A 70,649-nucleotide genomic window follows, 5' to 3' on the forward strand; every position below is an offset into this window, starting at 1 on the left:
ACCTCCAATCAGCAATTGCCATCTCCTCAGCACTTCTTTCCTCGTCCATGTGGCCTTCCGCCTCGCCTGAGTCCACCAGCTGCCGCTGCTGCTCCTCCGACAAGTTGGTTGTTTCAGCGAGACAGGCATCAGCAATGTTTGGTCTCAGCCGTCCGACGGACGAGAGGATTTCCCGCACATCCTGGAGCGTGGCTGCTCAGGATCCACTGCGGAAGGAGTGAAAGCATGGCCAGCTGACTTACCGCGGGATTAGCTCAAATGGTAGTGGGATCGATGCCCGCATTCTCCACTTCAGGTACTGTACCGGCAGAATCTGGCAGTTAGGGACCCGCACGAAAGAGGATTTCCTCATGCCAGCATAGGCCTAAGCTGTGGAGATCAGCCAGTGGCTCAGGATCTCCCAGAGTGACAGAGTTTCAGGGAGACAACGTCGTCACATTAGTGGAGGAGCGCAGCAAAGCATCGGCAAGGGCGAATCACTGCTGGCCTCTCCTTCGATAGCTCAGCTGGTAGAGCGGAGGACTGTAGTGTGTCGCAAATCTGTCATCCTTAGGGCGCCGGCTCGAAGGAGCCCACGCTGCTTTTTGGAAAGAGTGAGCATTCACCAGCACGCGGGCCACAGCAACACAGATGAGCTGAAAATGCGACAACGCTTTCAGGACACATCGGCACACGCCCTTCCCCCTCTGCAACGAGCTGGCTGTCTCCCTGCTGTGGTTGCAACAGACGGCCAGCAGGGTGCCTTTTTTCAACACAAACGCATGAAAGCACTTTGTGCTCACTGCAACCAAATCAAGTCTTCTATCAGTCAGGCGGGGCCCTGCGACGTCACCTCACGCTCGTGGCGGCTGCGCCAAGGTTGAAGTCGTTTTGACCTCCAATCAGCAATTGCCATCTCCTCAGCACTTCTTTCCTCGTCCATGTGGCCTTCCGCCTCGCCTGAGTCCACCAGCTGCCGCTGCTGCTCCTCCGACAAGTTGGTTGTTTCAGCGAGACAGGCATCAGCAATGTTTGGTCTCAGCCGTCCGACGGACGAGAGGATTTCCCGCACATCCTGGAGCGTGGCTGCTCAGGATCCACTGCGGAAGGAGTGAAAGCATGGCCAGCTGACTTACCGCGGGATTAGCTCAAATGGTAGTGGGATCGATGCCCGCATTCTCCACTTCAGGTACTGTACCGGCAGAATCTGGCAGTTAGGGACCAGCACGAAAGAGGATTTCCTCATGCCAGCATAGGCCTAAGCTGTGGAGATCAGCCAGTGGCTCAGGATCTCCCAGAGTGACAGAGTTTCAGGGAGACAACGTCGTCACATTAGTGGAGGAGCGCAGCAAAGCATCGGCAAGGGCGAATCACTGCTGGCCTCTCCTTCGATAGCTCAGCTGGTAGAGCGGAGGACTGTAGTGTGTCGCAAATCTGTCATCCTTAGGGCGCCGGCTCGAAGGAGCCCACGCTGCTTTTTGGAAAGAGTGAGCATTCACCAGCACGCGGGCCACAGCAACACAGATGAGCTGAAAATGCGACAACGCTTTCAGGACACATCGGCACACGCCCTTCCCCCTCTGCAACGAGCTGGCTGTCTCCCTGCTGTGGTTGCAACAGACGGCCAGCAGGGTGCCTTTTTTCAACACAAACGCATGAAAGCACTTTGTGCTCACTGCAACCAAATCAAGTCTTCTATCAGTCAGGCGGGGCCCTGCGACGTCACCTCACGCTCGTGGCGGCTGCGCCAAGGTTGAAGTCGTTTTGACCTCCAATCAGCAATTGCCATCTCCTCAGCACTTCTTTCCTCGTCCATGTGGCCTTCCGCCTCGCCTGAGTCCACCAGCTGCCGCTGCTGCTCCTCCGACAAGTTGGTTGTTTCAGCGAGACAGGCATCAGCAATGTTTGGTCTCAGCCGTCCGACGGACGAGAGGATTTCCCGCACATCCTGGAGCGTGGCTGCTCAGGATCCACTGCGGAAGGAGTGAAAGCATGGCCAGCTGACTTACCGCGGGATTAGCTCAAATGGTAGTGGGATCGATGCCCGCATTCTCCACTTCAGGTACTGTACCGGCAGAATCTGGCAGTTAGGGACCAGCACGAAAGAGGATTTCCTCATGCCAGCATAGGCCTAAGCTGTGGAGATCAGCCAGTGGCTCAGGATCTCCCAGAGTGACAGAGTTTCAGGGAGACAACGTCGTCACATTAGTGGAGGAGCGCAGCAAAGCATCGGCAAGGGCGAATCACTGCTGGCCTCTCCTTCGATAGCTCAGCTGGTAGAGCGGAGGACTGTAGTGTGTCGCAAATCTGTCATCCTTAGGGCGCCGGCTCGAAGGAGCCCACGCTGCTTTTTGGAAAGAGTGAGCATTCACCAGCACGCGGGCCACAGCAACACAGATGAGCTGAAAATGCGACAACGCTTTCAGGACACATCGGCACACGCCCTTCCCCCTCTGCAACGAGCTGGCTGTCTCCCTGCTGTGGTTGCAACAGACGGCCAGCAGGGTGCCTTTTTTCAACACAAACGCATGAAAGCACTTTGTGCTCACTGCAACCAAATCAAGTCTTCTATCAGTCAGGCGGGGCCCTGCGACGTCACCTCACGCTCGTGGCGGCTGCGCCAAGGTTGAAGTCGTTTTGACCTCCAATCAGCAATTGCCATCTCCTCAGCACTTCTTTCCTCGTCCATGTGGCCTTCCGCCTCGCCTGAGTCCACCAGCTGCCGCTGCTGCTCCTCCGACAAGTTGGTTGTTTCAGCGAGACAGGCATCAGCAATGTTTGGTCTCAGCCGTCCGACGGACGAGAGGATTTCCCGCACATCCTGGAGCGTGGCTGCTCAGGATCCACTGCGGAAGGAGTGAAAGCATGGCCAGCTGACTTACCGCGGGATTAGCTCAAATGGTAGTGGGATCGATGCCCGCATTCTCCACTTCAGGTACTGTACCGGCAGAATCTGGCAGTTAGGGACCAGCACGAAAGAGGATTTCCTCATGCCAGCATAGGCCTAAGCTGTGGAGATCAGCCAGTGGCTCAGGATCTCCCAGAGTGACAGAGTTTCAGGGAGACAACGTCGTCACATTAGTGGAGGAGCGCAGCAAAGCATCGGCAAGGGCGAATCACTGCTGGCCTCTCCTTCGATAGCTCAGCTGGTAGAGCGGAGGACTGTAGTGTGTCGCAAATCTGTCATCCTTAGGGCGCCGGCTCGAAGGAGCCCACGCTGCTTTTTGGAAAGAGTGAGCATTCACCAGCACGCGGGCCACAGCAACACAGATGAGCTGAAAATGCGACAACGCTTTCAGGACACATCGGCACACGCCCTTCCCCCTCTGCAACGAGCCGGCTGTCTCCCTGCTGTGGTTGCAACAGACGGCCAGCAGGGTGCCTTTTTTCAACACAAACGCATGAAAGCACTTTGTGCTCACTGCAACCAAATCAAGTCTTCTATCAGTCAGGCGGGGCCCTGCGACGTCACCTCACGCTCGTGGCGGCTGCGCCAAGGTTGAAGTCGTTTTGACCTCCAATCAGCAATTGCCATCTCCTCAGCACTTCTTTCCTCGTCCATGTGGCCTTCCGCCTCGCCTGAGTCCACCAGCTGCCGCTGCTGCTCCTCCGACAAGTTGGTTGTTTCAGCGAGACAGGCATCAGCAATGTTTGGTCTCAGCCGTCCGACGGACGAGAGGATTTCCCGCACATCCTGGAGCGTGGCTGCTCAGGATCCACTGCGGAAGGAGTGAAAGCATGGCCAGCTGACTTACCGCGGGATTAGCTCAAATGGTAGTGGGATCGATGCCCGCATTCTCCACTTCAGGTACTGTACCGGCAGAATCTGGCAGTTAGGGACCAGCACGAAAGAGGATTTCCTCATGCCAGCATAGGCCTAAGCTGTGGAGATCAGCCAGTGGCTCAGGATCTCCCAGAGTGACAGAGTTTCAGGGAGACAACGTCGTCACATTAGTGGAGGAGCGCAGCAAAGCATCGGCAAGGGCGAATCACTGCTGGCCTCTCCTTCGATAGCTCAGCTGGTAGAGCGGAGGACTGTAGTGTGTCGCAAATCTGTCATCCTTAGGGCGCCGGCTCGAAGGAGCCCACGCTGCTTTTTGGAAAGAGTGAGCATTCACCAGCACGCGGGCCACAGCAACACAGATGAGCTGAAAATGCGACAACGCTTTCAGGACACATCGGCACACGCCCTTCCCCCTCTGCAACGAGCTGGCTGTCTCCCTGCTGTGGTTGCAACAGACGGCCAGCAGGGTGCCTTTTTTCAACACAAACGCATGAAAGCACTTTGTGCTCACTGCAACCAAATCAAGTCTTCTATCAGTCAGGCGGGGCCCTGCGACGTCACCTCACGCTCGTGGCGGCTGCGCCAAGGTTGAAGTCGTTTTGACCTCCAATCAGCAATTGCCATCTCCTCAGCACTTCTTTCCTCGTCCATGTGGCCTTCCGCCTCGCCTGAGTCCACCAGCTGCCGCTGCTGCTCCTCCGACAAGTTGGTTGTTTCAGCGAGACAGGCATCAGCAATGTTTGGTCTCAGCCGTCCGACGGACGAGAGGATTTCCCGCACATCCTGGAGCGTGGCTGCTCAGGATCCACTGCGGAAGGAGTGAAAGCATGGCCAGCTGACTTACCGCGGGATTAGCTCAAATGGTAGTGGGATCGATGCCCGCATTCTCCACTTCAGGTACTGTACCGGCAGAATCTGGCAGTTAGGGACCAGCACGAAAGAGGATTTCCTCATGCCAGCATAGGCCTAAGCTGTGGAGATCAGCCAGTGGCTCAGGATCTCCCAGAGTGACAGAGTTTCAGGGAGACAACGTCGTCACATTAGTGGAGGAGCGCAGCAAAGCATCGGCAAGGGCGAATCACTGCTGGCCTCTCCTTCGATAGCTCAGCTGGTAGAGCGGAGGACTGTAGTGTGTCGCAAATCTGTCATCCTTAGGGCGCCGGCTCGAAGGAGCCCACGCTGCTTTTTGGAAAGAGTGAGCATTCACCAGCACGCGGGCCACAGCAACACAGATGAGCTGAAAATGCGACAACGCTTTCAGGACACATCGGCACACGCCCTTCCCCCCTCTGCAACGAGCTGGCTGTCTCCCTGCTGTGGTTGCAACAGACGGCCAGCAGGGTGCCTTTTTTCAACACAAACGCATGAAAGCACTTTGTGCTCACTGCAACCAAATCAAGTCTTCTATCAGTCAGGCGGGGCCCTGCGACGTCACCTCACGCTCGTGGCGGCTGCGCCAAGGTTGAAGTCGTTTTGACCTCCAATCAGCAATTGCCATCTCCTCAGCACTTCTTTCCTCGTCCATGTGGCCTTCCGCCTCGCCTGAGTCCACCAGCTGCCGCTGCTGCTCCTCCGACAAGTTGGTTGTTTCAGCGAGACAGGCATCAGCAATGTTTGGTCTCAGCCGTCCGACGGACGAGAGGATTTCCCGCACATCCTGGAGCGTGGCTGCTCAGGATCCACTGCGGAAGGAGTGAAAGCATGGCCAGCTGACTTACCGCGGGATTAGCTCAAATGGTAGTGGGATCGATGCCCGCATTCTCCACTTCAGGTACTGTACCGGCAGAATCTGGCAGTTAGGGACCAGCACGAAAGAGGATTTCCTCATGCCAGCATAGGCCTAAGCTGTGGAGATCAGCCAGTGGCTCAGGATCTCCCAGAGTGACAGAGTTTCAGGGAGACAACGTCGTCACATTAGTGGAGGAGCGCAGCAAAGCATCGGCAAGGGCGAATCACTGCTGGCCTCTCCTTCGATAGCTCAGCTGGTAGAGCGGAGGACTGTAGTGTGTCGCAAATCTGTCATCCTTAGGGCGCCGGCTCGAAGGAGCCCACGCTGCTTTTTGGAAAGAGTGAGCATTCACCAGCACGCGGGCCACAGCAACACAGATGAGCTGAAAATGCGACAACGCTTTCAGGACACATCGGCACACGCCCTTCCCCCTCTGCAACGAGCCGGCTGTCTCCCTGCTGTGGTTGCAACAGACGGCCAGCAGGGTGCCTTTTTTCAACACAAACGCATGAAAGCACTTTGTGCTCACTGCAACCAAATCAAGTCTTCTATCAGTCAGGCGGGGCCCTGCGACGTCACCTCACGCTCGTGGCGGCTGCGCCAAGGTTGAAGTCGTTTTGACCTCCAATCAGCAATTGCCATCTCCTCAGCACTTCTTTCCTCGTCCATGTGGCCTTCCGCCTCGCCTGAGTCCACCAGCTGCCGCTGCTGCTCCTCCGACAAGTTGGTTGTTTCAGCGAGACAGGCATCAGCAATGTTTGGTCTCAGCCGTCCGACGGACGAGAGGATTTCCCGCACATCCTGGAGCGTGGCTGCTCAGGATCCACTGCGGAAGGAGTGAAAGCATGGCCAGCTGACTTACCGCGGGATTAGCTCAAATGGTAGTGGGATCGATGCCCGCATTCTCCACTTCAGGTACTGTACCGGCAGAATCTGGCAGTTAGGGACCAGCACGAAAGAGGATTTCCTCATGCCAGCATAGGCCTAAGCTGTGGAGATCAGCCAGTGGCTCAGGATCTCCCAGAGTGACAGAGTTTCAGGGAGACAACGTCGTCACATTAGTGGAGGAGCGCAGCAAAGCATCGGCAAGGGCGAATCACTGCTGGCCTCTCCTTCGATAGCTCAGCTGGTAGAGCGGAGGACTGTAGTGTGTCGCAAATCTGTCATCCTTAGGGCGCCGGCTCGAAGGAGCCCACGCTGCTTTTTGGAAAGAGTGAGCATTCACCAGCACGCGGGCCACAGCAACACAGATGAGCTGAAAATGCGACAACGCTTTCAGGACACATCGGCACACGCCCTTCCCCCTCTGCAACGAGCCGGCTGTCTCCCTGCTGTGGTTGCAACAGACGGCCAGCAGGGTGCCTTTTTTCAACACAAACGCATGAAAGCACTTTGTGCTCACTGCAACCAAATCAAGTCTTCTATCAGTCAGGCGGGGCCCTGCGACGTCACCTCACGCTCGTGGCGGCTGCGCCAAGGTTGAAGTCGTTTTGACCTCCAATCAGCAATTGCCATCTCCTCAGCACTTCTTTCCTCGTCCATGTGGCCTTCCGCCTCGCCTGAGTCCACCAGCTGCCGCTGCTGCTCCTCCGACAAGTTGGTTGTTTCAGCGAGACAGGCATCAGCAATGTTTGGTCTCAGCCGTCCGACGGACGAGAGGATTTCCCGCACATCCTGGAGCGTGGCTGCTCAGGATCCACTGCGGAAGGAGTGAAAGCATGGCCAGCTGACTTACCGCGGGATTAGCTCAAATGGTAGTGGGATCGATGCCCGCATTCTCCACTTCAGGTACTGTACCGGCAGAATCTGGCAGTTAGGGACCAGCACGAAAGAGGATTTCCTCATGCCAGCATAGGCCTAAGCTGTGGAGATCAGCCAGTGGCTCAGGATCTCCCAGAGTGACAGAGTTTCAGGGAGACAACGTCGTCACATTAGTGGAGGAGCGCAGCAAAGCATCGGCAAGGGCGAATCACTGCTGGCCTCTCCTTCGATAGCTCAGCTGGTAGAGCGGAGGACTGTAGTGTGTCGCAAATCTGTCATCCTTAGGGCGCCGGCTCGAAGGAGCCCACGCTGCTTTTTGGAAAGAGTGAGCATTCACCAGCACGCGGGCCACAGCAACACAGATGAGCTGAAAATGCGACAACGCTTTCAGGACACATCGGCACACGCCCTTCCCCCTCTGCAACGAGCCGGCTGTCTCCCTGCTGTGGTTGCAACAGACGGCCAGCAGGGTGCCTTTTTTCAACACAAACGCATGAAAGCACTTTGTGCTCACTGCAACCAAATCAAGTCTTCTATCAGTCAGGCGGGGCCCTGCGACGTCACCTCACGCTCGTGGCGGCTGCGCCAAGGTTGAAGTCGTTTTGACCTCCAATCAGCAATTGCCATCTCCTCAGCACTTCTTTCCTCGTCCATGTGGCCTTCCGCCTCGCCTGAGTCCACCAGCTGCCGCTGCTGCTCCTCCGACAAGTTGGTTGTTTCAGCGAGACAGGCATCAGCAATGTTTGGTCTCAGCCGTCCGACGGACGAGAGGATTTCCCGCACATCCTGGAGCGTGGCTGCTCAGGATCCACTGCGGAAGGAGTGAAAGCATGGCCAGCTGACTTACCGCGGGATTAGCTCAAATGGTAGTGGGATCGATGCCCGCATTCTCCACTTCAGGTACTGTACCGGCAGAATCTGGCAGTTAGGGACCAGCACGAAAGAGGATTTCCTCATGCCAGCATAGGCCTAAGCTGTGGAGATCAGCCAGTGGCTCAGGATCTCCCAGAGTGACAGAGTTTCAGGGAGACAACGTCGTCACATTAGTGGAGGAGCGCAGCAAAGCATCGGCAAGGGCGAATCACTGCTGGCCTCTCCTTCGATAGCTCAGCTGGTAGAGCGGAGGACTGTAGTGTGTCGCAAATCTGTCATCCTTAGGGCGCCGGCTCGAAGGAGCCCACGCTGCTTTTTGGAAAGAGTGAGCATTCACCAGCACGCGGGCCACAGCAACACAGATGAGCTGAAAATGCGACAACGCTTTCAGGACACATCGGCACACGCCCTTCCCCCTCTGCAACGAGCTGGCTGTCTCCCTGCTGTGGTTGCAACAGACGGCCAGCAGGGTGCCTTTTTTCAACACAAACGCATGAAAGCACTTTGTGCTCACTGCAACCAAATCAAGTCTTCTATCAGTCAGGCGGGGCCCTGCGACGTCACCTCACGCTCGTGGCGGCTGCGCCAAGGTTGAAGTCGTTTTGACCTCCAATCAGCAATTGCCATCTCCTCAGCACTTCTTTCCTCGTCCATGTGGCCTTCCGCCTCGCCTGAGTCCACCAGCTGCCGCTGCTGCTCCTCCGACAAGTTGGTTGTTTCAGCGAGACAGGCATCAGCAATGTTTGGTCTCAGCCGTCCGACGGACGAGAGGATTTCCCGCACATCCTGGAGCGTGGCTGCTCAGGATCCACTGCGGAAGGAGTGAAAGCATGGCCAGCTGACTTACCGCGGGATTAGCTCAAATGGTAGTGGGATCGATGCCCGCATTCTCCACTTCAGGTACTGTACCGGCAGAATCTGGCAGTTAGGGACCAGCACGAAAGAGGATTTCCTCATGCCAGCATAGGCCTAAGCTGTGGAGATCAGCCAGTGGCTCAGGATCTCCCAGAGTGACAGAGTTTCAGGGAGACAACGTCGTCACATTAGTGGAGGAGCGCAGCAAAGCATCGGCAAGGGCGAATCACTGCTGGCCTCTCCTTCGATAGCTCAGCTGGTAGAGCGGAGGACTGTAGTGTGTCGCAAATCTGTCATCCTTAGGGCGCCGGCTCGAAGGAGCCCACGCTGCTTTTTGGAAAGAGTGAGCATTCACCAGCACGCGGGCCACAGCAACACAGATGAGCTGAAAATGCGACAACGCTTTCAGGACACATCGGCACACGCCCTTCCCCCTCTGCAACGAGCCGGCTGTCTCCCTGCTGTGGTTGCAACAGACGGCCAGCAGGGTGCCTTTTTTCAACACAAACGCATGAAAGCACTTTGTGCTCACTGCAACCAAATCAAGTCTTCTATCAGTCAGGCGGGGCCCTGCGACGTCACCTCACGCTCGTGGCGGCTGCGCCAAGGTTGAAGTCGTTTTGACCTCCAATCAGCAATTGCCATCTCCTCAGCACTTCTTTCCTCGTCCATGTGGCCTTCCGCCTCGCCTGAGTCCACCAGCTGCCGCTGCTGCTCCTCCGACAAGTTGGTTGTTTCAGCGAGACAGGCATCAGCAATGTTTGGTCTCAGCCGTCCGACGGACGAGAGGATTTCCCGCACATCCTGGAGCGTGGCTGCTCAGGATCCACTGCGGAAGGAGTGAAAGCATGGCCAGCTGACTTACCGCGGGATTAGCTCAAATGGTAGTGGGATCGATGCCCGCATTCTCCACTTCAGGTACTGTACCGGCAGAATCTGGCAGTTAGGGACCAGCACGAAAGAGGATTTCCTCATGCCAGCATAGGCCTAAGCTGTGGAGATCAGCCAGTGGCTCAGGATCTCCCAGAGTGACAGAGTTTCAGGGAGACAACGTCGTCACATTAGTGGAGGAGCGCAGCAAAGCATCGGCAAGGGCGAATCACTGCTGGCCTCTCCTTCGATAGCTCAGCTGGTAGAGCGGAGGACTGTAGTGTGTCGCAAATCTGTCATCCTTAGGGCGCCGGCTCGAAGGAGCCCACGCTGCTTTTTGGAAAGAGTGAGCATTCACCAGCACGCGGGCCACAGCAACACAGATGAGCTGAAAATGCGACAACGCTTTCAGGACACATCGGCACACGCCCTTCCCCCTCTGCAACGAGCTGGCTGTCTCCCTGCTGTGGTTGCAACAGACGGCCAGCAGGGTGCCTTTTTTCAACACAAACGCATGAAAGCACTTTGTGCTCACTGCAACCAAATCAAGTCTTCTATCAGTCAGGCGGGGCCCTGCGACGTCACCTCACGCTCGTGGCGGCTGCGCCAAGGTTGAAGTCGTTTTGACCTCCAATCAGCAATTGCCATCTCCTCAGCACTTCTTTCCTCGTCCATGTGGCCTTCCGCCTCGCCTGAGTCCACCAGCTGCCGCTGCTGCTCCTCCGACAAGTTGGTTGTTTCAGCGAGACAGGCATCAGCAATGTTTGGTCTCAGCCGTCCGACGGACGAGAGGATTTCCCGCACATCCTGGAGCGTGGCTGCTCAGGATCCACTGCGGAAGGAGTGAAAGCATGGCCAGCTGACTTACCGCGGGATTAGCTCAAATGGTAGTGGGATCGATGCCCGCATTCTCCACTTCAGGTACTGTACCGGCAGAATCTGGCAGTTAGGGACCAGCACGAAAGAGGATTTCCTCATGCCAGCATAGGCCTAAGCTGTGGAGATCAGCCAGTGGCTCAGGATCTCCCAGAGTGACAGAGTTTCAGGGAGACAACGTCGTCACATTAGTGGAGGAGCGCAGCAAAGCATCGGCAAGGGCGAATCACTGCTGGCCTCTCCTTCGATAGCTCAGCTGGTAGAGTGGAGGACTGTAGTGTGTCGCAAATCTGTCATCCTTAGGGCGCCGGCTCGAAGGAGCCCACGCTGCTTTTTGGAAAGAGTGAGCATTCACCAGCACGCGGGCCACAGCAACACAGATGAGCTGAAAATGCGACAACGCTTTCAGGACACATCGGCACACGCCCTTCCCCCTCTGCAACGAGCCGGCTGTCTCCCTGCTGTGGTTGCAACAGACGGCCAGCAGGGTGCCTTTTTTCAACACAAACGCATGAAAGCACTTTGTGCTCACTGCAACCAAATCAAGTCTTCTATCAGTCAGGCGGGGCCCTGCGACGTCACCTCACGCTCGTGGCGGCTGCGCCAAGGTTGAAGTCGTTTCGACCTCCAATCAGCAATTGCCATCTCCTCAGCACTTCTTTCCTCGTCCATGTGGCCTTCCGCCTCGCCTGAGTCCACCAGCTGCCGCTGCTGCTCCTCCGACAAGTTGGTTGTTTCAGCGAGACAGGCATCAGCAATGTTTGGTCTCAGCCGTCCGACGGACGAGAGGATTTCCCGCACATCCTGGAGCGTGGCTGCTCAGGATCCACTGCGGAAGGAGTGAAAGCATGGCCAGCTGACTTACCGCGGGATTAGCTCAAATGGTAGTGGGATCGATGCCCGCATTCTCCACTTCAGGTACTGTACCGGCAGAATCTGGCAGTTAGGGACCAGCACGAAAGAGGATTTCCTCATGCCAGCATAGGCCTAAGCTGTGGAGATCAGCCAGTGGCTCAGGATCTCCCAGAGTGACAGAGTTTCAGGGAGACAACGTCGTCACATTAGTGGAGGAGCGCAGCAAAGCATCGGCAAGGGCGAATCACTGCTGGCCTCTCCTTCGATAGCTCAGCTGGTAGAGCGGAGGACTGTAGTGTGTCGCAAATCTGTCATCCTTAGGGCGCCGGCTCGAAGGAGCCCACGCTGCTTTTTGGAAAGAGTGAGCATTCACCAGCACGCGGGCCACAGCAACACAGATGAGCTGAAAATGCGACAACGCTTTCAGGACACATCGGCACACGCCCTTCCCCCTCTGCAACGAGCTGGCTGTCTCCCTGCTGTGGTTGCAACAGACGGCCAGCAGGGTGCCTTTTTTCAACACAAACGCATGAAAGCACTTTGTGCTCACTGCAACCAAATCAAGTCTTCTATCAGTCAGGCGGGGCCCTGCGACGTCACCTCACGCTCGTGGCGGCTGCGCCAAGGTTGAAGTCGTTTCGACCTCCAATCAGCAATTGCCATCTCCTCAGCACTTCTTTCCTCGTCCATGTGGCCTTCCGCCTCGCCTGAGTCCACCAGCTGCCGCTGCTGCTCCTCCGACAAGTTGGTTGTTTCAGCGAGACAGGCATCAGCAATGTTTGGTCTCAGCCGTCCGACGGACGAGAGGATTTCCCGCACATCCTGGAGCGTGGCTGCTCAGGATCCACTGCGGAAGGAGTGAAAGCATGGCCAGCTGACTTACCGCGGGATTAGCTCAAATGGTAGTGGGATCGATGCCCGCATTCTCCACTTCAGGTACTGTACCGGCAGAATCTGGCAGTTAGGGACCAGCACGAAAGAGGATTTCCTCATGCCAGCATAGGCCTAAGCTGTGGAGATCAGCCAGTGGCTCAGGATCTCCCAGAGTGACAGAGTTTCAGGGAGACAACGTCGTCACATTAGTGGAGGAGCGCAGCAAAGCATCGGCAAGGGCGAATCACTGCTGGCCTCTCCTTCGATAGCTCAGCTGGTAGAGCGGAGGACTGTAGTGTGTCGCAAATCTGTCATCCTTAGGGCGCCGGCTCGAAGGAGCCCACGCTGCTTTTTGGAAAGAGTGAGCATTCACCAGCACGCGGGCCACAGCAACACAGATGAGCTGAAAATGCGACAACGCTTTCAGGACACATCGGCACACGCCCTTCCCCCTCTGCAACGAGCTGGCTGTCTCCCTGCTGTGGTTGCAACAGACGGCCAGCAGGGTGCCTTTTTTCAACACAAACGCATGAAAGCACTTTGTGCTCACTGCAACCAAATCAAGTCTTCTATCAGTCAGGCGGGGCCCTGCGACGTCACCTCACGCTCGTGGCGGCTGCGCCAAGGTTGAAGTCGTTTCGACCTCCAATCAGCAATTGCCATCTCCTCAGCACTTCTTTCCTCGTCCATGTGGCCTTCCGCCTCGCCTGAGTCCACCAGCTGCCGCTGCTGCTCCTCCGACAAGTTGGTTGTTTCAGCGAGACAGGCATCAGCAATGTTTGGTCTCAGCCGTCCGACGGACGAGAGGATTTCCCGCACATCCTGGAGCGTGGCTGCTCAGGATCCACTGCGGAAGGAGTGAAAGCATGGCCAGCTGACTTACCGCGGGATTAGCTCAAATGGTAGTGGGATCGATGCCCGCATTCTCCACTTCAGGTACTGTACCGGCAGAATCTGGCAGTTAGGGACCAGCACGAAAGAGGATTTCCTCATGCCAGCATAGGCCTAAGCTGTGGAGATCAGCCAGTGGCTCAGGATCTCCCAGAGTGACAGAGTTTCAGGGAGACAACGTCGTCACATTAGTGGAGGAGCGCAGCAAAGCATCGGCAAGGGCGAATCACTGCTGGCCTCTCCTTCGATAGCTCAGCTGGTAGAGCGGAGGACTGTAGTGTGTCGCAAATCTGTCATCCTTAGGGCGCCGGCTCGAAGGAGCCCACGCTGCTTTTTGGAAAGAGTGAGCATTCACCAGCACGCGGGCCACAGCAACACAGATGAGCTGAAAATGCGACAACGCTTTCAGGACACATCGGCACACGCCCTTCCCCCTCTGCAACGAGCTGGCTGTCTCCCTGCTGTGGTTGCAACAGACGGCCAGCAGGGTGCCTTTTTTCAACACAAACGCATGAAAGCACTTTGTGCTCACTGCAACCAAATCAAGTCTTCTATCAGTCAGGCGGGGCCCTGCGACGTCACCTCACGCTCGTGGCGGCTGCGCCAAGGTTGAAGTCGTTTTGACCTCCAATCAGCAATTGCCATCTCCTCAGCACTTCTTTCCTCGTCCATGTGGCCTTCCGCCTCGCCTGAGTCCACCAGCTGCCGCTGCTGCTCCTCCGACAAGTTGGTTGTTTCAGCGAGACAGGCATCAGCAATGTTTGGTCTCAGCCGTCCGACGGACGAGAGGATTTCCCGCACATCCTGGAGCGTGGCTGCTCAGGATCCACTGCGGAAGGAGTGAAAGCATGGCCAGCTGACTTACCGCGGGATTAGCTCAAATGGTAGTGGGATCGATGCCCGCATTCTCCACTTCAGGTACTGTACCGGCAGAATCTGGCAGTTAGGGACCAGCACGAAAGAGGATTTCCTCATGCCAGCATAGGCCTAAGCTGTGGAGATCAGCCAGTGGCTCAGGATCTCCCAGAGTGACAGAGTTTCAGGGAGACAACGTCGTCACATTAGTGGAGGAGCGCAGCAAAGCATCGGCAAGGGCGAATCACTGCTGGCCTCTCCTTCGATAGCTCAGCTGGTAGAGCGGAGGACTGTAGTGTGTCGCAAATCTGTCATCCTTAGGGCGCCGGCTCGAAGGAGCCCACGCTGCTTTTTGGAAAGAGTGAGCATTCACCAGCACGCGGGCCACAGCAACACAGATGAGCTGAAAATGCGACAACGCTTTCAGGACACATCGGCACACGCCCTTCCCCCTCTGCAACGAGCCGGCTGTCTCCCTGCTGTGGTTGCAACAGACGGCCAGCAGGGTGCCTTTTTTCAACACAAACGCATGAAAGCACTTTGTGCTCACTGCAACCAAATCAAGTCTTCTATCAGTCAGGCGGGGCCCTGCGACGTCACCTCACGCTCGTGGCGGCTGCGCCAAGGTTGAAGTCGTTTCGACCTCCAATCAGCAATTGCCATCTCCTCAGCACTTCTTTCCTCGTCCATGTGGCCTTCCGCCTCGCCTGAGTCCACCAGCTGCCGCTGCTGCTCCTCCGACAAGTTGGTTGTTTCAGCGAGACAGGCATCAGCAATGTTTGGTCTCAGCCGTCCGACGGACGAGAGGATTTCCCGCACATCCTGGAGCGTGGCTGCTCAGGATCCACTGCGGAAGGAGTGAAAGCATGGCCAGCTGACTTACCGCGGGATTAGCTCAAATGGTAGTGGGATCGATGCCCGCATTCTCCACTTCAGGTACTGTACCGGCAGAATCTGGCAGTTAGGGACCAGCACGAAAGAGGATTTCCTCATGCCAGCATAGGCCTAAGCTGTGGAGATCAGCCAGTGGCTCAGGATCTCCCAGAGTGACAGAGTTTCAGGGAGACAACGTCGTCACATTAGTGGAGGAGCGCAGCAAAGCATCGGCAAGGGCGAATCACTGCTGGCCTCTCCTTCGATAGCTCAGCTGGTAGAGCGGAGGACTGTAGTGTGTCGCAAATCTGTCATCCTTAGGGCGCCGGCTCGAAGGAGCCCACGCTGCTTTTTGGAAAGAGTGAGCATTCACCAGCACGCGGGCCACAGCAACACAGATGAGCTGAAAATGCGACAACGCTTTCAGGACACATCGGCACACGCCCTTCCCCCTCTGCAACGAGCTGGCTGTCTCCCTGCTGTGGTTGCAACAGACGGCCAGCAGGGTGCCTTTTTTCAACACAAACGCATGAAAGCACTTTGTGCTCACTGCAACCAAATCAAGTCTTCTATCAGTCAGGCGGGGCCCTGCGACGTCACCTCACGCTCGTGGCGGCTGCGCCAAGGTTGAAGTCGTTTTGACCTCCAATCAGCAATTGCCATCTCCTCAGCACTTCTTTCCTCGTCCATGTGGCCTTCCGCCTCGCCTGAGTCCACCAGCTGCCGCTGCTGCTCCTCCGACAAGTTGGTTGTTTCAGCGAGACAGGCATCAGCAATGTTTGGTCTCAGCCGTCCGACGGACGAGAGGATTTCCCGCACATCCTGGAGCGTGGCTGCTCAGGATCCACTGCGGAAGGAGTGAAAGCATGGCCAGCTGACTTACCGCGGGATTAGCTCAAATGGTAGTGGGATCGATGCCCGCATTCTCCACTTCAGGTACTGTACCGGCAGAATCTGGCAGTTAGGGACCAGCACGAAAGAGGATTTCCTCATGCCAGCATAGGCCTAAGCTGTGGAGATCAGCCAGTGGCTCAGGATCTCCCAGAGTGACAGAGTTTCAGGGAGACAACGTCGTCACATTAGTGGAGGAGCGCAGCAAAGCATCGGCAAGGGCGAATCACTGCTGGCCTCTCCTTCGATAGCTCAGCTGGTAGAGCGGAGGACTGTAGTGTGTCGCAAATCTGTCATCCTTAGGGCGCCGGCTCGAAGGAGCCCACGCTGCTTTTTGGAAAGAGTGAGCATTCACCAGCACGCGGGCCACAGCAACACAGATGAGCTGAAAATGCGACAACGCTTTCAGGACACATCGGCACACGCCCTTCCCCCTCTGCAACGAGCCGGCTGTCTCCCTGCTGTGGTTGCAACAGACGGCCAGCAGGGTGCCTTTTTTCAACACAAACGCATGAAAGCACTTTGTGCTCACTGCAACCAAATCAAGTCTTCTATCAGTCAGGCGGGGCCCTGCGACGTCACCTCACGCTCGTGGCGGCTGCGCCAAGGTTGAAGTCGTTTCGACCTCCAATCAGCAATTGCCATCTCCTCAGCACTTCTTTCCTCGTCCATGTGGCCTTCCGCCTCGCCTGAGTCCACCAGCTGCCGCTGCTGCTCCTCCGACAAGTTGGTTGTTTCAGCGAGACAGGCATCAGCAATGTTTGGTCTCAGCCGTCCGACGGACGAGAGGATTTCCCGCACATCCTGGAGCGTGGCTGCTCAGGATCCACTGCGGAAGGAGTGAAAGCATGGCCAGCTGACTTACCGCGGGATTAGCTCAAATGGTAGTGGGATCGATGCCCGCATTCTCCACTTCAGGTACTGTACCGGCAGAATCTGGCAGTTAGGGACCAGCACGAAAGAGGATTTCCTCATGCCAGCATAGGCCTAAGCTGTGGAGATCAGCCAGTGGCTCAGGATCTCCCAGAGTGACAGAGTTTCAGGGAGACAACGTCGTCACATTAGTGGAGGAGCGCAGCAAAGCATCGGCAAGGGCGAATCACTGCTGGCCTCTCCTTCGATAGCTCAGCTGGTAGAGCGGAGGACTGTAGTGTGTCGCAAATCTGTCATCCTTAGGGCGCCGGCTCGAAGGAGCCCACGCTGCTTTTTGGAAAGAGTGAGCATTCACCAGCACGCGGGCCACAGCAACACAGATGAGCTGAAAATGCGACAACGCTTTCAGGACACATCGGCACACGCCCTTCCCCCTCTGCAACGAGCTGGCTGTCTCCCTGCTGTGGTTGCAACAGACGGCCAGCAGGGTGCCTTTTTTCAACACAAACGCATGAAAGCACTTTGTGCTCACTGCAACCAAATCAAGTCTTCTATCAGTCAGGCGGGGCCCTGCGACGTCACCTCACGCTCGTGGCGGCTGCGCCAAGGTTGAAGTCGTTTCGACCTCCAATCAGCAATTGCCATCTCCTCAGCACTTCTTTCCTCGTCCATGTGGCCTTCCGCCTCGCCTGAGTCCACCAGCTGCCGCTGCTGCTCCTCCGACAAGTTGGTTGTTTCAGCGAGACAGGCATCAGCAATGTTTGGTCTCAGCCGTCCGACGGACGAGAGGATTTCCCGCACATCCTGGAGCGTGGCTGCTCAGGATCCACTGCGGAAGGAGTGAAAGCATGGCCAGCTGACTTACCGCGGGATTAGCTCAAATGGTAGTGGGATCGATGCCCGCATTCTCCACTTCAGGTACTGTACCGGCAGAATCTGGCAGTTAGGGACCAGCACGAAAGAGGATTTCCTCATGCCAGCATAGGCCTAAGCTGTGGAGATCAGCCAGTGGCTCAGGATCTCCCAGAGTGACAGAGTTTCAGGGAGACAACGTCGTCACATTAGTGGAGGAGCGCAGCAAAGCATCGGCAAGGGCGAATCACTGCTGGCCTCTCCTTCGATAGCTCAGCTGGTAGAGCGGAGGACTGTAGTGTGTCGCAAATCTGTCATCCTTAGGGCGCCGGCTCGAAGGAGCCCACGCTGCTTTTTGGAAAGAGTGAGCATTCACCAGCACGCGGGCCACAGCAACACAGATGAGCTGAAAATGCGACAACGCTTTCAGGACACATCGGCACACGCCCTTCCCCCTCTGCAACGAGCCGGCTGTCTCCCTGCTGTGGTTGCAACAGACGGCCAGCAGGGTGCCTTTTTTCAACACAAACGCATGAAAGCACTTTGTGCTCACTGCAACCAAATCAAGTCTTCTATCAGTCAGGCGGGGCCCTGCGACGTCACCTCACGCTCGTGGCGGCTGCGCCAAGGTTGAAGTCGTTTTGACCTCCAATCAGCAATTGCCATCTCCTCAGCACTTCTTTCCTCGTCCATGTGGCCTTCCGCCTCGCCTGAGTCCACCAGCTGCCGCTGCTGCTCCTCCGACAAGTTGGTTGTTTCAGCGAGACAGGCATCAGCAATGTTTGGTCTCAGCCGTCCGACGGACGAGAGGATTTCCCGCACATCCTGGAGCGTGGCTGCTCAGGATCCACTGCGGAAGGAGTGAAAGCATGGCCAGCTGACTTACCGCGGGATTAGCTCAAATGGTAGTGGGATCGATGCCCGCATTCTCCACTTCAGGTACTGTACCGGCAGAATCTGGCAGTTAGGGACCAGCACGAAAGAGGATTTCCTCATGCCAGCATAGGCCTAAGCTGTGGAGATCAGCCAGTGGCTCAGGATCTCCCAGAGTGACAGAGTTTCAGGGAGACAACGTCGTCACATTAGTGGAGGAGCGCAGCAAAGCATCGGCAAGGGCGAATCACTGCTGGCCTCTCCTTCGATAGCTCAGCTGGTAGAGCGGAGGACTGTAGTGTGTCGCAAATCTGTCATCCTTAGGGCGCCGGCTCGAAGGAGCCCACGCTGCTTTTTGGAAAGAGTGAGCATTCACCAGCACGCGGGCCACAGCAACACAGATGAGCTGAAAATGCGACAACGCTTTCAGGACACATCGGCACACGCCCTTCCCCCTCTGCAACGAGCCGGCTGTCTCCCTGCTGTGGTTGCAACAGACGGCCAGCAGGGTGCCTTTTTTCAACACAAACGCATGAAAGCACTTTGTGCTCACTGCAACCAAATCAAGTCTTCTATCAGTCAGGCGGGGCCCTGCGACGTCACCTCACGCTCGTGGCGGCTGCGCCAAGGTTGAAGTCGTTTTGACCTCCAATCAGCAATTGCCATCTCCTCAGCACTTCTTTCCTCGTCCATGTGGCCTTCCGCCTCGCCTGAGTCCACCAGCTGCCGCTGCTGCTCCTCCGACAAGTTGGTTGTTTCAGCGAGACAGGCATCAGCAATGTTTGGTCTCAGCCGTCCGACGGACGAGAGGATTTCCCGCACATCCTGGAGCGTGGCTGCTCAGGATCCACTGCGGAAGGAGTGAAAGCATGGCCAGCTGACTTACCGCGGGATTAGCTCAAATGGTAGTGGGATCGATGCCCGCATTCTCCACTTCAGGTACTGTACCGGCAGAATCTGGCAGTTAGGGACCAGCACGAAAGAGGATTTCCTCATGCCAGCATAGGCCTAAGCTGTGGAGATCAGCCAGTGGCTCAGGATCTCCCAGAGTGACAGAGTTTCAGGGAGACAACGTCGTCACATTAGTGGAGGAGCGCAGCAAAGCATCGGCAAGGGCGAATCACTGCTGGCCTCTCCTTCGATAGCTCAGCTGGTAGAGCGGAGGACTGTAGTGTGTCGCAAATCTGTCATCCTTAGGGCGCCGGCTCGAAGGAGCCCACGCTGCTTTTTGGAAAGAGTGAGCATTCACCAGCACGCGGGCCACAGCAACACAGATGAGCTGAAAATGCGACAACGCTTTCAGGACACATCGGCACACGCCCTTCCCCCTCTGCAACGAGCCGGCTGTCTCCCTGCTGTGGTTGCAACAGACGGCCAGCAGGGTGCCTTTTTTCAACACAAACGAATGAAAGCACTTTGTGCTCACTGCAACCAAATCAAGTCTTCTATCAGTCAGGCGGGGCCCTGCGACGTCACCTCACGCTCGTGGTGGCTGCGCCAAGGTTGAAGTCGTTTCGACCTCCAATCAGCAATTGCCATCTCCTCAGCACTTCTTTCCTCGTCCATGTGGCCTTCCGCCTCGCCTGAGTCCACCAGCTGCTGCTGCTGCTCCTCCGACAAGTTGGTTGTTTCAGCGAGACAGGCATCAGCAATGTTTGGTCTCAGCCGTCCGACGGACGAGAGGATTTCCCGCACATCCTGGAGCGTGGCTGCTCAGGATCCACTGCGGAAGGAGTGAAAGCATGGCCAGCTGACTTACCGCGGGATTAGCTCAAATGGTAGTGGGATCGATGCCCGCATTCTCCACTTCAGGTACTGTACCGGCAGAATCTGGCAGTTAGGGACCAGCACGAAAGAGGATTTCCTCATGCCAGCATAGGCCTAAGCTGTGGAGATCAGCCAGTGGCTCAGGATCTCCCAGAGTGACAGAGTTTCAGGGAGACAACGTCGTCACATTAGTGGAGGAGCGCAGCAAAGCATCGGCAAGGGCGAATCACTGCTGGCCTCTCCTTCGATAGCTCAGCTGGTAGAGCGGAGGACTGTAGTGTGTCGCAAATCTGTCATCCTTAGGGCGCCGGCTCGAAGGAGCCCACGCTGCTTTTTGGAAAGAGTGAGCATTCACCAGCACGCGGGCCACAGCAACACAGATGAGCTGAAAATGCGACAACGCTTTCAGGACACATCGGCACACGCCCTTCCCCCTCTGCAACGAGCCGGCTGTCTCCCTGCTGTGGTTGCAACAGACGGCCAGCAGGGTGCCTTTTTTCAACACAAACGCATGAAAGCACTTTGTGCTCACTGCAACCAAATCAAGTCTTCTATCAGTCAGGCGGGGCCCTGCGACGTCACCTCACGCTCGTGGCGGCTGCGCCAAGGTTGAAGTCGTTTTGACCTCCAATCAGCAATTGCCATCTCCTCAGCACTTCTTTCCTCGTCCATGTGGCCTTCCGCCTCGCCTGAGTCCACCAGCTGCCGCTGCTGCTCCTCCGACAAGTTGGTTGTTTCAGCGAGACAGGCATCAGCAATGTTTGGTCTCAGCCGTCCGACGGACGAGAGGATTTCCCGCACATCCTGGAGCGTGGCTGCTCAGGATCCACTGCGGAAGGAGTGAAAGCATGGCCAGCTGACTTACCGCGGGATTAGCTCAAATGGTAGTGGGATCGATGCCCGCATTCTCCACTTCAGGTACTGTACCGGCAGAATCTGGCAGTTAGGGACCAGCACGAAAGAGGATTTCCTCATGCCAGCATAGGCCTAAGCTGTGGAGATCAGCCAGTGGCTCAGGATCTCCCAGAGTGACAGAGTTTCAGGGAGACAACGTCGTCACATTAGTGGAGGAGCGCAGCAAAGCATCGGCAAGGGCGAATCACTGCTGGCCTCTCCTTCGATAGCTCAGCTGGTAGAGCGGAGGACTGTAGTGTGTCGCAAATCTGTCATCCTTAGGGCGCCGGCTCGAAGGAGCCCACGCTGCTTTTTGGAAAGAGTGAGCATTCACCAGCACGCGGGCCACAGCAACACAGATGAGCTGAAAATGCGACAACGCTTTCAGGACACATCGGCACACGCCCTTCCCCCTCTGCAACGAGCCGGCTGTCTCCCTGCTGTGGTTGCAACAGACGGCCAGCAGGGTGCCTTTTTTCAACACAAACGCATGAAAGCACTTTGTGCTCACTGCAACCAAATCAAGTCTTCTATCAGTCAGGCGGGGCCCTGCGACGTCACCTCACGCTCGTGGCGGCTGCGCCAAGGTTGAAGTCGTTTCGACCTCCAATCAGCAATTGCCATCTCCTCAGCACTTCTTTCCTCGTCCATGTGGCCTTCCGCCTCGCCTGAGTCCACCAGCTGCCGCTGCTGCTCCTCCGACAAGTTGGTTGTTTCAGCGAGACAGGCATCAGCAATGTTTGGTCTCAGCCGTCCGACGGACGAGAGGATTTCCCGCACATCCTGGAGCGTGGCTGCTCAGGATCCACTGCGGAAGGAGTGAAAGCATGGCCAGCTGACTTACCGCGGGATTAGCTCAAATGGTAGTGGGATCGATGCCCGCATTCTCCACTTCAGGTACTGTACCGGCAGAATCTGGCAGTTAGGGACCAGCACGAAAGAGGATTTCCTCATGCCAGCATAGGCCTAAGCTGTGGAGATCAGCCAGTGGCTCAGGATCTCCCAGAGTGACAGAGTTTCAGGGAGACAACGTCGTCACATTAGTGGAGGAGCGCAGCAAAGCATCGGCAAGGGCGAATCACTGCTGGCCTCTCCTTCGATAGCTCAGCTGGTAGAGCGGAGGACTGTAGTGTGTCGCAAATCTGTCATCCTTAGGGCGCCGGCTCGAAGGAGCCCACGCTGCTTTTTGGAAAGAGTGAGCATTCACCAGCACGCGGGCCACAGCAACACAGATGAGCTGAAAATGCGACAACGCTTTCAGGACACATCGGCACACGCCCTTCCCCCTCTGCAACGAGCCGGCTGTCTCCCTGCTGTGGTTGCAACAGACGGCCAGCAGGGTGCCTTTTTTCAACACAAACGCATGAAAGCACTTTGTGCTCACTGCAACCAAATCAAGTCTTCTATCAGTCAGGCGGGGCCCTGCGACGTCACCTCACGCTCGTGGCGGCTGCGCCAAGGTTGAAGTCGTTTTGACCTCCAATCAGCAATTGCCATCTCCTCAGCACTTCTTTCCTCGTCCATGTGGCCTTCCGCCTCGCCTGAGTCCACCAGCTGCCGCTGCTGCTCCTCCGACAAGTTGGTTGTTTCAGCGAGACAGGCATCAGCAATGTTTGGTCTCAGCCGTCCGACGGACGAGAGGATTTCCCGCACATCCTGGAGCGTGGCTGCTCAGGATCCACTGCGGAAGGAGTGAAAGCATGGCCAGCTGACTTACCGCGGGATTAGCTCAAATGGTAGTGGGATCGATGCCCGCATTCTCCACTTCAGGTACTGTACCGGCAGAATCTGGCAGTTAGGGACCAGCACGAAAGAGGATTTCCTCATGCCAGCATAGGCCTAAGCTGTGGAGATCAGCCAGTGGCTCAGGATCTCCCAGAGTGACAGAGTTTCAGGGAGACAACGTCGTCACATTAGTGGAGGAGCGCAGCAAAGCATCGGCAAGGGCGAATCACTGCTGGCCTCTCCTTCGATAGCTCAGCTGGTAGAGCGGAGGACTGTAGTGTGTCGCAAATCTGTCATCCTTAGGGCGCCGGCTCGAAGGAGCCCACGCTGCTTTTTGGAAAGAGTGAGCATTCACCAGCACGCGGGCCACAGCAACACAGATGAGCTGAAAATGCGACAACGCTTTCAGGACACATCGGCACACGCCCTTCCCCCTCTGCAACGAGCCGGCTGTCTCCCTGCTGTGGTTGCAACAGACGGCCAGCAGGGTGCCTTTTTTCAACACAAACGCATGAAAGCACTTTGTGCTCACTGCAACCAAATCAAGTCTTCTATCAGTCAGGCGGGGCCCTGCGACGTCACCTCACGCTCGTGGCGGCTGCGCCAAGGTTGAAGTCGTTTCGACCTCCAATCAGCAATTGCCATCTCCTCAGCACTTCTTTCCTCGTCCATGTGGCCTTCCGCCTCGCCTGAGTCCACCAGCTGCCGCTGCTGCTCCTCCGACAAGTTGGTTGTTTCAGCGAGACAGGCATCAGCAATGTTTGGTCTCAGCCGTCCGACGGACGAGAGGATTTCCCGCACATCCTGGAGCGTGGCTGCTCAGGATCCACTGCGGAAGGAGTGAAAGCATGGCCAGCTGACTTACCGCGGGATTAGCTCAAATGGTAGTGGGATCGATGCCCGCATTCTCCACTTCAGGTACTGTACCGGCAGAATCTGGCAGTTAGGGACCAGCACGAAAGAGGATTTCCTCATGCCAGCATAGGCCTAAGCTGTGGAGATCAGCCAGTGGCTCAGGATCTCCCAGAGTGACAGAGTTTCAGGGAGACAACGTCGTCACATTAGTGGAGGAGCGCAGCAAAGCATCGGCAAGGGCGAATCACTGCTGGCCTCTCCTTCGATAGCTCAGCTGGTAGAGCGGAGGACTGTAGTGTGTCGCAAATCTGTCATCCTTAGGGCGCCGGCTCGAAGGAGCCCACGCTGCTTTTTGGAAAGAGTGAGCATTCACCAGCACGCGGGCCACAGCAACACAGATGAGCTGAAAATGCGACAACGCTTTCAGGACACATCGGCACACGCCCTTCCCCCTCTGCAACGAGCCGGCTGTCTCCCTGCTGTGGTTGCAACAGACGGCCAGCAGGGTGCCTTTTTTCAACACAAACGCATGAAAGCACTTTGTGCTCACTGCAACCAAATCAAGTCTTCTATCAGTCAGGCGGGGCCCTGCGACGTCACCTCACGCTCGTGGCGGCTGCGCCAAGGTTGAAGTCGTTTCGACCTCCAATCAGCAATTGCCATCTCCTCAGCACTTCTTTCCTCGTCCATGTGGCCTTCCGCCTCGCCTGAGTCCACCAGCTGCCGCTGCTGCTCCTCCGACAAGTTGGTTGTTTCAGCGAGACAGGCATCAGCAATGTTTGGTCTCAGCCGTCCGACGGACGAGAGGATTTCCCGCACATCCTGGAGCGTGGCTGCTCAGGATCCACTGCGGAAGGAGTGAAAGCATGGCCAGCTGACTTACCGCGGGATTAGCTCAAATGGTAGTGGGATCGATGCCCGCATTCTCCACTTCAGGTACTGTACCGGCAGAATCTGGCAGTTAGGGACCAGCACGAAAGAGGATTTCCTCATGCCAGCATAGGCCTAAGCTGTGGAGATCAGCCAGTGGCTCAGGATCTCCCAGAGTGACAGAGTTTCAGGGAGACAACGTCGTCACATTAGTGGAGGAGCGCAGCAAAGCATCGGCAAGGGCGAATCACTGCTGGCCTCTCCTTCGATAGCTCAGCTGGTAGAGCGGAGGACTGTAGTGTGTCGCAAATCTGTCATCCTTAGGTCGCCGGCTCGAAGGAGCCCACGCTGCTTTTTGGAAAGAGTGAGCATTCACCAGCACGCGGGCCACAGCAACACAGATGAGCTGAAAATGCGACAACGCTTTCAGGACACATCGGCACACGCCCTTCCCCCTCTGCAACGAGCCGGCTGTCTCCCTGCTGTGGTTGCAACAGACGGCCAGCAGGGTGCCTTTTTTCAACACAAACGAATGAAAGCACTTTGTGCTCACTGCAACCAAATCAAGTCTTCTATCAGTCAGGCGGGGCCCTGCGACGTCACCTCACGCTCGTGGTGGCTGCGCCAAGGTTGAAGTCGTTTCGACCTCCAATCAGCAATTGCCATCTCCTCAGCACTTCTTTCCTCGTCCATGTGGCCTTCCGCCTCGCCTGAGTCCACCAGCTGCTGCTGCTGCTCCTCCGACAAGTTGGTTGTTTCAGCGAGACAGGCATCAGCAATGTTTGGTCTCAGCCGTCCGACGGACGAGAGGATTTCCCGCACATCCTGGAGCGTGGCTGCTCAGGATCCACTGCGGAAGGAGTGAAAGCATGGCCAGCTGACTTACCGCGGGATTAGCTCAAATGGTAGTGGGATCGATGCCCGCATTCTCCACTTCAGGTACTGTACCGGCAGAATCTGGCAGTTAGGGACCAGCACGAAAGAGGATTTCCTCATGCCAGCATAGGCCTAAGCTGTGGAGATCAGCCAGTGGCTCAGGATCTCCCAGAGTGACAGAGTTTCAGGGAGACAACGTCGTCACATTAGTGGAGGAGCGCAGCAAAGCATCGGCAAGGGCGAATCACTGCTGGCCTCTCCTTCGATAGCTCAGCTGGTAGAGCGGAGGACTGTAGTGTGTCGCAAATCTGTCATCCTTAGGGCGCCGGCTCGAAGGAGCCCACGCTGCTTTTTGGAAAGAGTGAGCATTCACCAGCACGCGGGCCACAGCAACACAGATGAGCTGAAAATGCGACAACGCTTTCAGGACACATCGGCACACGCCCTTCCCCCTCTGCAACGAGCCGGCTGTCTCCCTGCTGTGGTTGCAACAGACGGCCAGCAGGGTGCCTTTTTTCAACACAAACGCATGAAAGCACTTTGTGCTCACTGCAACCAAATCAAGTCTTCTATCAGTCAGGCGGGGCCCTGCGACGTCACCTCACGCTCGTGGCGGCTGCGCCAAGGTTGAAGTCGTTTCGACCTCCAATCAGCAATTGCCATCTCCTCAGCACTTCTTTCCTCGTCCATGTGGCCTTCCGCCTCGCCTGAGTCCACCAGCTGCCGCTGCTGCTCCTCCGACAAGTTGGTTGTTTCAGCGAGACAGGCATCAGCAATGTTTGGTCTCAGCCGTCCGACGGACGAGAGGATTTCCCGCACATCCTGGAGCGTGGCTGCTCAGGATCCACTGCGGAAGGAGTGAAAGCATGGCCAGCTGACTTACCGCGGGATTAGCTCAAATGGTAGTGGGATCGATGCCCGCATTCTCCACTTCAGGTACTGTACCGGCAGAATCTGGCAGTTAGGGACCAGCACGAAAGAGGATTTCCTCATGCCAGCATAGGCCTAAGCTGTGGAGATCAGCCAGTGGCTCAGGATCTCCCAGAGTGACAGAGTTTCAGGGAGACAACGTCGTCACATTAGTGGAGGAGCGCAGCAAAGCATCGGCAAGGGCGAATCACTGCTGGCCTCTCCTTCGATAGCTCAGCTGGTAGAGCGGAGGACTGTAGTGTGTCGCAAATCTGTCATCCTTAGGGCGCCGGCTCGAAGGAGCCCACGCTGCTTTTTGGAAAGAGTGAGCATTCACCAGCACGCGGGCCACAGCAACACAGATGAGCTGAAAATGCGACAACGCTTTCAGGACACATCGGCACACGCCCTTCCCCCTCTGCAACGAGCCGGCTGTCTCCCTGCTGTGGTTGCAACAGACGGCCAGCAGGGTGCCTTTTTTCAACACAAACGCATGAAAGCACTTTGTGCTCACTGCAACCAAATCAAGTCTTCTATCAGTCAGGCGGGGCCCTGCGACGTCACCTCACGCTCGTGGCGGCTGCGCCAAGGTTGAAGTCGTTTCGACCTCCAATCAGCAATTGCCATCTCCTCAGCACTTCTTTCCTCGTCCATGTGGCCTTCCGCCTCGCCTGAGTCCACCAGCTGCCGCTGCTGCTCCTCCGACAAGTTGGTTGTTTCAGCGAGACAGGCATCAGCAATGTTTGGTCTCAGCCGTCCGACGGACGAGAGGATTTCCCGCACATCCTGGAGCGTGGCTGCTCAGGATCCACTGCGGAAGGAGTGAAAGCATGGCCAGCTGACTTACCGCGGGATTAGCTCAAATGGTAGTGGGATCGATGCCCGCATTCTCCACTTCAGGTACTGTACCGGCAGAATCTGGCAGTTAGGGACCAGCACGAAAGAGGATTTCCTCATGCCAGCATAGGCCTAAGCTGTGGAGATCAGCCAGTGGCTCAGGATCTCCCAGAGTGACAGAGTTTCAGGGAGACAACGTCGTCACATTAGTGGAGGAGCGCAGCAAAGCATCGGCAAGGGCGAATCACTGCTGGCCTCTCCTTCGATAGCTCAGCTGGTAGAGCGGAGGACTGTAGTGTGTCGCAAATCTGTCATCCTTAGGGCGCCGGCTCGAAGGAGCCCACGCTGCTTTTTGGAAAGAGTGAGCATTCACCAGCACGCGGGCCACAGCAACACAGATGAGCTGAAAATGCGACAACGCTTTCAGGACACATCGGCACACGCCCTTCCCCCTCTGCAACGAGCCGGCTGTCTCCCTGCTGTGGTTGCAACAGACGGCCAGCAGGGTGCCTTTTTTCAACACAAACGCATGAAAGCACTTTGTGCTCACTGCAACCAAATCAAGTCTTCTATCAGTCAGGCGGGGCCCTGCGACGTCACCTCACGCTCGTGGCGGCTGCGCCAAGGTTGAAGTCGTTTCGACCTCCAATCAGCAATTGCCATCTCCTCAGCACTTCTTTCCTCGTCCATGTGGCCTTCCGCCTCGCCTGAGTCCACCAGCTGCCGCTGCTGCTCCTCCGACAAGTTGGTTGTTTCAGCGAGACAGGCATCAGCAATGTTTGGTCTCAGCCGTCCGACGGACGAGAGGATTTCCCGCACATCCTGGAGCGTGGCTGCTCAGGATCCACTGCGGAAGGAGTGAAAGCATGGCCAGCTGACTTACCGCGGGATTAGCTCAAATGGTAGTGGGATCGATGCCCGCATTCTCCACTTCAGGTACTGTACCGGCAGAATCTGGCAGTTAGGGACCAGCACGAAAGAGGATTTCTTCATGCCAGCATAGGCCTAAGCTGTGGAGATCAGCCAGTGGCTCAGGATCTCCCAGAGTGACAGAGTTTCAGGGAGACAACGTCGTCACATTAGTGGAGGAGCGCAGCAAAGCATCGGCAAGGGCGAATCACTGCTGGCCTCTCCTTCGATAGCTCAGCTGGTAGAGCGGAGGACTGTAGTGTGTCGCAAATCTGTCATCCTTAGGGCGCCGGCTCGAAGGAGCCCACGCTGCTTTTTGGAAAGAGTGAGCATTCACCAGCACGCGGGCCACAGCAACACAGATGAGCTGAAAATGCGACAACGCTTTCAGGACACATCGGCACACGCCCTTCCCCCTCTGCAACGAGCCGGCTGTCTCCCTGCTGTGGTTGCAACAGACGGCCAGCAGGGTGCCTTTTTTCAACACAAACGAATGAAAGCACTTTGTGCTCACTGCAACCAAATCAAGTCTTCTATCAGTCAGGCGGGGCCCTGCGACGTCACCTCACGCTCGTGGTGGCTGCGCCAAGGTTGAAGTCGTTTCGACCTCCAATCAGCAATTGCCATCTCCTCAGCACTTCTTTCCTCGTCCATGTGGCCTTCCGCCTCGCCTGAGTCCACCAGCTGCTGCTGCTGCTCCTCCGAAAAGTTGGTTGTTTCAGCGAGACAGGCATCAGCAATGTTTGGTCTCAGCCGTCCGACGGACGAGAGGATTTCCCGCACATCCTGGAGCGTGGCTGCTCAGGATCCACTGCGGAAGGAGTGAAAGCATGGCCAGCTGACTTACCGCGGGATTAGCTCAAATGGTAGTGGGATCGATGCCCGCATTCTCCACTTCAGGTACTGTACCGGCAGAATCTGGCAGTTAGGGACCAGCACGAAAGAGGATTTCCTCATGCCAGCATAGGCCTAAGCTGTGGAGATCAGCCAGTGGCTCAGGATCTCCCAGAGTGACAGAGTTTCAGGGAGACAACGTCGTCACATTAGTGGAGGAGCGCAGCAAAGCATCGGCAAGGGCGAATCACTGCTGGCCTCTCCTTCGATAGCTCAGCTGGTAGAGCGGAGGACTGTAGTGTGTCGCAAATCTGTCATCCTTAGGGCGCCGGCTCGAAGGAGCCCACGCTGCTTTTTGGAAAGAGTGAGCATTCACCAGCACGCGGGCCACAGCAACACAGATGAGCTGAAAATGCGACAACGCTTTCAGGACACATCGGCACACGCCCTTCCCCCTCTGCAACGAGCCGGCTGTCTCCCTGCTGTGGTTGCAACAGACGGCCAGCAGGGTGCCTTTTTTCAACACAAACGAATGAAAGCACTTTGTGCTCACTGCAACCAAATCAAGTCTTCTATCAGTCAGGCGGGGCCCTGCGACGTCACCTCACGCTCGTGGTGGCTGCGCCAAGGTTGAAGTCGTTTCGACCTCCAATCAGCAATTGCCATCTCCTCAGCACTTCTTTCCTCGTCCATGTGGCCTTCCGCCTCGCCTGAGTCCACCAGCTGCTGCTGCTGCTCCTCCGACAAGTTGGTTGTTTCAGCGAGACAGGCATCAGCAATGTTTGGTCTCAGCCGTCCGACGGACGAGAGGATTTCCCGCACATCCTGGAGCGTGGCTGCTCAGGATCCACTGCGGAAGGAGTGAAAGCATGGCCAGCTGACTTACCGCGGGATTAGCTCAAATGGTAGTGGGATCGATGCCCGCATTCTCCACTTCAGGTACTGTACCGGCAGAATCTGGCAGTTAGGGACCAGCACGAAAGAGGATTTCCTCATGCCAGCATAGGCCTAAGCTGTGGAGATCAGCCAGTGGCTCAGGATCTCCCAGAGTGACAGAGTTTCAGGGAGACAACGTCGTCACATTAGTGGAGGAGCGCAGCAAAGCATCGGCAAGGGCGAATCACTGCTGGCCTCTCCTTCGATAGCTCAGCTGGTAGAGCGGAGGACTGTAGTGTGTCGCAAATCTGTCATCCTTAGGGCGCCGGCTCGAAGGAGCCCACGCTGCTTTTTGGAAAGAGTGAGCATTCACCAGCACGCGGGCCACAGCAACACAGATGAGCTGAAAATGCGACAACGCTTTCAGGACACATCGGCACACGCCCTTCCCCCTCTGCAACGAGCCGGCTGTCTCCCTGCTGTGGTTGCAACAGACGGCCAGCAGGGTGCCTTTTTTCAACACAAACGCATGAAAGCACTTTGTGCTCACTGCAACCAAATCAAGTCTTCTATCAGTCAGGCGGGGCCCTGCGACGTCACCTCACGCTCGTGGTGGCTGCGCCAAGGTTGAAGTCGTTTCGACCTCCAATCAGCAATTGCCATCTCCTCAGCACTTCTTTCCTCGTCCATGTGGCCTTCCGCCTCGCCTGAGTCCACCAGCTGCCGCTGCTGCTCCTCCGACAAGTTGGTTGTTTCAGCGAGACAGGCATCAGCAATGTTTGGTCTCAGCCGTCCGACGGACGAGAGGATTTCCCGCACATCCTGGAGCGTGGCTGCTCAGGATCCACTGCGGAAGGAGTGAAAGCATGGCCAGCTGACTTACCGCGGGATTAGCTCAAATGGTAGTGGGATCGATGCCCGCATTCTCCACTTCAGGTACTGTACCGGCAGAATCTGGCAGTTAGGGACCAGCACGAAAGAGGATTTCTTCATGCCAGCATAGGCCTAAGCTGTGGAGATCAGCCAGTGGCTCAGGATCTCCCAGAGTGACAGAGTTTCAGGGAGACAACGTCGTCACATTAGTGGAGGAGCGCAGCAAAGCATCGGCAAGGGCGAATCACTGCTGGCCTCTCCTTCGATAGCTCAGCTGGTAGAGCGGAGGACTGTAGTGTGTCGCAAATCTGTCATCCTTAGGTCGCCGGCTCGAAGGAGCCCACGCTGCGTTTTGGAAAGAGTGAGCATTCACCAGCACGCGGGCCACAGCAACACAGATGAGCTGAAAATGCGACAACGCTTTCAGGACACATCGGCACACGCCCTTCCCCCTCTGCAACGAGCCGGCTGTCTCCCTGCTGTGGTTGCAACAGACGGCCAGCAGGGTGCCTTTTTTCAACACAAACGCATGAAAGCACTTTGTGCTCACTGCAACCAAATCAAGTCTTCTATCAGTCAGGCGGGGCCCTGCGACGTCACCTCACGCTCGTGGTGGCTGCGCCAAGGTTGAAGTCGTTTCGACCTCCAATCAGCAATTGCCATCTCCTCAGCACTTCTTTCCTCGTCCATGTGGCCTTCCGCCTCGCCTGAGTCCACCAGCTGCCGCTGCTGCTCCTCCGACAAGTTGGTTGTTTCAGCGAGACAGGCATCAGCAATGTTTGGTCTCAGCCGTCCGACGGACGAGAGGATTTCCCGCACATCCTGGAGCGTGGCTGCTCAGGATCCACTGCGGAAGGAGTGAAAGCATGGCCAGCTGACTTACCGCGGGATTAGCTCAAATGGTAGTGGGATCGATGCCCGCATTCTCCACTTCAGGTACTGTACCGGCAGAATCTGGCAGTTAGGGACCAGCACGAAAGAGGATTTCTTCATGCCAGCATAGGCCTAAGCTGTGGAGATCAGCCAGTGGCTCAGGATCTCCCAGAGTGACAGAGTTTCAGGGAGACAACGTCGTCACATTAGTGGAGGAGCGCAGCAAAGCATCGGCAAGGGCGAATCACTGCTGGCCTCTCCTTCGATAGCTCAGCTGGTAGAGCGGAGGACTGTAGTGTGTCGCAAATCTGTCATCCTTAGGGCGCCGGCTCGAAGGAGCCCACGCTGCGTTTTGGAAAGAGTGAGCATTCACCAGCACGCGGGCCACAGCAACACAGATGAGCTGAAAATGCGACAACGCTTTCAGGACACATCGGCACACGCCCTTCCCCCTCTGCAACGAGCCGGCTGTCTCCCTGCTGTGGTTGCAACAGACGGCCAGCAGGGTGCCTTTTTTCAACACAAACGCATGAAAGCACTTTGTGCTCACTGCAACCAAATCAAGTCTTCTATCAGTCAGGCGGGGCCCTGCGACGTCACCTCACGCTCGTGGTGGCTGCGCCAAGGTTGAAGTCGTTTCGACCTCCAATCAGCAATTGCCATCTCCTCAGCACTTCTTTCCTCGTCCATGTGGCCTTCCGCCTCGCCTGAGTCCACCAGCTGCCGCTGCTGCTCCTCCGAAAAGTTGGTTGTTTCAGCGAGACAGGCATCAGCAATGTTTGGTCTCAGCCGTCCGACGGACGAGAGGATTTCCCGCACATCCTGGAGCGTGGCTGCTCAGGATCCACTGCGGAAGGAGTGAAAGCATGGCCAGCTGACTTACCGCGGGATTAGCTCAAATGGTAGTGGGATCGATGCCCGCATTCTCCACTTCAGGTACTGTACCGGCAGAATCTGGCAGTTAGGGACCAGCACGAAAGAGGATTTCTTCATGCCAGCATAGGCCTAAGCTGTGGAGATCAGCCAGTGGCTCAGGATCTCCCAGAGTGACAGAGTTTCAGGGAGACAACGTCGTCACATTAGTGGAGGAGCGCAGCAAAGCATCGGCAAGGGCGAATCACTGCTGGCCTCTCCTTCGATAGCTCAGCTGGTAGAGCGGAGGACTGTAGTGTGTCGCAAATCTGTCATCCTTAGGGCGCCGGCTCGAAGGAGCCCACGCTGCGTTTTGGAAAGAGTGAGCATTCACCAGCACGCGGGCCACAGCAACACAGATGAGCTGAAAATGCGACAACGCTTTCAGGACACATCGGCACACGCCCTTCCCCCTCTGCAACGAGCCGGCTGTCTCCCTGCTGTGGTTGCAACAGACGGCCAGCAGGGTGCCTTTTTTCAACACAAACGCATGAAAGCACTTTGTGCTCACTGCAACCAAATCAAGTCTTCTATCAGTCAGGCGGGGCCCTGCGACGTCACCTCACGCTCGTGGTGGCTGCGCCAAGGTTGAAGTCGTTTCGACCTCCAATCAGCAATTGCCATCTCCTCAGCACTTCTTTCCTCGTCCATGTGGCCTTCCGCCTCGCCTGAGTCCACCAGCTGCTGCTGCTGCTCCTCCGACAAGTTGGTTGTTTCAGCGAGACAGGCATCAGCAATGTTTGGTCTCAGCCGTCCGACGGACGAGAGGATTTCCCGCACATCCTGGAGCGTGGCTGCTCAGGATCCACTGCGGAAGGAGTGAAAGCATGGCCAGCTGACTTACCGCGGGATTAGCTCAAATGGTAGTGGGATCGATGCCCGCATTCTCCACTTCAGGTACTGTACCGGCAGAATCTGGCAGTTAGGGACCAGCACGAAAGAGGATTTCTTCATGCCAGCATAGGCCTAAGCTGTGGAGATCAGCCAGTGGCTCAGGATCTCCCAGAGTGACAGAGTTTCAGGGAGACAACGTCGTCACATTAGTGGAGGAGCGCAGCAAAGCATCGGCAAGGGCGAATCACTGCTGGCCTCTCCTTCGATAGCTCAGCTGGTAGAGCGGAGGACTGTAGTGTGTCGCAAATCTGTCATCCTTAGGTCGCCGGCTCGAAGGAGCCCACGCTGCTTTTTGGAAAGAGTGAGCATTCACCAGCACGCGGGCCACAGCAACACAGATGAGCTGAAAATGCGACAACGCTTTCAGGACACATCGGCACACGCCCTTCCCCCTCTGCAACGAGCCGGCTGTCTCCCTGCTGTGGTTGCAACAGACGGCCAGCAGGGTGCCTTTTTTCAACACAAACGAATGAAAGCACTTTGTGCTCACTGCAACCAAATCAAGTCTTCTATCAGTCAGGCGGGGCCCTGCGACGTCACCTCACGCTCGTGGTGGCTGCGCCAAGGTTGAAGTCGTTTCGACCTCCAATCAGCAATTGCCATCTCCTCAGCACTTCTTTCCTCGTCCATGTGGCCTTCCGCCTCGCCTGAGTCCACCAGCTGCCGCTGCTGCTCCTCCGACAAGTTGGTTGTTTCAGCGAGACAGGCATCAGCAATGTTTGGTCTCAGCCGTCCGACGGACGAGAGGATTTCCCGCACATCCTGGAGCGTGGCTGCTCAGGATCCACTGCGGAAGGAGTGAAAGCATGGCCAGCTGACTTACCGCGGGATTAGCTCAAATGGTAGTGGGATCGATGCCCGCATTCTCCACTTCAGGTACTGTACCGGCAGAATCTGGCAGTTAGGGACCAGCACGAAAGAGGATTTCTTCATGCCAGCATAGGCCTAAGCTGTGGAGATCAGCCAGTGGCTCAGGATCTCCCAGAGTGACAGAGTTTCAGGGAGACAACGTCGTCACATTAGTGGAGGAGCGCAGCAAAGCATCGGCAAGGGCGAATCACTGCTGGCCTCTCCTTCGATAGCTCAGCTGGTAGAGCGGAGGACTGTAGTGTGTCGCAAATCTGTCATCCTTAGGGCGCCGGCTCGAAGGAGCCCACGCTGCTTTTTGGAAAGAGTGAGCATTCACCAGCACGCGGGCCACAGCAACACAGATGAGCTGAAAATGCGACAACGCTTTCAGGACACATCGGCACACGCCCTTCCCCCTCTGCAACGAGCCGGCTGTCTCCCTGCTGTGGTTGCAACAGACGGCCAGCAGGGTGCCTTTTTTCAACACAAACGAATGAAAGCACTTTGTGCTCACTGCAACCAAATCAAGTCTTCTATCAGTCAGGCGGGGCCCTGCGACGTCACCTCACGCTCGTGGTGGCTGCGCCAAGGTTGAAGTCGTTTCGACCTCCAATCAGCAATTGCCATCTCCTCAGCACTTCTTTCCTCGTCCATGTGGCCTTCCGCCTCGCCTGAGTCCACCAGCTGCTGCTGCTGCTCCTCCGACAAGTTGGTTGTTTCAGCGAGACAGGCATCAGCAATGTTTGGTCTCAGCCGTCCGACGGACGAGAGGATTTCCCGCACATCCTGGAGCGTGGCTGCTCAGGATCCACTGCGGAAGGAGTGAAAGCATGGCCAGCTGACTTACCGCGGGATTAGCTCAAATGGTAGTGGGATCGATGCCCGCATTCTCCACTTCAGGTACTGTACCGGCAGAATCTGGCAGTTAGGGACCAGCACGAAAGAGGATTTCTTCATGCCAGCATAGGCCTAAGCTGTGGAGATCAGCCAGTGGCTCAGGATCTCCCAGAGTGACAGAGTTTCAGGGAGACAACGTCGTCACATTAGTGGAGGAGCGCAGCAAAGCATCGGCAAGGGCGAATCACTGCTGGCCTCTCCTTCGATAGCTCAGCTGGTAGAGCGGAGGACTGTAGTGTGTCGCAAATCTGTCATCCTTAGGTCGCCGGCTCGAAGGAGCCCACGCTGCTTTTTGGAAAGAGTGAGCATTCACCAGCACGCGGGCCACAGCAACACAGATGAGCTGAAAATGCGACAACGCTTTCAGGACACATCGGCACACGCCCTTCCCCCTCTGCAACGAGCCGGCTGTCTCCCTGCTGTGGTTGCAACAGACGGCCAGCAGGGTGCCTTTTTTCAACACAAACGCATGAAAGCACTTTGTGCTCACTGCAACCAAATCAAGTCTTCTATCAGTCAGGCGGGGCCCTGCGACGTCACTTCACGCTCGTGGTGGCTGCGCCAAGGTTGAAGTCGTTTCGACCTCCAATCAGCAATTGCCATCTCCTCAGCACTTCTTTCCTCGTCCATGTGGCCTTCCGCCTCGCCTGAGTCCACCAGCTGCCGCTGCTGCTCCTCCGACAAGTTGGTTGTTTCAGCGAGACAGGCATCAGCAATGTTTGGTCTCAGCCGTCCGACGGACGAGAGGATTTCCCGCACATCCTGGAGCGTGGCTGCTCAGGATCCACTGCGGAAGGAGTGAAAGCATGGCCAGCTGACTTACCGCGGGATTAGCTCAAATGGTAGTGGGATCGATGCCCGCATTCTCCACTTCAGGTACTGTACCGGCAGAATCTGGCAGTTAGGGACCAGCACGAAAGAGGATTTCTTCATGCCAGCATAGGCCTAAGCTGTGGAGATCAGCCAGTGGCTCAGGATCTCCCAGAGTGACAGAGTTTCAGGGAGACAACGTCGTCACATTAGTGGAGGAGCGCAGCAAAGCATCGGCAAGGGCGAATCACTGCTGGCCTCTCCTTCGATAGCTCAGCTGGTAGAGCGGAGGACTGTAGTGTGTCGCAAATCTGTCATCCTTAGGTCGCCGGCTCGAAGGAGCCCACGCTGCTTTTTGGAAAGAGTGAGCATTCACCAGCACGCGGGCCACAGCAACACAGATGAGCTGAAAATGCGACAACGCTTTCAGGACACATCGGCACACGCCCTTCCCCCTCTGCAACGAGCCGGCTGTCTCCCTGCTGTGGTTGCAACAGACGGCCAGCAGGGTGCCTTTTTTCAACACAAACGCATGAAAGCACTTTGTGCTCACTGCAACCAAATCAAGTCTTCTATCAGTCAGGCGGGGCCCTGCGACGTCACCTCACGCTCGTGGTGGCTGCGCCAAGGTTGAAGTCGTTTCGACCTCCAATCAGCAATTGCCATCTCCTCAGCACTTCTTTCCTCGTCCATGTGGCCTTCCGCCTCGCCTGAGTCCACCAGCTGCCGCTGCTGCTCCTCCGACAAGTTGGTTGTTTCAGCGAGACAGGCATCAGCAATGTTTGGTCTCAGCCGTCCGACGGACGAGAGGATTTCCCGCACATCCTGGAGCGTGGCTGCTCAGGATCCACTGCGGAAGGAGTGAAAGCATGGCCAGCTGACTTACCGCGGGATTAGCTCAAATGGTAGTGGGATCGATGCCCGCATTCTCCACTTCAGGTACTGTACCGGCAGAATCTGGCAGTTAGGGACCAGCACGAAAGAGGATTTCTTCATGCCAGCATAGGCCTAAGCTGTGGAGATCAGCCAGTGGCTCAGGATCTCCCAGAGTGACAGAGTTTCAGGGAGACAACGTCGTCACATTAGTGGAGGAGCGCAGCAAAGCATCGGCAAGGGCGAATCACTGCTGGCCTCTCCTTCGATAGCTCAGCTGGTAGAGCGGAGGACTGTAGTGTGTCGCAAATCTGTCATCCTTAGGTCGCCGGTTCAATTCCGGCTCGAAGGAGGCCACGCTGCTTTTTGGAAAGAGTGAGCATTCACCAGCACGCGGGCCACAGCAACACAGATGAGCTGAAAATGCGACAACGCTTTCAGGACACATCGGCACACGCCCTTCCCCCTCTGCAACGAGCCGGCTGTCTCCCTGCTGTGGTTGCAACAGACGGCCAGCAGGGTGCCTTTTTTCAACACAAACGAATGAAAGCACTTTGTGCTCACTGCAACCAAATCAAGTCGTCTATCAGTCAGGCGGGGCCCTGCGACGTCACCTCACGCTCGTGGTGGCTGCGCCAAGGTTGAAGTCGTTTCGACCTCCAATCAGCAATTGCCATCTCCTCAGCACTTCTTTCCTCGTCCATGTGGCCTTCCGCCTCGCCTGAGTCCACCAGCTGCTGCTGCTGCTCCTCCGACAAGTTGGTTGTTTCAGCGAGACAGGCATCAGCAATGTTTGGTCTCAGCCGTCCGACGGACGAGAGGATTTCCCGCACATCCTGGAGCGTGGCTGCTCAGGATCCACTGCGGAAGGAGTGAAAGCATGGCCAGCTGACTTACCGCGGGATTAGCTCAAATGGTAGTGGGATCGATGCCCGCATTCTCCACTTCAGGTACTGTACCGGCAGAATCTGGCAGTTAGGGACCAGCACGAAAGAGGATTTCTTCATGCCAGCATAGGCCTAAGCTGTGGAGATCAGCCAGTGGCTCAGGATCTCCCAGAGTGACAGAGTTTCAGGGAGACAACGTCGTCACATTAGTGGAGGAGCGCAGCAAAGCATCGGCAAGGGCGAATCACTGCTGGCCTCTCCTTCGATAGCTCAGCTGGTAGAGCGGAGGACTGTAGTGTGTCGCAAATCTGTCATCCTTAGGTCGCCGGCTCGAAGGAGCCCACGCTGCTTTTTGGAAAGAGTGAGCATTCACCAGCACGCGGGCCACAGCAACACAGATGAGCTGAAAATGCGACAACGCTTTCAGGACACATCGGCACACGCCCTTCCCCCTCTGCAACGAGCCGGCTGTCTCCCTGCTGTGGTTGCAACAGACGGCCAGCAGGGTGCCTTTTTTCAACACAAACGCATGAAAGCACTTTGTGCTCACTGCAACCAAATCAAGTCTTCTATCAGTCAGGCGGGGCCCTGCGACGTCACCTCACGCTCGTGGTGGCTGCGCCAAGGTTGAAGTCGTTTCGACCTCCAATCAGCAATTGCCATCTCCTCAGCACTTCTTTCCTCGTCCATGTGGCCTTCCGCCTCGCCTGAGTCCACCAGCTGCTGCTGCTGCTCCTCCGACAAGTTGGTTGTTTCAGCGAGACAGGCATCAGCAATGTTTGGTCTCAGCCGTCCGACGGACGAGAGGATTTCCCGCACATCCTGGAGCGTGGCTGCTCAGGATCCACTGCGGAAGGAGTGAAAGCATGGCCAGCTGACTTACCGCGGGATTAGCTCAAATGGTAGTGGGATCGATGCCCGCATTCTCCACTTCAGGTACTGTACCGGCAGAATCTGGCAGTTAGGGACCAGCACGAAAGAGGATTTCTTCATGCCAGCATAGGCCTAAGCTGTGGAGATCAGCCAGTGGCTCAGGATCTCCCAGAGTGACAGAGTTTCAGGGAGACAACGTCGTCACATTAGTGGAGGAGCGCAGCAAAGCATCGGCAAGGGCGAATCACTGCTGGCCTCTCCTTCGATAGCTCAGCTGGTAGAGCGGAGGACTGTAGTGTGTCGCAAATCTGTCATCCTTAGGTCGCCGGCTCGAAGGAGCCCACGCTGCTTTTTGGAAAGAGTGAGCATTCACCAGCACGCGGGCCACAGCAACACAGATGAGCTGAAAATGCGACAACGCTTTCAGGACACATCGGCACACGCCCTTCCCCCTCTGCAACGAGCCGGCTGTCTCCCTGCTGTGGTTGCAACAGACGGCCAGCAGGGTGCCTTTTTTCAACACAAACGCATGAAAGCACTTTGTGCTCACTGCAACCAAATCAAGTCTTCTATCAGTCAGGCGGGGCCCTGCGACGTCACCTCACGCTCGTGGTGGCTGCGCCAAGGTTGAAGTCGTTTCGACCTCCAATCAGCAATTGCCATCTCCTCAGCACTTCTTTCCTCGTCCATGTGGCCTTCCGCCTCGCCTGAGTCCACCAGCTGCCGCTGCTGCTCCTCCGACAAGTTGGTTGTTTCAGCGAGACAGGCATCAGCAATGTTTGGTCTCAGCCGTCCGACGGACGAGAGGATTTCCCGCACATCCTGGAGCGTGGCTGCTCAGGATCCACTGCGGAAGGAGTGAAAGCATGGCCAGCTGACTTACCGCGGGATTAGCTCAAATGGTAGTGGGATCGATGCCCGCATTCTCCACTTCAGGTACTGTACCGGCAGAATCTGGCAGTTAGGGACCAGCACGAAAGAGGATTTCTTCATGCCAGCATAGGCCTAAGCTGTGGAGATCAGCCAGTGGCTCAGGATCTCCCAGAGTGACAGAGTTTCAGGGAGACAACGTCGTCACATTAGTGGAGGAGCGCAGCAAAGCATCGGCAAGGGCGAATCACTGCTGGCCTCTCCTTCGATAGCTCAGCTGGTAGAGCGGAGGACTGTAGTGTGTCGCAAATCTGTCATCCTTAGGTCGCCGGCTCGAAGGAGCCCACGCTGCTTTTTGGAAAGAGTGAGCATTCACCAGCACGCGGGCCACAGCAACACAGATGAGCTGAAAATGCGACAACGCTTTCAGGACACATCGGCACACGCCCTTCCCCCTCTGCAACGAGCCGGCTGTCTCCCTGCTGTGGTTGCAACAGACGGCCAGCAGGGTGCCTTTTTTCAACACAAACGCATGAAAGCACTTTGTGCTCACTGCAACCAAATCAAGTCTTCTATCAGTCAGGCGGGGCCCTGCGACGTCACTTCACGCTCGTGGTGGCTGCGCCAAGGTTGAAGTCGTTTCGACCTCCAATCAGCAATTGCCATCTCCTCAGCACTTCTTTCCTCGTCCATGTGGCCTTCCGCCTCGCCTGAGTCCACCAGCTGCCGCTGCTGCTCCTCCGACAAGTTGGTTGTTTCAGCGAGACAGGCATCAGCAATGTTTGGTCTCAGCCGTCCGACGGACGAGAGGATTTCCCGCACATCCTGGAGCGTGGCTGCTCAGGATCCACTGCGGAAGGAGTGAAAGCATGGCCAGCTGACTTACCGCGGGATTAGCTCAAATGGTAGTGGGATCGATGCCCGCATTCTCCACTTCAGGTACTGTACCGGCAGAATCTGGCAGTTAGGGACCAGCACGAAAGAGGATTTCTTCATGCCAGCATAGGCCTAAGCTGTGGAGATCAGCCAGTGGCTCAGGATCTCCCAGAGTGACAGAGTTTCAGGGAGACAACGTCGTCACATTAGTGGAGGAGCGCAGCAAAGCATCGGCAAGGGCGAATCACTGCTGGCCTCTCCTTCGATAGCTCAGCTGGTAGAGCGGAGGACTGTAGTGTGTCGCAAATCTGTCATCCTTAGGTCGCCGGCTCGAAGGAGCCCACGCTGCTTTTTGGAAAGAGTGAGCATTCACCAGCACGCGGGCCACAGCAACACAGATGAGCTGAAAATGCGACAACGCTTTCAGGACACATCGGCACACGCCCTTCCCCCTCTGCAACGAGCCGGCTGTCTCCCTGCTGTGGTTGCAACAGACGGCCAGCAGGGTGCCTTTTTTCAACACAAACGCATGAAAGCACTTTGTGCTCACTGCAACCAAATCAAGTCTTCTATCAGTCAGGCGGGGCCCTGCGACGTCACCTCACGCTCGTGGTGGCTGCGCCAAGGTTGAAGTCGTTTCGACCTCCAATCAGCAATTGCCATCTCCTCAGCACTTCTTTCCTCGTCCATGTGGCCTTCCGCCTCGCCTGAGTCCACCAGCTGCCGCTGCTGCTCCTCCGAAAAGTTGGTTGTTTCAGCGAGACAGGCATCAGCAATGTTTGGTCTCAGCCGTCCGACGGACGAGAGGATTTCCCGCACATCCTGGAGCGTGGCTGCTCAGGATCCACTGCGGAAGGAGTGAAAGCATGGCCAGCTGACTTACCGCGGGATTAGCTCAAATGGTAGTGGGATCGATGCCCGCATTCTCCACTTCAGGTACTGTACCGGCAGAATCTGGCAGTTAGGGACCAGCACGAAAGAGGATTTCTTCATGCCAGCATAGGCCTAAGCTGTGGAGATCAGCCAGTGGCTCAGGATCTCCCAGAGTGACAGAGTTTCAGGGAGACAACGTCGTCACATTAGTGGAGGAGCGCAGCAAAGCATCGGCAAGGGCGAATCACTGCTGGCCTCTCCTTCGATAGCTCAGCTGGTAGAGCGGAGGACTGTAGTGTGTCGCAAATCTGTCATCCTTAGGTCGCCGGTTCAATTCCGGCTCGAAGGAGGCCACGCTGCTTTTTGGAAAGAGTGAGCATTCACCAGCACGCGGGCCACAGCAACACAGATGAGCTGAAAATGCGACAACGCTTTCAGGACACATCGGCACACGCCCTTCCCCCTCTGCAACGAGCCGGCTGTCTCCCTGCTGTGGTTGCAACAGACGGCCAGCAGGGTGCCTTTTTTCAACACAAACGCATGAAAGCACTTTGTGCTCACTGCAACCAAATCAAGTCTTCTATCAGTCAGGCGGGGCCCTGCGACGTCACCTCACGCTCGTGGTGGCTGCGCCAAGGTTGAAGTCGTTTCGACCTCCAATCAGCAATTGCCATCTCCTCAGCACTTCTTTCCTCGTCCATGTGGCCTTCCGCCTCGCCTGAGTCCACCAGCTGCCGCTGCTGCTCCTCCGAAAAGTTGGTTGTTTCAGCGAGACAGGCATCAGCAATGTTTGGTCTCAGCCGTCCGACGGACGAGAGGATTTCCCGCACATCCTGGAGCGTGGCTGCTCAGGATCCACTGCGGAAGGAGTGAAAGCATGGCCAGCTGACTTACCGCGGGATTAGCTCAAATGGTAGTGGGATCGATGCCCGCATTCTCCACTTCAGGTACTGTACCGGCAGAATCTGGCAGTTAGGGACCAGCACGAAAGAGGATTTCTTCATGCCAGCATAGGCCTAAGCTGTGGAGATCAGCCAGTGGCTCAGGATCTCCCAGAGTGACAGAGTTTCAGGGAGACAACGTCGTCACATTAGTGGAGGAGCGCAGCAAAGCATCGGCAAGGGCGAATCACTGCTGGCCTCTCCTTCGATAGCTCAGCTGGTAGAGCGGAGGACTGTAGTGTGTCGCAAATCTGTCATCCTTAGGTCGCCGGCTCGAAGGAGCCCACGCTGCTTTTTGGAAAGAGTGAGCATTCACCAGCACGCGGGCCACAGCAACACAGATGAGCTGAAAATGCGACAACGCTTTCAGGACACATCGGCACACGCCCTTCCCCCTCTGCAACGAGCCGGCTGTCTCCCTGCTGTGGTTGCAACAGACGGCCAGCAGGGTGCCTTTTTTCAACACAAACGCATGAAAGCACTTTGTGCTCACTGCAACCAAATCAAGTCTTCTATCAGTCAGGCGGGGCCCTGCGACGTCACCTCACGCTCGTGGTGGCTGCGCCAAGGTTGAAGTCGTTTCGACCTCCAATCAGCAATTGCCATCTCCTCAGCACTTCTTTCCTCGTCCATGTGGCCTTCCGCCTCGCCTGAGTCCACCAGCTGCCGCTGCTGCTCCTCCGACAAGTTGGTTGTTTCAGCGAGACAGGCATCAGCAATGTTTGGTCTCAGCCGTCCGACGGACGAGAGGATTTCCCGCACATCCTGGAGCGTGGCTGCTCAGGATCCACTGCGGAAGGAGTGAAAGCATGGCCAGCTGACTTACCGCGGGATTAGCTCAAATGGTAGTGGGATCGATGCCCGCATTCTCCACTTCAGGTACTGTACCGGCAGAATCTGGCAGTTAGGGACCAGCACGAAAGAGGATTTCTTCATGCCAGCATAGGCCTAAGCTGTGGAGATCAGCCAGTGGCTCAGGATCTCCCAGAGTGACAGAGTTTCAGGGAGACAACGTCGTCACATTAGTGGAGGAGCGCAGCAAAGCATCGGCAAGGGCGAATCACTGCTGGCCTCTCCTTCGATAGCTCAGCTGGTAGAGCGGAGGACTGTAGTGTGTCGCAAATCTGTCATCCTTAGGTCGCCGGCTCGAAGGAGCCCACGCTGCTTTTTGGAAAGAGTGAGCATTCACCAGCACGCGGGCCACAGCAACACAGATGAGCTGAAAATGCGACAACGCTTTCAGGACACATCGGCACACGCCCTTCCCCCTCTGCAACGAGCCGGCTGTCTCCCTGCTGTGGTTGCAACAGACGGCCAGCAGGGTGCCTTTTTTCAACACAAACGAATGAAAGCACTTTGTGCTCACTGCAACCAAATCAAGTCTTCTATCAGTCAGGCGGGGCCCTGCGACGTCACCTCACGCTCGTGGTGGCTGCGCCAAGGTTGAAGTCGTTTCGACCTCCAATCAGCAATTGCCATCTCCTCAGCACTTCTTTCCTCGTCCATGTGGCCTTCCGCCTCGCCTGAGTCCACCAGCTGCCGCTGCTGCTCCTCCGACAAGTTGGTTGTTTCAGCGAGACAGGCATCAGCAATGTTTGGTCTCAGCCGTCCGACGGACGAGAGGATTTCCCGCACATCCTGGAGCGTGGCTGCTCAGGATCCACTGCGGAAGGAGTGAAAGCATGGCCAGCTGACTTACCGCGGGATTAGCTCAAATGGTAGTGGGATCGATGCCCGCATTCTCCACTTCAGGTACTGTACCGGCAGAATCTGGCAGTTAGGGACCAGCACGAAAGAGGATTTCTTCATGCCAGCATAGGCCTAAGCTGTGGAGATCAGCCAGTGGCTCAGGATCTCCCAGAGTGACAGAGTTTCAGGGAGACAACGTCGTCACATTAGTGGAGGAGCGCAGCAAAGCATCGGCAAGGGCGAATCACTGCTGGCCTCTCCTTCGATAGCTCAGCTGGTAGAGCGGAGGACTGTAGTGTGTCGCAAATCTGTCATCCTTAGGTCGCCGGCTCGAAGGAGCCCACGCTGCTTTTTGGAAAGAGTGAGCATTCACCAGCACGCGGGCCACAGCAACACAGATGAGCTGAAAATGCGACAACGCTTTCAGGACACATCGGCACACGCCCTTCCCCCTCTGCAACGAGCCGGCTGTCTCCCTGCTGTGGTTGCAACAGACGGCCAGCAGGGTGCCTTTTTTCAACACAAACGCATGAAAGCACTTTGTGCTCACTGCAACCAAATCAAGTCTTCTATCAGTCAGGCGGGGCCCTGCGACGTCACTTCACGCTCGTGGTGGCTGCGCCAAGGTTGAAGTCGTTTCGACCTCCAATCAGCAATTGCCATCTCCTCAGCACTTCTTTCCTCGTCCATGTGGCCTTCCGCCTCGCCTGAGTCCACCAGCTGCCGCTGCTGCTCCTCCGACAAGTTGGTTGTTTCAGCGAGACAGGCATCAGCAATGTTTGGTCTCAGCCGTCCGACGGACGAGAGGATTTCCCGCACATCCTGGAGCGTGGCTGCTCAGGATCCACTGCGGAAGGAGTGAAAGCATGGCCAGCTGACTTACCGCGGGATTAGCTCAAATGGTAGTGGGATCGATGCCCGCATTCTCCACTTCAGGTACTGTACCGGCAGAATCTGGCAGTTAGGGACCAGCACGAAAGAGGATTTCTTCATGCCAGCATAGGCCTAAGCTGTGGAGATCAGCCAGTGGCTCAGGATCTCCCAGAGTGACAGAGTTTCAGGGAGACAACGTCGTCACATTAGTGGAGGAGCGCAGCAAAGCATCGGCAAGGGCGAATCACTGCTGGCCTCTCCTTCGATAGCTCAGCTGGTAGAGCGGAGGACTGTAGTGTGTCGCAAATCTGTCATCCTTAGGTCGCCGGCTCGAAGGAGCCCACGCTGCTTTTTGGAAAGAGTGAGCATTCACCAGCACGCGGACCACAGCAACACAGATGAGCTGAAAATGCGACAACGCTTTCAGGACACATCGGCACACGCCCTTCCCCCTCTGCAACGAGCCGGCTGTCTCCCTGCTGTGGTTGCAACAGACGGCCAGCAGGGTGCCTTTTTTCAACACAAACGCATGAAAGCACTTTGTGCTCACTGCAACCAAATCAAGTCTTCTATCAGTCAGGCGGGGCCCTGCGACGTCACCTCACGCTCGTGGTGGCTGCGCCAAGGTTGAAGTCGTTTCGACCTCCAATCAGCAATTGCCATCTCCTCAGCACTTCTTTCCTCGTCCATGTGGCCTTCCGCCTCGCCTGAGTCCACCAGCTGCCGCTGCTGCTCCTCCGACAAGTTGGTTGTTTCAGCGAGACAGGCATCAGCAATGTTTGGTCTCAGCCGTCCGACGGACGAGAGGATTTCCCGCACATCCTGGAGCGTGGCTGCTCAGGATCCACTGCGGAAGGAGTGAAAGCATGGCCAGCTGACTTACCGCGGGATTAGCTCAAATGGTAGTGGGATCGATGCCCGCATTCTCCACTTCAGGTACTGTACCGGCAGAATCTGGCAGTTAGGGACCAGCACGAAAGAGGATTTCTTCATGCCAGCATAGGCCTAAGCTGTGGAGATCAGCCAGTGGCTCAGGATCTCCCAGAGTGACAGAGTTTCAGGGAGACAACGTCGTCACATTAGTGGAGGAGCGCAGCAAAGCATCGGCAAGGGCGAATCACTGCTGGCCTCTCCTTCGATAGCTCAGCTGGTAGAGCGGAGGACTGGAGTGTGTCGCAAATCTGTCATCCTTAGGTCGCCGGTTCAATTCCGGCTCGAAGGAGGCCACGCTGCTTTTTGGAAAGAGTGAGCATTCACCAGCACGCGGGCCACAGCAACACAGATGAGCTGAAAATGCGACAACGCTTTCAGGACACATCGGCACACGCCCTTCCCCCTCTGCAACGAGCCGGCTGTCTCCCTGCTGTGGTTGCAACAGACGGCCAGCAGGGTGCCTTTTTTCAACACAAACGAATGAAAGCACTTTGTGCTCACTGCAACCAAATCAAGTCTTCTATCAGTCAGGCGGGGCCCTGCGACGTCACCTCACGCTCGTGGTGGCTGCGCCAAGGTTGAAGTCGTTTCGACCTCCAATCAGCAATTGCCATCTCCTCAGCACTTCTTTCCTCGTCCATGTGGCCTTCCGCCTCGCCTGAGTCCACCAGCTGCCGCTGCTGCTCCTCCGACAAGTTGGTTGTTTCAGCGAGACAGGCATCAGCAATGTTTGGTCTCAGCCGTCCGACGGACGAGAGGATTTCCCGCACATCCTGGAGCGTGGCTGCTCAGGATCCACTGCGGAAGGAGTGAAAGCATGGCCAGCTGACTTACCGCGGGATTAGCTCAAATGGTAGTGGGATCGATGCCCGCATTCTCCACTTCAGGTACTGTACCGGCAGAATCTGGCAGTTAGGGACCAGCACGAAAGAGGATTTCTTCATGCCAGCATAGGCCTAAGCTGTGGAGATCAGCCAGTGGCTCAGGATCTCCCAGAGTGACAGAGTTTCAGGGAGACAACGTCGTCACATTAGTGGAGGAGCGCAGCAAAGCATCGGCAAGGGCGAATCACTGCTGGCCTCTCCTTCGATAGCTCAGCTGGTAGAGCGGAGGACTGTAGTGTGTCGCAAATCTGTCATCCTTAGGTCGCCGGCTCGAAGGAGCCCACGCTGCTTTTTGGAAAGAGTGAGCATTCACCAGCACGCGGGCCACAGCAACACAGATGAGCTGAAAATGCGACAACGCTTTCAGGACACATCGGCACACGCCCTTCCCCCTCTGCAACGAGCCGGCTGTCTCCCTGCTGTGGTTGCAACAGACGGCCAGCAGGGTGCCTTTTTTCAACACAAACGAATGAAAGCACTTTGTGCTCACTGCAACCAAATCAAGTCTTCTATCAGTCAGGCGGGGCCCTGCGACGTCACCTCACGCTCGTGGTGGCTGCGCCAAGGTTGAAGTCGTTTCGACCTCCAATCAGCAATTGCCATCTCCTCAGCACTTCTTTCCTCGTCCATGTGGCCTTCCGCCTCGCCTGAGTCCACCAGCTGCCGCTGCTGCTCCTCCGACAAGTTGGTTGTTTCAGCGAGACAGGCATCAGCAATGTTTGGTCTCAGCCGTCCGACGGACGAGAGGATTTCCCGCACATCCTGGAGCGTGGCTGCTCAGGATCCACTGCGGAAGGAGTGAAAGCATGGCCAGCTGACTTACCGCGGGATTAGCTCAAATGGTAGTGGGATCGATGCCCGCATTCTCCACTTCAGGTACTGTACCGGCAGAATCTGGCAGTTAGGGACCAGCACGAAAGAGGATTTCTTCATGCCAGCATAGGCCTAAGCTGTGGAGATCAGCCAGTGGCTCAGGATCTCCCAGAGTGACAGAGTTTCAGGGAGACAACGTCGTCACATTAGTGGAGGAGCGCAGCAAAGCATCGGCAAGGGCGAATCACTGCTGGCCTCTCCTTCGATAGCTCAGCTGGTAGAGCGGAGGACTGTAGTGTGTCGCAAATCTGTCATCCTTAGGTCGCCGGTTCAATTCCGGCTCGAAGGAGCCCACGCTGCTTTTTGGAAAGAGTGAGCATTCACCAGCACGCGGGCCACAGCAACACAGATGAGCTGAAAATGCGACAACGCTTTCAGGACACATCGGCACACGCCCTTCCCCCTCTGCAACGAGCCGGCTGTCTCCCTGCTGTGGTTGCAACAGACGGCCAGCAGGGTGCCTTTTTTCAACACAAACGCATGAAAGCACTTTGTGCTCACTGCAACCAAATCAAGTCTTCTATCAGTCAGGCGGGGCCCTGCGACGTCACCTCACGCTCGTGGTGGCTGCGCCAAGGTTGAAGTCGTTTCGACCTCCAATCAGCAATTGCCATCTCCTCAGCACTTCTTTCCTCGTCCATGTGGCCTTCCGCCTCGCCTGAGTCCACCAGCTGCCGCTGCTGCTCCTCCGACAAGTTGGTTGTTTCAGCGAGACAGGCATCAGCAATGTTTGGTCTCAGCCGTCCGACGGACGAGAGGATTTCCCGCACATCCTGGAGCGTGGCTGCTCAGGATCCACTGCGGAAGGAGTGAAAGCATGGCCAGCTGACTTACCGCGGGATTAGCTCAAATGGTAGTGGGATCGATGCCCGCATTCTCCACTTCAGGTACTGTACCGGCAGAATCTGGCAGTTAGGGACCAGCACGAAAGAGGATTTCTTCATGCCAGCATAGGCCTAAGCTGTGGAGATCAGCCAGTGGCTCAGGATCTCCCAGAGTGACAGAGTTTCAGGGAGACAACGTCGTCACATTAGTGGAGGAGCGCAGCAAAGCATCGGCAAGGGCGAATCACTGCTGGCCTCTCCTTCGATAGCTCAGCTGGTAGAGCGGAGGACTGTAGTGTGTCGCAAATCTGTCATCCTTAGGTCGCCGGCTCGAAGGAGCCCACGCTGCTTTTTGGAAAGAGTGAGCATTCACCAGCACGCGGGCCACAGCAACACAGATGAGCTGAAAATGCGACAACGCTTTCAGGACACATCGGCACACGCCCTTCCCCCTCTGCAACGAGCCGGCTGTCTCCCTGCTGTGGTTGCAACAGACGGCCAGCAGGGTTCCTTTTTTCAACACAAACGCATGAAAGCACTTTGTGCTCACTGCAACCAAATCAAGTCTTCTATCAGTCAGGCGGGGCCCTGCGACGTCACCTCACGCTCGTGGTGGCTGCGCCAAGGTTGAAGTCGTTTCGACCTCCAATCAGCAATTGCCATCTCCTCAGCACTTCTTTCCTCGTCCATGTGGCCTTCCGCCTCGCCTGAGTCCACCAGCTGCCGCTGCTGCTCCTCCGACAAGTTGGTTGTTTCAGCGAGACAGGCATCAGCAATGTTTGGTCTCAGCCGTCCGACGGACGAGAGGATTTCCCGCACATCCTGGAGCGTGGCTGCTCAGGATCCACTGCGGAAGGAGTGAAAGCATGGCCAGCTGACTTACCGCGGGATTAGCTCAAATGGTAGTGGGATCGATGCCCGCATTCTCCACTTCAGGTACTGTACCGGCAGAATCTGGCAGTTAGGGACCAGCACGAAAGAGGATTTCTTCATGCCAGCATAGGCCTAAGCTGTGGAGATCAGCCAGTGGCTCAGGATCTCCCAGAGTGACAGAGTTTCAGGGAGACAACGTCGTCACATTAGTGGAGGAGCGCAGCAAAGCATCGGCAAGGGCGAATCACTGCTGGCCTCTCCTTCGATAGCTCAGCTGGTAGAGTGGAGGACTGTAGTGTGTCGCAAATCTGTCATCCTTAGGTCGCCGGTTCAATTCCGGCTCGAAGGAGCCCACGCTGCTTTTTGGAAAGAGTGAGCATTCACCAGCACGCGGGCCACAGCAACACAGATGAGCTGAAAATGCGACAACGCTTTCAGGACACATCGGCACACGCCCTTCCCCCTCTGCAACGAGCCGGCTGTCTCCCTGCTGTGGTTGCAACAGACGGCCAGCAGGGTGCCTTTTTTCAACACAAACGCATGAAAGCACTTTGTGCTCACTGCAACCAAATCAAGTCTTCTATCAGTCAGGCGGGGCCCTGCGACGTCACCTCACGCTCGTGGTGGCTGCGCCAAGGTTGAAGTCGTTTCGACCTCCAATCAGCAATTGCCATCTCCTCAGCACTTCTTTCCTCGTCCATGTGGCCTTCCGCCTCGCCTGAGTCCACCAGCTGCCGCTGCTGCTCCTCCGACAAGTTGGTTGTTTCAGCGAGACAGGCATCAGCAATGTTTGGTCTCAGCCGTCCGACGGACGAGAGGATTTCCCGCACATCCTGGAGCGTGGCTGCTCAGGATCCACTGCGGAAGGAGTGAAAGCATGGCCAGCTGACTTACCGCGGGATTAGCTCAAATGGTAGTGGGATCGATGCCCGCATTCGCCACTTCAGGTATTGTACCGGCAGGATCTGGCAGTTAGGGACCAGCACGAAAGAGGATTTCTTCATGCCAGCATAGGCCTAAGCTGTGGAGATCAGCCAGTGGCTCAGGATCTCCCAGAGTGACAGAGTTTCAGGGAGACAACGTCGTCACATTCGTGGAGGAGCGCAGCAAAGCATCGGCAAGGGCGAATCACTGCTGGCCTCTCCTTCGATAGCTCAGCTGGTAGAGTGGAGGACTGTAGTGTGTCGCAAATCTGTCATCCTTAGGTCGCCGGCTCGAAGGAGCCCACGCTGCTTTTTGGAAAGAGTGAGCATTCACCAGCACGCGGGCCACAGCAACACAGATGAGCTGAAAATGCGACAACGCTTTCAGGACACATCGGCACACGCCCTTCCCCCTCTGCAACGAGCCGGCTGTCTCCCTGCTGTGGTTGCAACAGACGGCCAGCAGGGTGCCTTTTTTCAACACAAACGCATGAAAGCACTTTGTGCTCACTGCAACCAAATCAAGTCTTCTATCAGTCAGGCGGGGCCCTGCGACGTCACCTCACGCTCGTGGTGGCTGCGCCAAGGTTGAAGTCGTTTCGACCTCCAATCAGCAATTGCCATCTCCTCAGCACTTCTTTCCTCGTCCATGTGGCCTTCCGCCTCGCCTGAGTCCACCAGCTGCCGCTGCTGCTCCTCCGACAAGTTGGTTGTTTCAGCGAGACAGGCATCAGCAATGTTTGGTCTCAGCCGTCCGACGGACGAGAGGATTTCCCGCACATCCTGGAGCGTGGCTGCTCAGGATCCACTGCGGAAGGAGTGAAAGCATGGCCAGCTGACTTACCGCGGGATTCGCTCAAATGGTAGTGGGATCGATGCCCGCATTCTCCACTTCAGGTACTGTACCCGCAGGATCTGGCAGTTAGGGACCAGCACGAAAGAGGATTTCTTCATGCCAGCATAGGCCTAAGCTGTGGAGATCAGCCAGTGGCTCAGGATCTCCCAGAGTGACAGAGTTTCAGGGAGACAACGTCGTCACATTAGTGGAGGAGCGCAGCAAAGCATCGGCAAGGGCGAATCACTGCTGGCCTCTCCTTCGATAGCTCAGCTGGTAGAGCGGAGGACTGTAGTGTGTCGCAAATCTGTCATCCTTAGGTCGCCGGCTCGAAGGAGCCCACGCTGCTTTTTGGAAAGAGTGAGCATTCACCAGCACGCGGGCCACAGCAACACAGATGAGCTGAAAATGCGACAACGCTTTCAGGACACATCGGCACACGCCCTTCCCCCTCTGCAACGAGCCGGCTGTCTCCCTGCTGTGGTTGCAACAGACGGCCAGCAGGGTGCCTTTTTTCAACACAAACGCATGAAAGCACTTTGTGCTCACTGCAACCAAATCACGTCTTCTATCAGTCAGGCGGGGCCCTGCGACGTCACCTCACGCTCGTGGCGGCTGCGCCAAGGTTGAAGTCGTTTCGACCTCCAATCAGCAATTGCCATCTCCTCAGCACTTCTTTCCTCGTCCATGTGGCCTTCCGCCTCGCCTGAGTCCACCAGCTGCCGCTGCTGCTCCTCCGACAAGTTGGTTGTTTCAGCGAGACAGGCATCAGCAATGTTTGGTCTCAGCCGTCCGACGGACGAGAGGATTTCCCGCACATCCTGGAGCGTGGCTGCTCAGGATCCACTGCGGAAGGAGTGAAAGCATGGCCAGCTGACTTACCGCGGGATTAGCTCAAATGGTAGTGGGATCGATGCCCGCATTCTCCACTTCAGGTACTGTACCCGCAGGATCTGGCAGTTAGGGACCAGCACGAAAGAGGATTTCTTCATGCCAGCATAGGCCTAAGCTGTGGAGATCAGCCAGTGGCTCAGGATCTCCCAGAGTGACAGAGTTTCAGGGAGACAACGTCGTCACATTAGTGGAGGAGCGCAGCAAAGCATCGGCAAGGGCGAATCACTGCTGGCCTCTCCTTCGATAGCCCAGCGGGTAGAGCGGAGGACTGTAGTGTGTCGCAAATCTGTCATCCTTAGGTCGCCGGTTCAATTCTGGCTCGAAGGAGCCCACGCTGCTTTTTGGAAAGAGTGAGCATTCACCAGCACGCGGGCCACAGCAACACAGATGAGCTGAAAATGTGACAACGCTTTCAGGACACATCGGCACACGCCCTTCCCCCTCTGCAACGAGCCGGCTGTCTCCCTGCTGTGGTTGCAACAGACGGCCAGCAGGGTGCCTTTTTTCAACACAAACGCATGAAAGCACTTTGTGCTCACTGCAACCAAATCAAGTCTTCTATCAGTCAGGCGGGGCACTGCGACGTCACCTCACGCTCGTGGTGGCTGCGCCAAGGTTGAAGTCGTTTCGACCTCCAATCAGCAATTGCCATCTCCTCAGCACTTCTTTCCTCGTCCATGTGGCCTTCCGCCTCGCCTGAGTCCACCAGCTGCCGCTGCTGCTCCTCCGACAAGTTGGTTGTTTCAGCGAGACAGGCATCAGCAATGTTTGGTCTCAGCCGTCCGACGGACGAGAGGATTTCCCGCACATCCTGGAGCGTGGCTGCTCAGGATCCACTGCGGAAGGAGTGAAAGCATGGCCAACTGACCATCTGGGTAATTAGCTCAAATGGTAGAGACAGGCATCAGCAATGTTTGGTCTCAGCCGTCCCACGGACGAGAGGATTTCCCGCTCATCCTGGAGCGTGGCTCCTCAGGATCCACTGCGGAAGGAGTGAAAGCACAGACGCATTCGCATCAGGGGATTAGTTCAAATGGTAGAGTGCTAGCTTCGCATCCGCGAGGTCGTGGGATCGCTTCCCGCGTTCTCCACTCGCTTTTAAAAGTGCAAGTGCGCCCTCTCACTCGGCTGGTCGGCAGCAGACGGAATACCGTTTGCGCACGCCACCTCCCTGAGAGTGGTTCCGAAAGATCAAAAGCTTAACGCGTGAGCGACAGGCAGGCCCCGCCATTTCAGGGTGCAGCGCAGGAAGAAAGTCGAGCTGCGCAGCGAAGGCGAACGCCCGCGGCGCTGACTCTTTTCTCTGCGGGTGAAAGTCAGCTCCTTGAAAGGATCATACCGGCGGTGGGTGAGCTGCCTGAGGTCAGCGGGCACGTCCTGGACATGTTTGGAGGCAACTTGAACCAGTCGGTAAGCTGCGACCCAAACCCTAACCTGACATGTACATGAAGATGCGAGTCAGATATTGTACCGGCAGAATCTGGCAGTTTCGGATCAGCACTCAAGACGATTTCTTCATGCCAGCACAGGCTGAAGCTGTGGAGATCAGCCAGTAGCTCAGGATCTCCCAGGGTGACAGAGTTTCAGGGAGACAACGGCGTCACATTAGCGGAGGAGCGCAATAAAGCATCAGCAAGGGAGAGCCATTCTCATGCGAGAGGTAGTGGGATCGACGCCTGCATCCTCCACTTCCTTTTGAAACTGCAAGTGCACACTCTTACCCAGCTTGTCTGCAGTAGATGGAATACCGCTTGCATACCCCGCGTCCCTGAGGGTGGTCCCGAATGATCAGCATCTTCTGTATTTGCTTTTCTTACTCACCTCAGCTTTTCCCCTAAGCCACACACCAAAAGACAGGCTTCCTGAGTCTGACCAGACACCTCCAGCTGCGAAAGGGAATGGAGAATGTATGCATCACCCCTGCAACTTCACAGATACAAAGCCAGTGTCGTCCATTTAATCTAATTCACCTCATTCGAAGGTGCTTACACTTTCACATCTTTCTCAGTGGAGTTTGAACCTATCCTTCAACATTCCATGTTCTGCGAGAAAACATCGTCGCCAATAGATCGCTAACCACAGTCGATGTTTTGCTCCAATCAACATGTCTGAGTAACAGCAGGTGAACTCAGACAGGGCAGAAAGCCACATAAAGAAAAGACCATACGATGCAGGAGCATTAGTAGGCCGCTTGACCCGATGCATTCACTCCATTATTCAATGAGATCCTGGCTTTTCTCATAATCCTTTTCTCAATTTCCCAGCCATTTCCTCATAACCATTGATTCATTTACTCATTAAAAAGTTGTCTATCTCAGCCTTGAACATACTTAATTATTCATTATCTACAATCCTCTGCTTGTGGCATGCTGGCTCAATGGCTAGTACTATTACTTTTTAGGCACCTGGGTTCAATTCCAACCTCAGGTCACTGTGCTTGTATGGGGTTCCTCCCACAACCCAAAGATGTACTAGTTAGACGAATTGGCCATGCTAAATTGCAAAGTGTTCAGGGATGCAGACGTCTGAGGTAAACGTAAAGGGAGGGGAATGGGTCTGGATTGGTTACGCTTCTGAAGGTTGGTGTGAACTTGTTGGGCTGAATGGCCTGTTCTCACAGTGTAGGGATTTAAAATTTTTAAATAATTCCACTTATTCACTTCCCTCAGAGAAGAAATGTTTCCTAATCTCCATCTTAAATGAAGAATATTTGGATATTATGTCCTCTGGTTCTAGATTATTCTGCACCATGAAAGAATCTTTCCATACTTAAACTTACAAGTCCTATAATAACCTTCCATGTTTCAACAAGACACCTTCTCATTCTTCTCAACTCTAAAATCCAATTACTCAATCTCTCTGTTCAGAAAATGCCTCCAAACCCAGAATTAACATAGTGAACCTTCTGTGGACTGTCTCCAATGTCCATACTTCTTTCCTTAGGTAAGGAGACAAAAATGTACACAATAATTTAGATTCAGTTTGACTAATGCCATGATTGATTTAGCAAGACCTCCTTATTTTGAATTGAGTTTAACTTATTGCCATGCCTATCAAAGCACAGTGAAAAGCTTTGTCTTGCGGGCAATAAAAGATTAAAAAGTTAAGTAACATCGATAAGTCAATAATAGGTAAACAGCGGCAAAAACAAAAACACAGGTTCAAACGAATGTTAAGAGTTGTCAGTCCATTCAGTATTCTAACAACAGTAGGGTAGAAACTGTTTTGAAACCTGGCTGGTGCATGTGCTCCCTGATGGTAGAGGATGTAGAAAAACATTGCCAGGGTGGGATGGATCTTTGAGAATGCTGGCAGCCTTTCCTTGACAGTTGGCCTGGTAGTTGAAGTCTATTGATAGGAAGTTGGCCCTTGTGATTACCCGGCTGAGTTCACTATCCTCTGTAACCGTCTCCAATCTCGAATGGTACAGTTGCCATACCAGGTAGTGATACATCAAGATAGAATGCTCTTCATGGCACACCTATAAAAGTTGGCAAGAGTATTCACCGTCATGCAAATTTCTTCAGCTGCCTGAGGAAGAAGAGACGTTGTTGGGCCTTTGTAACCAGTGTGTCCAAGAAAGCTTGTTGTAGGTGACCACTCCCAGGAGCTTGCCACTCTCCACTCATTCCATCTCTGTGCTGTTAATGTGTAGGGGGCATGAGTAACATTCCGCCAAAAGTCAATAATTATTTCCTTGGGTTTACCAGCATTGAGAGCTGGGTTGTTCTCGGTGCACCATTTCTCCAGGTCTTCTACCTCCCATCTGTATTCTGTTTCATCGGCATCTGAGTGGTGTCATCGGTGAATTTGTAAATGGCATTAGTCTGCTATTTGGTGATGCAGTCATGAGTATACAGTGAGTACACACCCCGGAGGGGCTCCAGTGTTGAATGTCAGTAAGGATGAAATATTATTCCCAGTCTTCACTGATTGTGGCCTATCGGTCAGGAAACTAAGGATCCAGTTGCAGAATCTAACTGACATTTGAGTTATACTTGTCATTTTTTAAATACATTCCTAAAGTGTTGCAACTATCCATTTATCTTTTTTGGTTTTCTACAGTGCTAACAATATTTCCTATTTCAGGATCATTTACAAATTACAAGACCAATTTTTGAGGCCAATGTTGAAATTAATCATTTTCATTTTATGACCAGAAAAAATGTGGATAAAAAATTAGGAATTTCCTTAATGACAAGTATGGTTGCAGGCCAACAATATCATTATCCAACTAGGCCATCAGAAATCAGTTTAGCTCAGTTGGCTGGGTTGCTAGCTTTACTAAGCAGTATGATACCAACAGTGTGGGTTCAATTCCTACCACTGGTTTGAGGCTATCATGAAAGACTTCCCTTTTTGACCTGTTCCCTGCCTAATGTCTGGTGGCTGTCAAGCTAAATCACCAGCAGTTGCCTTTCTCAAATGAAAGCAGCCCCAATGATCTGGTAAGACTATGGTGATGCAACAACTTCGGTCCTCAATCTGCAATAAACATAGCTTGATATACAGTTTACTTTAAATGGATTAACTTATGTCACAGCATTTATAGTCAGACTAATGGTAGACAGCTTATTCTTAATCTATTACCATTGGTAGTTGACTTAACTGTCTAAATTAATGAAGCAATAAGTGAAAATGTTATGAAATATTAATAGTAAGTCTGGAATTTCATTCTTAAATTTCCAACAAAAACAGTTAAAAAATGCATTGCATGGTTACACCACAATAAGATAGTGTTCTTCAGGAAAATACCACTGATTCACCTGTTAATTTGCATAATTTGCTACTAGAGTGAACATACAATTAGCCTGCCTGGCACCCTCTCCTCATTCCCGATGAAGGGCTTATGCCCGAAATGTCGAATTTCCTATTCCTTGGATGCTGCCTAACCTGCTGTGCTTTAACCAGCAACACATTTTCAACTGAACATACAATTATTCAGCTCAGAATTTATTTTCACATATTGTGCCTCTGAAAGCTCTTTGAAAGGTACATCCAATCAGATCCACTCTGCTGTACTTTCCCCATTCCACGACAATTGTTTTGCTTATAATGCACATTCCTCTTTGGAAGTTACTATTGCATCTGCTTCCACAGACTATAACCTGTTGTCTTTAAAAATAAAACTCTTTATATGGGAAAGAAGAGCAGATGGGTTGGTGGGGGAGGGAGGTGCTACTGGGATAACACTTTACGACAGCTAATAATACACAATGAATCAAATGGCTCTTTCCTTTAATAATTCTTCAATTTCATCTCCCTTCTCACTGTCATCAGTTATACTTTGATTTGAGATTGATGGCTTTTCAAGACAAATGCTTGTGCCTGATTTTGTTTAAAAGGAGGCATTGGGGTTAACCACATTCCTTATGGTTTGGTAATCAGATTGTGTGATTGACTGGAACCACCTTCATTCTTCAACCTTTGCTGGTGATGAGATCCAACACCAACCTATTCTGCTGTTGAAGATCTTTTGGACCACACATTCCATGGAACTTCCAATTCTTTAGTCAACTATAATGGATCTACACTCCCTGGTCACCTACCTTCCTGTCAAAACAGGGTCTTATATAAAAGAATGAATGAGGAGCCTTGGAAACACCCCATTAATGTCGCTTTAAGCCAATCCATTTTAAAGTTAATAATCCTTGAAAGTGGAATCGCAGGTAGATAGGATGTGAAGATGGCGTTTGGTATGCTTTCCTTTATTGGTCAGAGTATTGAGTACAGGAGTTGGGAGGTCATGTTGCGGCAGTACAGGACATTGGTTAGGCCACTGTTGCAATATTGCGTGCAATTCTGGTCTCCTTCCTATTGGAAAGATGTTGTGAAACTTGAAAGGGTTCAGAAAAGATTTACAAGGATGTTGCCAGGGTTGGAGGATCTGAGCTACAGGGAGAGGCTGAACAGGCTGGGGCTGTTTTCCCTGGAGGGTCGGAGGCTGAGAGGTGTCCTTATAGAGGTTTACAAAATTATGAGGGGCATGGATAGAATAAATAGACAAAGTCTTTTCCCTGGTGTCAGGGAATCCAGAACTAGAGGGCATAGGTTTAGGGTGAGAGGGGAAAGATATAAAAGAGACCTAAGGGGGCAACGTTTTCACACAGATGGTGATACGTATATGGTTTGAGCTGCCAGAGGATGTGGTGGAGGCTGATACAATTGCAACATTTAAGAGGCATTTGGATGGATATGTGAATAGGAAGGGGTTGGAAGCCTTAAGCCAACTGTGGGATACCATTTTTTTTGAAGATGACATTTTGATAATCTACTTCCAAACCATACACTTTAGCACTTCCTACACAAACAATCCTTTAATTTTATAACAGTGGAGTAAATAATACCAACTTTCATTCATTAGAGAGCAAAGCGTGGACTTTTGTTTGAAGAAAGCATACAATGCACATATTTAAAATTACCGTCACGTCATTGTCTGCGACATGAACAAAGCCGGCATTTATTGCTCACTCTCGGTGCCCTGGCGGCTCCTGGATGTTTAAGAATCACAGAGGGAGCTCACCACATACAAACACACACTCCATTTGACGACTCAAACCTTATTCCTTTGAACGTCCTGCGATTGCGGACTGACTGATTGATGGCTGGTTTGAGGATTGGAGGCACTTTCCTGCAGGGTGGGATCCTCAGAGATCGAAGCAGGAGGGCGGCAGCACCGATCGTTGACACCAACCTCCATCTTGCTCCTGTCTTCCCGCCATCGCAGCGGCAGCGGCCGTCAGCGTGATGACGTCACGAACGTGAGCCTCGAAAGCTCCTCCGGCAGGTCCCCCGGTCTCAGGTGCAGTCAGTCCCCTTGCCACGTGCAGAGCGTCCCCCATCCCAGGTGCAGTCAGTCCCTTTCCCACATCAGAGCATCCCCTGTCCCACGTGCAGTCAGTCCCCTTGCCACGTGCAGAGCGTCCCCGGTCTCAGGTGCAGTCAGTCCCCTTGCCACGTGCAGAGCGTCCCCAGTCCCAGGTGCAGTCAGTCTCCTTCCCATACGCAGAGCTTCCCCGGTCCCAGGTGCAGTCAGTCCCCTTGCCACGTGCAGAGCGTCCCCTTCCCACATGCAGAGCGTCCCCAGTCCCAGGTGCAGTCAGTCTCCTTCCCATATGCAGAGCTACCCCCGTCCCAGGTGCAGTCAGTCCCCTTGCCACGTGCAGAGCGTCTCAATCCCACTCAGTGCAATCGGCCATCTTGCATTATTGTATTAAGTTGCCCAAAATAGAGCGCATTTTATTGAAAAAGGGTTACTTGTGTCTAAATGTTGTCTTTGCATAGATGATGCCGGACTTGCTGAATTTCTCCAGCAATTCCTGTTTTTGTAACTCAATTCATTTGGGTCCACAGTTGTTGAAATGCCTTTACATTTTCCGGCTCACAGACGGTCTCAGTATTTGATGCAGACAGTGAGACTGCTCCCGGAAGCCATTGTAGTAGCAAATGACACCCATTCATTTTAAGTACAGCCAAAGTCATTGATAAAGACAGGTTTACCCAGGGAGTGCACAGAATTGCGAGCTAACTTGCAAGAGCAGTTGATTCTTCACGATTATACAAAGGAGGCTTGTGGTTAATTGCACTCAGAGGATGAAGTGGGGTTAGAGATAGGGGTATAACTGAATTAGAGAAGACAGTCTGAATTCAGTCCATCATTTCACAAGTTTGTCTTTCGGATGTCCAGCACAAATTTCCACATTTACATTTAAAACGGAAATTACCAAGCTCTAGTTATACACTTCTTCCAATTGCATACCATGGCCATCTCAGCGTTTACTATTTTGCCCTGCAGTATGTTTGCCTCTGTCACTTCATCTTGCCTCCCATCCACCTTTCCACTGGATTCCCTCAATAATTCTTTCCTCCCCAGCACCACACCTATTTTACCTGCAAAATTTGACTCATCATCAATATTTACTGTGGAAAAGGACATGGAAGGTATAGAATGTAAGGAAATAGATGGTGACTTCTTGAAAAATGTCCATATTACAGAATATGAAGTGCTGAATGTCTTAAAATGCATAAAAGTGGATAAATCCCCAGGACCTGATCAGGTGTACCCTAGAACTCTTACACCGCTGAGGCTAAATGCCAACTCATGGACACCTCCTCCTACTGCCCCCTTGACCATGACTCCACCTCCCACCATCATCTCCCAGACCATCCATAAGCTCATCACCTGAGGGGATCTCCCATCCACCGCCTCCAACCTCATAGTCCCACAACCCCGCACCGTCCGTTTCCACCTCCTGCCCAAAATCCACAAACCTGACTGCCCCGGCCGACCCATTGTCTCAGCCTGCTCCTACCCCACCAAACTCAACTCTGCATACCTCGACACGATCCTGTCCCCCTTAGTCCAAGAACTCCCCACCTACGTTCGGGACACCACCCCAACGCCTTATCTTCACCATGGACATCCAGTCCCTGTACACCTCCATCCCCCATCACGAAGGACTCAAAGCCATCCACTTCTTCCTTTCCCGCTGTACCAACCAGTATCCTTCCACTGACACCCTCCTTCGACTGACTGAACTGGTCCTCACTCTGAGCAACTTCTCTTTCCAATCCTCCCACTTCCTCCAAACCAAAGAAGTAGCCATGGGCACCCGCATGGGCCCCAGTTATGCCTAGCTCTTCGTAGGATATGTGGAACAGTCCATCTTCCGCAGCTACACTGGCACCACCCCTCACCTTTTCCTCCGCTATATCGATGACTGTATCAGCGCTGCATCGTGCTCCAACGAGGAGATTGAACAGTTCATCCACTTTACCAACACCTTCCACCCCAACCTCAGACTCCTCCTTCCCCTTCCTAGACCTTTCCATTTCTATCTTGAGCAACGAAATCAACACGGACGTTTACTATAAACTAACCGACTCCCACAGCTACCTAGACTACACGTCCTCCCACCCTGCCCCCTGTAAAAACGCCATCCCATTTTCCCAATTCCTTCGTCTCTGCCGCATCTGCTCCCAGGAGGACCAGTTCCAATACCGTGCAACCCAGAAGGCCTCCTTATTCAAAGACCGCAATTTCTCCCCAGATGTGATCGACGATGCCCTCCACTGCATCTCCTCCACTTCCTGCTCCTCCACCCTTGAGGCCAGCCCCTCCAATCGCCACCAGGACAGAACCCCACTGATCCTCACCTACCACCCCACCAACCTCCATATACATCATATCATCCATCGTCATTTCTGCCACCTCCAAACAGACCCCACCACCAGAGATATATTTCCCTCCCCTCCTCTATCAGCGTTCCAAAAAGACCACTCCCTCCGTGACTCCCTCATCAGGTCCACACCCCCCACCAACCCAACCTCCACTCCCGGCATCTTCCCCTGTAACCGCAAGAAACGCCACACACCTCCCCCCTTACTTCCTCCAAGGCCCCAAGGGATCCTTCCATATCCACCACAAATTCACCTGCACCTCCACACACATCATTTACTGTATCCGCTGCACCCAATGTGGCCTCCTCCATATTGGGGAGACAGGCTGCCTACTTGCGGAACGTTTCAGAGAACACCTCTGGGACACCCGGGCCAACCAACTCAACCATCCCGTGGCTCAACACTTCAACTCCACTTCCCACTCCACCAAGGACATGCAGGTCCTTGGACTCCTCCATCGCCAGACCATAGCAACACGACGGCTGGAGGAAGAGCGCCTTATCTTCCGCCTAGGAACCCTCTAACCACAAGGGATGAACTCAGATTTCTCCAGTTTCCTCATTCCCCTCCCCCCACCTTGTCTCAGTCTAATCCCTCGAACTCAGCACCGCCTTCCTATACTGCAATCTTCTTCCTGACCACTCCGCCCCCACCCCCACTCCGGCCTATCACCCTCACCTTGACCTCCTTCCACCTATCGTATTTCCAACATCCCTCCCCCAAGTCCCTCCTCCCTACCTTTTGTCTTAGCCTGCTGGACACACTTTTCTCATTCCTGAAGAAGGGCTCATGCCTGAAATGTCGACTCTCCTGCTCCATGGATGCTGCCTGATCTGCTGTGCTTTTCCAGCAACACATTTTCAGCTCTGATCTCCAGCATCTGCAGTCCTCACTTTCTCCTAGAACTCAGTGGCAAGCTATGGAAGTGGTTGCTGGGCCTCTTACTGAGATATTTGTATCATCATTAGTCACAAGTGAGGTGCCACAAGACTGGAGGTTGGCTAACGTGGTGCCATGGTTTAAGAAGGGCAGTAAAGACAAGCCAGGGAACAGACTGGTGAGCCTGACATCAGTGGTGGGCAAGTTGTTGGAGGGAATCCTGAGGGACAGGATGTACGTGTATTTGGAAAGGCAAGGACTGATTAGGGGTAGCCAACATGGCTTTGTGCGTGGGAAATCATGTCTCACAAACTTGATTGAGTTTTTTGAACAAAGAAGATTGATGAGGGCAGAGCAGTAGATGTGATCCAAATGGACTTCAGTAGGGTGTTTGACAAGGTTCCCCATGTGAGACTGATTAGCAAGATTAGATCTCATGGAATACAGGGAGAACTAGCCATTTGGATACAGAACTGGCTCAAAGGTAGAAAACAGAGAGTGGTGGTGGCGGGTTGTTTTTAAGACTGAGGCCTGTGGCCAGTGGAGTGCCACAAGGATCGGTGCTGGATCCACTACTTTTCGTCATTTACATAAATGATTTGGATGTGAGCACAAGAGGTATAGTTAGTAAGTTTGCAAATGACACCAAAGTTGAAGGTATAGTGGACAGCGAAGAACGCTACCTCAGATCACAACGGGATCTTGATCAGATGAGCCAGTGGGCTGAGAAGTGGCAATTTAATTTAGATAAATGTGAGGTGCTGCATTTTGGGAAAGCAAATCTTAGCAGGACTTATACACTTAATGGTAGGGTCCTCAGGAATGTTGCTGAACAACAAGACCTTGGAGTGCAGGTTCATAGTTCCTTGAAAGTGGAATCGCAGGTAGATATGGTAGTGAAGAAGGCGTTTGATATGCTTTCCTTTATTGGTCAGAGTATTGAGTACAGGAGTTGGGAGGTCATGTTGTAGCTGTACAAGATATTGATTAGGCCACTGTTGGAGTATTGCATGCAATTCTGGTCTCCTTCCTATCGGAAAGATGTTGTGAAATTTGAAAGGTTTCAGAAAAGATTTACAAGGATGTTGCCAGGGTTGGAGGATATGAGCTATAGGGAGAGGTTGAATAGGCTGTGGCTGTTTTCCCTGGAGCGTTAGAGACTGAGAGGCGACATTATAGAGGTTTATAATATCATGAGTGGCATGGATAGGATAATTAGACAAAGTCTTTTCACTGTGGTGGGGGAGTCCAGAACTAGGGGGCATAGGTTTAGGGTGAGAAGGGTAAGATATAAAAGAGAGCTAAGGAGCAATTTTATGATGCAGACAGTGGCACATGAATGGAAGCGCTGCCAGAGGAAGTGATGGAGGCTAGTATAATTGCAACATTTAAAAGGCATTTGGATGAGTATATGAATCGGAAGAGTTTAATGGGATATGGGCCAGGTGCTCGCAGGTGGGACTAGATTGGGTTGGGCTGTCTGGTCAACATGGATGAGTTGGACCGAAGGGTCTGTTTCTGTGCTGTCCATCTCTATGACTGTATGACTATGACTCCATCTGAAGTTTTTCCATTTCTGACAAAATGTCAGATTTGTGCTTCCCTGCATTGATGTTGTTGGTCTGTTGATATTGCAAACATGCATATTTTGTATTAGCTTTATCTTTTTTTATTGGGCAAGTGTGGCATGCTGAATAATCTATCTGGTGTTCATTATTATATTTATTGTAACCCATCATCTGACACTGAGGCACCAGGGTTTAGTGGAGGTCAACTGCCGAAGATCCCTCCAAGCAGGAGTGTGCACAGTGGCAGGCAAACGTAGCAATTATAAAGAAACAGTGCACGCCATTCACAGGTTTGCTTTAAGATACCCCAGAAGCTAATATGGAAAAATAATTTCAATGAAGAGTGCGATGAAGTAAGCAGGTGGCACCCAACAAACATTCAGATGGATCAAAAGGTAGCAGAGAAACAATGATTGCACCTTTGACAATAGCAATGACATCCCAAGGCTCTGTCACCACTCTTTGTGGCCAATTACTTTTCTTATTCAAGGGACTTAACTACCAAGGCCAACATCTGTTGTTTGTCCCTAACTTTCCTGGTGGGGAACTGCATTTGTGAACCACTACAGGGTATAGTGACTGTAGGGAAGGGAGTTGCTGTATTTTCACCGATTGAAGAAATGGCAGTATAGTTCTTAGCATGTCCGTGTGGTTTGGACAGGCTTTTGCAGGGAGTGGTGTTCCATTGCGCCTGTAACCCTCGTCAATTTGGGTAAAGGTGCTAGTGGTTGGTGTTGGGAAGAGGGTTATGGGAGGAAGAATGGAAAGGTTACAGGCAAATTTGAAGACAGGAAGCACGCAGCAGACTCAGGATCGCCCATATTTTTTAAAAGTCGATTTCCCTGGGCATCTATGACTGCAAATGAATTGTGAATGAGAAAACTCATCTCAAAGATTAAATGCCTGTAGGTTCAGTGTCAGGTTTATAAACCCTGCTAGCAAGCTACATTTAGATATAAGGAAAACATTTAGTGTAGATTAAGTGTGACATTTATACTCTATAAAATATACATAGCCTCAGCTCTTACTGATCTGAGGGTTCAATTGTTGCAAGGAGCGTATAATCATTTTGAGGACAATAAACTGGACCTTCAAACTGACTTGGAATCTTTTTAGAAAAGGAGTAGCTGTTCTTTCTTATTCATTAAAATATCCATCAAGCGAAACAATTTAAAGAAATGATTTGAATGTGAATATAGGAGGCATAGTTAGAATAGAATACCCTTTATTGTCATGTGTATTCAAGTACAGTTGTACAGGGGTAGAGTGAAAAGTTTTACAATGTTGTCTCCTATGGGGTCATTTTAAGTGCAAGTACCTAGGTATAAATCTTTGATACAATAAAAGGAATAAAAGGTAAAATAGTTGCATTACTTTACAGAGATAAGACATAATTGAAAGGGTAGTCATTACAGTCACATAAACAAATTACTCTACAACATTACACTGCAATAGGCAAGCACGGGGACTTCCATATAAGGTCTGACCACCTGCATCAGAACTCAGTCCAAGAAGCATCCTGCACTTTTCCAACCCTCCAGACGGCTCCGCACCGGCTCTCAGCTGCTCCCAATTTCACCTCCAGAAGTTGCCAGCTCCTCCATTCCCCTCTGAGTAAGGCAAAGTCATTAGTTTAAAATAAAGCAGGAAGGAGGAAAAAGATAAAATGTAAAAAGAAAAAGGAAATTCAGAGCAAAGGAGATCTGGCTGCCAATTAGCATGAAAGTGTAAGTTTGGAGATGACCCCAAAATAGGTGATGTAGTGGATAATAGGGAAGAAGGTTATCTCATAGTACAATGGGACCTTGATCAGATGGGGTAACAGGCTGAGGAGTGGCAGATGGAGTTTAATTTTGATAAATGTGAGGTGCTGCATTTTGGTAAGGCAAACCAAGGCAGAGCTTGTAACGTTAAAGGTAGGATCCTGAGAAGTGATTTTGAATAAAGAAACCTAAGAATGCAGGTGCATAGTTCCTTGAAAGTAGAGTCGCAGGCAGATAAGGTGGTGAATAAGTTGTTTGGCATGCTTGTCTTCACTGGCTAGAGCAATGAGTATAACAGTTGGGATGTCATGTTGCATATGCTCAGGACATTGGTGAGGCCAATTTTAGAATACCGTGTACAATTCTCATCACCCTACTATAGGATGGATGTTGTTCAATTTGAGAGGGTGTAGAACAGATTTACAAGGATGTTGCCAGGACTGGAGGATTTGAGTTACAGAGAGAGGCATAATAGGCTGGAGCCTTTTTCCCTTAAATATTGGAGCTGAGAGGTGACCTTATAGAGATCATGAGCGGCATGGATTAGGTTAGCAGCTAAGGTCTTTTTCTAAGAGGGGAAAAATTTAATGTGAGAAGGGAAAGATTTAATAATTACCTGTATACTTTAGTATTGCAAGTACAATCTGAATACTCCTTAAATGTCTGGAGGGTTTTTGCATCTACTACCCATTTAGGCAGTGAGTTCCAGATTCCCACCACTCTCTAGTGAAAAGGTTTTTTCTCACACCTCCACTCTAACTTCTGCCCCTTACCTTAAATCTATGTTCAGCGGTCATTGATTCTCTACATCAATGGGAAAGATTAATTTCTGTCTACCTGATCTCTGCCCCTTAAAATTTCATAAATCTCAATCAGTTTCCTCTCAATCTCCTCTGTTCTAAGGAAAACAACCCCAATCTCCAACTTCTCTTCATAGCTGTGACTCTCCAGGCAACATCCTGCTAAATCGCATTTGCGTCCTCACTAGTGCATTTTAACAAAATAGTGCATTACCTATTACACAGTGCAAGATGATTGTGATCACTAAATCATTTGCAACAAGAATGGTTTGAAAAATACTGAGGTAAATTACCCATTATCTTATTATAGTCAACTGGTACTCTTATTTTTTATGTTCCTTTGCCTTTTTAAAAAAGTTTAATTAAGTATGTTTCTTTGTGGACTTCAACTGTACTCATTGTGTAACAATTTCATTTGGGTAAGTTTAGTACGAAAAACAAGATCAGCTATGTTCATTGGATTGTGATGCAACATCAGAGTGGGGATTCTGGGGAAGGTGAAAGTTATTTAAAGTGGAAGATGTCGCTCACCACATTTTACACCGTTTCTTCCTGCCTCCTTACTTGAAGGCCACTTTGTATATGATTTCCAGAAGGGGCAAAATTTTGTTTGTCTGGCCAACCATCAACAGTGTCAGTCTTTTAAGACCCTAGAAAAAAGTCCACAGCTCCAACAATTCATTCTGTACCAATTCTCTGGTGGTTGATGTTTTCCTGACTTTCTCCTTTCCTCTCACTGCTTAATTTATTGCTGCTTCTGGAATGTTACTTTTGTTTAATATATTAGAAGTAATGCAAGCTGACTATTCAATTCATATTCCATTTCTTTATTTTACATTGATAATTTTTCAGTCTGACTTTCTCTAGAACCAAAGCAATTAGTCAACTTCTCTCAAATATTTGTAGAAACTCTTATTATCTGTTTTATATTTCTGACTATATTTATCTTGTACTCTAATTTTTCTCTTTTTATTAATTGTTGGTCATTCTTTGTGTGTGCATATATCTTGTTCAATCTTCTGACTTGTCACCTGTCTTTGCACAATTATATTCTTTTTCTCTATGCTTGATACTACTTTTCATACGAATGGCCTACTCCTACCTCTTGTTTATATTTTCACATGGATAAGATTTATTTAAGCACGCCACTTTGAGACAGTTTTGATCTCCGTAGTTAAGGTGGAATACGTCAGCATTGGAAGCAGTTCTGAGAATGTCCAGTTGACCGAATCCTGACATGAAAGAGCTGTCTTGTAAGAAAAGCTAATTAGTTTTGGTTCATGCGCAAATCATATGGACATTTCTTGGAACTGTAATGACATAGAGATAGCAAGCCAAATAAAAATCAGTATCATTATCACTGGATTCATAATGCAGTTGTCTTAAAACATTCAATGACCTTCATAATTGCTCAATTGATCCTAACCAGGCTTTGTAAGTAACCAGTGTTGACACCAAATTTCTAACATAAAAATTCACAACTTATTATTAATAATGTAACTTTAGCAGAGCATAGATGAACAACATACAGTCCAATCTTCATGGATCTTAAACCATCCACTCAAACATAATCAGGCAGACAGTTAAGGGATAATCTTTTTAAAAAATCATAATTTGCTAGTTCAATAACTGTTTCAAAGATGAATACCAGATCTTTATGAAATCCGTGAATATTGAGTTTCATTATAGTCATTTGGAAATTTCAGAATCACCATCAATTCAAAGGCTTCCACTGGAGTCTTTTAATTGTTTCTTCCAGACTGGGATTATTTTATCAGAACTTTCAACAAGTCTATAACTGGAGAATAAGTAGAGACAGCCAAACCAAAACAGCTTCCCAGTTTAGCAGCTCCTAAAGCAGAACTCACTCATGTCCAAAATTCAGTCAGAATCAGTTCTCTCTTTGTTTTTGCTTCCTTTATCAACATTTTATGTGGCTAGCTGGCCAGTAATTGTCCTTCTTTGATTGGCCAATTCAACATCCAACCAGTTACTAGTCCCTGACCATAACAGCACCTTGGCCCATTTGTCTAAAGTGTTCTTAGAACAGTGTTTAACCTATTTTTTTTTTCCAGGCCACTTTCCAACAGCAAACATCAGTCTTTCATTCTGTCTTTTTTAAAAAAAAAGCTGCTATTCAAAGTTCAATTTTCTACCTGAATTCACAGTTCCAAACTAAAACAAAATGAGAGAAAAGATTAGATTACTTACAGTGTGGAAACAGGCCCTTCGGCCCAACAAGTCCACACCGACCCACAACCCACCCATACCCCTTACCTAACACTACAGGCAATTTAGCATGGCCAATTCACCTGATCCGCACATCTTTGGACTGTGGGCGGAAACCGGAGCACCCGCAAGAAACCCACACAGACACAAGAAGAACGTGCAACTCTACACAGTCAGTCGCCTGAGTCAGGAATTGAACCCAGGTCTCAGGTGCTGTGAGGCAGCAGTGCTAACCACCGTGCCAACCACAGAAAGGAAAATAATGATGTGGCCCATAAGCTAGAGGTGAAACTGATGCCAGTTCCCTCTGATGACCCAGATTTCATTGAATCTTTTCACCAATGATCAGCTTTGTATACCAAGTAGCAGCTGGATATGTACCGTGATTCACTTGATGGATGTAGTGAATCATAGGTAAAGTTAGTTTTGAATTTGTTATTTTATTGGGATTCTTATTAAAATGAAATCATTTAAATAGCACTGTTTGAGAAAACAAAACCTATTAGAGGTATTTTGTTCCAAAGCCAATTTACCAGCTTCACTTTCTGATTAAGTGAAGCTGGTAAATTGTTCATGCTTACAGTATATTACATCATTAAGACTTTGTGAGATCTTTGCCACTTAAATAATCTTTGAAAAGCTGGACATGGTGCTCTATACAATGGTGGTATCTAGCCAAGGAAAAATTATGAAGGTAGGATATGTGCCCCCATATCTATTTTATATTAAATAGATATAATATGTGACCATATCTTACATCTATTGTGGTCACACCTTTATCTATATTATACATATGTATGTTCTGCTAAAACAGAAGTGACATTATTAAGAAAAGGCACATCTGGAACTCTCATTACAGTGGTGACTGATCATTTGCCACTTTATTGGTTACCAGTGAAACAATTTTCTAATACAATGAAATGTTCGACTTCATATGTACCTTAACTTTTGTTCTAAATATCAGGGTTGCCAAAATAACTTAATAATGTCTTCTTGATTTGGAAACTTAATGTTCAATGTTTAACATAATTCTGCAATTTTTATGTGTCACAAAACTTGTCCCTTTTTTATTCTAAAAGCTGTTCCTTGGCTCCAGGATATTCTGTCCTTGATTTTTTTCAGAGGAGTAATAAACCAGACCAGGTTCCAATCAGTCTGGTTTGGTGCAGAGTTGAAAAGGATTTTGAGAGGCCTTTTGTTTATATGTAGACAGATGAGACTTCAAGCTAAAGTGGTTATGTTTTAGAAGTGACCTATATAATGAAAGGAGAGTGGTCAGCTCTCTAGCTGAGCAGTTTAGTACATTCCTGAACTGGTTGGGAGTTCAACAGTGAGCTGTGTGGAAACTGTCTGTCTTTCTTTCTGCCCTTCAACTTCAACCTGTAAGCATGTGGGCGGCACATTAGTTAGCACTGCTGCTTCACAGCGCCAGAGACCTGGGTTCAGTTCCGGTCTCAGGTGACTGTGTGGAGTTTGCACATTCTGCCCGTGTTTGTGTGAGTTTCCTCCGGGTGCCCCGGTTTCCTCCCACAGTCCAAAAATGTGCAAGTTAGGTGAATTGGCCATGCTAAATTGCCCGTAGTGTTAGGTGAAGGGATAAATGTCGGGGAATGGGTCTGGATGGGTTGCGCTTCGGTGGGTTAATGTGGACTTGTTGGGCCGAAGGGCCTGTTTCCATACTGTAAGTAATCTAATCTAAACGTGTTTCATCTATTCTGGCTTTTATAGGGAAGTTTGCATATTAGGACTGTTGTGAATGTTTGGAACAGCATACTTAAGTCTAGTCTGGTAGGGTTTCTTTATTCTGTTCTTTGTGTTTCATTGTGTAATTTTGTGAATAATTTTTTGTCTGTTTTAATATGTAGTAGTCAACGTGGCTAACTTACTCCGGGTAATTTTCACTGTACACTTAACGAAACAAATTGCAAAGTTTTGGTCTGGGCTGCCTGCGTAAGAATGTTTTGAGTGGTCCGGCCTAATCCATAACAGACAGGGGGCTCTTTGCGGGATTTTGAACAGCAAGTGGTAGGTGCTAGTATCTTTATTTCGGGTGTTGGCTTGGTTGGGTAGACAGAGCTTGGGATAGGAATGGCTCTTTTAGTCACCAGAAGTTTTCTGGTTATGGATGCAGTGACTTTGAAAATTTTGCAAAAAGTGAATAGGACCAAGTTGCAGGAATTAGAAGAGAAGCTGGAATTGTAACTGCTTGCTTCTGTGGCAAAAAGAGAGCGTAGCAGAACAGAGAGAAAAATAGAGAGCAGCAGGAGTGAGGGAAAACAGAGAGCAGAGAAAGAAAAAGAGAGAGCTTTTGAAATTCAAAAACTGATACTTACTAAGGAAAACCAGCTTAAAATGCTGGAGATAAAAGCTGAAGGTAACCTTAGCGAGGAAGTAATGCAAACTGATGTGGAGG

The 70,649-nt window shown here is 53.1% G+C and overlaps 6 non-coding genes across 6 annotated transcripts; all 6 read left to right on the forward strand.

The window, feature by feature from the left end:
• Window positions 1-37,158: 37,158 nt before the first annotated feature.
• trnay-gua (transfer RNA tyrosine (anticodon GUA)) lies at window positions 37,159-37,248 on the forward strand. Its single transcript is given in 2 exon segments — window positions 37,159-37,195; window positions 37,213-37,248. It is a non-coding gene; the product is annotated as a tRNA-Tyr (tRNA).
• Window positions 37,249-41,534: 4,286 nt separating this feature from the next.
• On the forward strand, window positions 41,535-41,624 carry trnay-gua (transfer RNA tyrosine (anticodon GUA)). The gene is given in 2 exon segments: window positions 41,535-41,571; window positions 41,589-41,624. It is a non-coding gene; the product is annotated as a tRNA-Tyr (tRNA).
• A 4,286-nt stretch (window positions 41,625-45,910) lies between these two features.
• trnas-gga (transfer RNA serine (anticodon GGA)) lies at window positions 45,911-46,000 on the forward strand. Its single transcript is given in 2 exon segments — window positions 45,911-45,947; window positions 45,965-46,000. It is a non-coding gene; the product is annotated as a tRNA-Ser (tRNA).
• A 1,667-nt stretch (window positions 46,001-47,667) lies between these two features.
• Window positions 47,668-47,757, forward strand: trnay-gua (transfer RNA tyrosine (anticodon GUA)). The gene is given in 2 exon segments: window positions 47,668-47,704; window positions 47,722-47,757. It is a non-coding gene; the product is annotated as a tRNA-Tyr (tRNA).
• A 1,667-nt stretch (window positions 47,758-49,424) lies between these two features.
• Window positions 49,425-49,514, forward strand: trnay-gua (transfer RNA tyrosine (anticodon GUA)). The gene is given in 2 exon segments: window positions 49,425-49,461; window positions 49,479-49,514. It is a non-coding gene; the product is annotated as a tRNA-Tyr (tRNA).
• A 2,540-nt stretch (window positions 49,515-52,054) lies between these two features.
• Window positions 52,055-52,144, forward strand: trnay-gua (transfer RNA tyrosine (anticodon GUA)). The gene is given in 2 exon segments: window positions 52,055-52,091; window positions 52,109-52,144. It is a non-coding gene; the product is annotated as a tRNA-Tyr (tRNA).
• Window positions 52,145-70,649: the final 18,505 nt, after the last annotated feature.

This window comes from Hemiscyllium ocellatum, chromosome 4, assembly GCF_020745735.1.
Source record: "Hemiscyllium ocellatum isolate sHemOce1 chromosome 4, sHemOce1.pat.X.cur, whole genome shotgun sequence".
Classification (NCBI taxonomy): domain Eukaryota; kingdom Metazoa; phylum Chordata; class Chondrichthyes; order Orectolobiformes; family Hemiscylliidae; genus Hemiscyllium; species Hemiscyllium ocellatum.